At 36.2% G+C, this 70,930-nt stretch overlaps 7 protein-coding genes and 2 long non-coding RNA genes across 15 annotated transcripts; 4 read left to right on the top strand and 5 right to left on the bottom strand.

Moving 5' to 3' along the window:
• Positions 1-11,351: 11,351 nt before the first annotated feature.
• On the bottom strand, positions 11,352-14,412 carry LOC110855387. Of its 3 annotated transcripts, none has more exons than XM_035856146.1 (5): positions 14,327-14,412; positions 13,798-13,914; positions 12,491-13,730; positions 11,686-11,828; positions 11,352-11,603 (listed from the first exon to the last, which is right to left on the bottom strand). In XM_035856146.1, exons 2-5 carry the CDS (start codon positions 13,846-13,848, stop codon positions 11,538-11,540), a joined length of 1,500 nt encoding a protein of 499 aa, XP_035712039.1. In that variant the 5' UTR covers positions 13,849-13,914; positions 14,327-14,412; the 3' UTR covers positions 11,352-11,537. The 3 variants fall into 3 exon arrangements, with proteins under 3 accessions (XP_035712039.1, XP_035712040.1, XP_021959509.2); XM_035856147.1 differs by lacking the exon at positions 14,327-14,412 and adding an exon at positions 14,138-14,316 and having other exon boundaries at positions 13,798-13,888; XM_022103817.2 differs by lacking the exon at positions 14,327-14,412 and having other exon boundaries at positions 13,798-14,316.
• Positions 14,413-15,341: 929 nt separating this feature from the next.
• LOC110855386 lies at positions 15,342-16,594 on the top strand. Its single transcript, XM_022103816.2, has 3 exons — positions 15,342-15,685; positions 15,789-16,033; positions 16,368-16,594. The coding sequence occupies exons 1-3, from the start codon at positions 15,663-15,665 to the stop codon at positions 16,448-16,450; spliced, it is 351 nt and encodes a 116-aa protein (XP_021959508.1). The 5' UTR covers positions 15,342-15,662; the 3' UTR covers positions 16,451-16,594.
• Positions 16,595-18,694: 2,100 nt separating this feature from the next.
• LOC118437270 lies at positions 18,695-21,281 on the top strand. Of its 3 annotated transcripts, none has more exons than XM_035856189.1 (6): positions 18,695-18,829; positions 18,923-18,965; positions 19,097-19,180; positions 19,247-20,530; positions 20,669-20,805; positions 20,915-21,281. In XM_035856189.1, the coding sequence occupies exons 4-6, from the start codon at positions 20,227-20,229 to the stop codon at positions 21,062-21,064; spliced, it is 591 nt and encodes a 196-aa protein (XP_035712082.1). In that variant the 5' UTR covers positions 18,695-18,829; positions 18,923-18,965; positions 19,097-19,180; positions 19,247-20,226; the 3' UTR covers positions 21,065-21,281. The 3 variants fall into 2 exon arrangements, 1 of the variants encoding a protein (XP_035712082.1); XR_004835990.1 differs by having other exon boundaries at positions 19,097-19,159.
• Positions 21,282-28,066: 6,785 nt separating this feature from the next.
• Positions 28,067-30,619, bottom strand: LOC118437285. The gene is made up of 2 exons (XM_035856216.1): positions 29,741-30,619; positions 28,067-28,857 (listed from the first exon to the last, which is right to left on the bottom strand). The coding sequence occupies exons 1-2, from the start codon at positions 30,544-30,546 to the stop codon at positions 28,263-28,265; spliced, it is 1,401 nt and encodes a 466-aa protein (XP_035712109.1). The 5' UTR covers positions 30,547-30,619; the 3' UTR covers positions 28,067-28,262.
• A 2,593-nt stretch (positions 30,620-33,212) lies between these two features.
• On the bottom strand, positions 33,213-34,288 carry LOC118437152. The gene is made up of 2 exons (XR_004835905.1): positions 34,008-34,288; positions 33,213-33,616 (listed from the first exon to the last, which is right to left on the bottom strand). It is a non-coding gene; the product is annotated as an uncharacterized LOC118437152 (long non-coding RNA).
• Positions 34,289-35,753: 1,465 nt separating this feature from the next.
• Positions 35,754-39,153, top strand: LOC110855460 (beta,beta-carotene 9',10'-oxygenase-like). Its single transcript, XM_022103868.2, has 6 exons — positions 35,754-36,051; positions 36,153-36,384; positions 36,464-36,549; positions 37,219-37,256; positions 37,482-37,856; positions 38,388-39,153. The coding sequence occupies exons 1-6, from the start codon at positions 35,912-35,914 to the stop codon at positions 39,110-39,112; spliced, it is 1,596 nt and encodes a 531-aa protein (XP_021959560.2). The 5' UTR covers positions 35,754-35,911; the 3' UTR covers positions 39,113-39,153.
• Positions 39,154-39,860: 707 nt separating this feature from the next.
• Positions 39,861-42,430, bottom strand: LOC110855458. 3 transcript variants are annotated; one of them, XM_022103866.2, is made up of 3 exons: positions 42,332-42,430; positions 41,420-41,948; positions 39,861-40,234 (listed from the first exon to the last, which is right to left on the bottom strand). In XM_022103866.2, exons 2-3 carry the CDS (start codon positions 41,936-41,938, stop codon positions 40,001-40,003), a joined length of 753 nt encoding a protein of 250 aa, XP_021959558.1. In that variant the 5' UTR covers positions 41,939-41,948; positions 42,332-42,430; the 3' UTR covers positions 39,861-40,000. The 3 variants fall into 3 exon arrangements, with proteins under 3 accessions (XP_021959558.1, XP_035711855.1, XP_035711854.1); XM_035855962.1 differs by having other exon boundaries at positions 42,317-42,415; XM_035855961.1 differs by having other exon boundaries at positions 41,420-41,980; positions 42,317-42,355.
• Positions 42,431-52,031: 9,601 nt separating this feature from the next.
• Positions 52,032-54,574, top strand: LOC118437216. The gene is made up of 9 exons (XM_035856100.1): positions 52,032-52,463; positions 52,592-52,783; positions 52,863-52,942; positions 53,017-53,153; positions 53,211-53,304; positions 53,385-53,708; positions 53,777-53,921; positions 53,994-54,124; positions 54,198-54,574. The coding sequence occupies exons 1-9, from the start codon at positions 52,262-52,264 to the stop codon at positions 54,543-54,545; spliced, it is 1,653 nt and encodes a 550-aa protein (XP_035711993.1). The 5' UTR covers positions 52,032-52,261; the 3' UTR covers positions 54,546-54,574.
• Positions 52,778-54,122, bottom strand: LOC118437217. Its single transcript, XR_004835949.1, has 3 exons — positions 53,810-54,122; positions 53,219-53,312; positions 52,778-53,144 (listed from the first exon to the last, which is right to left on the bottom strand). It is a non-coding gene; the product is annotated as an uncharacterized LOC118437217 (long non-coding RNA).
• Positions 54,575-70,930: the final 16,356 nt, after the last annotated feature.

The following is a 70,930-nucleotide window of genomic DNA, read 5'->3' as shown; positions in this document are numbered from 1 at the left end:
AATTACAAAATTTTGTCGACGTTTTTTTAAAAAGATTCTTAACGCAGGAGCGAACTTGTCAAAATTCCCACATTTTAAATTATTTTCTTGCTCTCAGCTCTGGGAATTTATTATAAAATCCGGAACAAAAAAGGTTGTAGTCAGTACGTTGATTGATAGAATTGCTACTCTATCAAGTTATTTAAATCAGTTTCGAGCGGTTCCAATTTCCTGAAGGCTTCTCAAGCTTGATACCTCCTTGGCAAAAAGTGGCAAAATCAAAAATGTATATTTCTTAATTGGGAAACGACCTGCTCTAAAAATACGTTGTCCGGAATTTTATAATAAATTCCTAGACCCAGATCGATATTAAAATCATGCCGATTTTGACGATGAGTTATTGATTCATGCCTGAGAGTATTATGGAGTTTTCGACGTCCAGTTTGTTTAGCATGTTTAGCAGCACTACAAAGTCGGATGTTCTCCTCAGAAACGGATAAATAACCGTTAATCCAGCCGAAAATGCGAAGGAAAACAGGAGTACGAATAATCCCTCGTTTCTTCCGACTGGTCTCGTGGCCAGAACGTAAAATCCGTTCAGTATGACGAATAGCGTTATTCCGAAAATGATACATATTTTTATTTTTGAACATGGACTCGATTCCCGAAATTTCTTCCTCCTTAAATCGTACTCCATCAAGTGAACCCCCAACATTGATAAGTAGCGGAGATGGAAACTGATACAGGGAATACCGGATTGAAATAACATGATGATTTGAATGTACCCTGGAAATTTTGTCGCTTATGTATTTTTGGATTTTGGGAACACAATGACTACAAAATGGAATAAATATGAGCAGAATCGATGGATCCGATTCAATATAATGCAAGGAATTAAAGGACACACATTTCACTTTACTACAATCCTTAAATTGGCCGTGTTAATGCAGACCTAACTTGTTTATACTGATTACGTACTTAAATGTTTGCTTAAGTTTACAATGCCCAAAATTTTTCGGGGTTTATCGAATATATAGATCCAAGTCAACACGTATACACATAAATACTCGAGGTGCCAAGTTCGTTACGGAATATGTACCCATCCAAACCAATGTTGTCTACATACTTATATAAAGTGACATTTTGATTTACAGATAGATAAAGAACGATATGTAACATCAATCGTCCCTAGAAGTTCTGACATGGCTTTAAATTTTATTAAGCAAAATGTATCATGAGTTGAGCCCAAATTCATAAATATGTACATATTTACCTATCTAGATAAATATGCTAAAATATTCCATAATACTCTGAATTCGAGGGTTCAATCTTGTAAACGGATGGCACCAGTACAAATCAGAGATCGACGCCAACCAACTATATGGCGATAACGGCGCCAATCTTAATGATAATTGGGCGGTGCAGAGCGATGTCTAAACCACGAGGCTAAGGCCATGCCCGCAATCAAGGTTTATTCCTAACTAAATAGACTTATTATAGACTAAATAAACCAGAGGTCAACGCCGCCGATTTCACGCCGCCGATTTCACGCCGCCGCGCCGCCATACGCCGATAGCATTTTACGCGCCGCCGCCGATAAATCTAATTCCCTATCCCTTCAACGTTGAGACGCCGCGCCGAAAAATCCTCAAAATTGGCGCCGCCGTCGCCGCCTAATTGGTCGGCGTTGACCTCTGAAATAAAGTTTAGCTCTATGAGGAATAAACCTGAATTTTGGGCAATTACCTTTTCCTCTTGGTTTACCACCGTGGTCTCACGGTGAGGTAATGGAAAATAATACTTGACGCCGGCACATAAAATATATCAGTGGTGTCGACCATTGTTACGCAAAGCTGTTAATATACATAAATATAGAAACTTTGTAAATAGGACAAAATTAAAGTCGGAAACTGGATGGAACTATTTACCTACTTAATAAATGATACACCTTTCCGATCACATGCTTGATGAAGATTTCTTGGCTTGGTAAATAAAACATATTTCCTAATGTACTATGAAATGAGATACATACCTTGTGATACATATTTACATATATTCGCGTGGAATTTTCTATGGCATCTATAAATAGTGAATTTAATTTTATATTTGGGTAGGATACAAGTTGTTGAAAAATGTACTCATTCACATGTATGGATTATTACCTGTATGCCTTAGGATTAGTAAGATCGATCTCCTAATCACTATAATGATGTTTGTTCATAATGATGTTTTCAACCTTTGTATAGAATTTCTCACAGTGTCTCATCAATATTAGGATGGTGTTGTTCCACTAGAAATTATAAATTTCACGGACTAAATTTTGTAAAGTTTTTATCAGGCTGTCATTGTTAGCAATATTTATTTAGTACTGCATAAGGATTTAAGGATTGATCCTGAATTCTTCCTTAATCCACTAATTTGTAACCAACAATAGCTTGACGGTCCACTTAATGCACAAACCCATCATTACGAGAGGTGTTAATATCCCGACGAAATTATTGCCAAACATGATTTTTATTTGGCTACAAGCCGCAACATCTTTTTTGACATGTTCATATTTGGCATTTAAGTTTCCAATTGTTTCGTCAAATATACATAGGTACATACGTATAAAATTAAAAACTGCGGTTTTTAATTTTAATGAGGCGCTTAAACAAAGACAAAGATTAAAATCAGACTTTATTCCTTGACGGTCGCAAAGTACATACATATTTATATAGTTTGACATGGCATTTGTTTATGAGACGCTAACCTACATAAATATTGACATAAACAAAAATGGGTGCAAACGAAAATTTCAATCATTTTAAGCAATTTAGACATTTTGTTTAATTATGTATATAAGAACATTTTACATATTTTCATGCTGTTCCTCGAACCTTCGCAGGATGTTGCAGGCCAAATTGGACCTGAAGAATTCCACACTTTTCAATATTTCCGGATAGAACTAAATAATTAAAGGAGGAAACAAATATTTAACCTTAAGTAAAACCATGAGCTAAATGGAAACATTGGGCGTGCTCACGGCAACATCTTGTTTCGCATCGCAACTCATTTAACAAACTTGCAAAGGTCAAGATACATGTAATTTTGTCGTATGGGGATTCGCAAAATATGACTTCGCAAATCTCTCCAATTTCGCAAATCTACTGAAAAACATCTACATATTTTAGTATTGTGTCACCTCATTTGCATATTTCGACGCACGAGACAGAGTTTGTTAAACATGTAGATAGCCCGCATCGCCGAAACTGGGCATTATCTATGCAAATGAGGTGACACGCACAAATAGTTCCATTGTACCAACATACCTACTCACATTCATTCATGAACAGTGCTTGAATGAATAAAGAATATACTAAACATGTAAAGTTTTCAAAATTTTTGAATGAATTAATGAACACATATTCCTTGCATTTCATATTCATGAAGAATGAATGAAGAATTTTATTCCTTACTCATTCTGTATCTGTATCATGTACTTAATTTGTGGATATATCTTGAAATTCATTCAATAAGGAGAATTTGAAATAAAATCTTTTACTCACGGATAATACATATGATATTTAAATATTTTTTTAAGGTTGCAAAAAACGAATACTGTAAATGAATAAATTAGTAATCCCAATTTTCCAAAAGTATGAATTTTGAAGGACTTTTGAACAGGTACATATGTATGTTTAGGAGACAATGCAAAAAAATTTTTAAATGCATTTTTAATAAAATTATGTAAAGGTGTTCTTACTTTCCAAACAATGTCCACATTTCATCAACGCCCGCATAAATTCGGAAAGTTTTTCAGGATAAGTTGGAATTTCGAGGAACAAATGTGTCAATCCTTCCAATTTTGAGCAAGCTGCTAAACCTGGTTCAAGTTTAAGGGGGGACCTTTTCCCCAACGAATTTCTTCCCCGTACCGACCTAATTAACAACAGGGTCAAACTCGGAAACGGGATTTTTAACCTAGCAACCAATTCGGGTTCATGGAGTTCCCGCAAGATTAAGTCTGTCACGGTGCCAAAAACGCGTTTTCCAATTTGTCCAATAAGATCGTCAATATTTCCGAAATGGGGAGGCTGAAAAGACTTGGCAATTCGTAAAATTTTCAAAAATGGCATCTTCTCAATATCTTCGAGTCCATCGCCACATGAAAAAATGTTGATCAGATCGTTCCGGAAATAGGTAAGTTTTCCGATTTTAGCGATATTTTGAAATATCCGATAAGAAAAATCATTTCCCTCCGCGTTTCCGTCGTAAACTTGCAGCCTATCACGAATTTTTACCAAATCTTCAAATTTCAAAGTTTCCAGGGTTCCAGAAACTTGTTTGAGCATGCTGGTCAACTCGTCAAAACTGAAGTCAGGCATCGTCGTGGGGCAAACGACATTAATTGTAACCCTTAAAGACCTTAATTTTTTGCAAGGGCTAAAATCCGGGTAAAAATTGGCGGGAATTTTTGCCACGAGAAGATTCGGAGCGGATAAAATCAAAGTTTTGATGATTCCAAAAAGCACGTTTTCATGCGAGCCAGATTTGCACATCAAATTGATTTCTGTTAGAGGGTGTTCCGAAAGTAATGCAACTTTGGTAAAATGCATATATCCAAGGGTATCAATTTGCCCCAAATTCGAAATAGGGTGAATATTATAGTCCATACGTTTATCTAGTAGAATCCGAAAACCAGAAGTCGATATCTCTATCCGTTCCAAAATAAGGTCAAATACCACCGAGCAACTCGCAACCATCGTCTGCCACTATAACGAAAAAGTGGTTACGCGCTCCAAGAAATTGAGCTGTGTTCACTTTAAAAAAGAACAAATTTCAAAAGTGACAATTTGCTGTGTACTACTAAGGTATGAGCTGCAAAAAACTACTAATCGCAAAAAAATATCTGGTCGGCCCATTCGTGTGGCAGCCCCGAAAGTAATAAACTTCGTCAAAACAGAAATTTGCAATGTCGGAGCGAAATTCGCTGAAGTACTTGAAGTTGTCACCTAACACCATACATTATTTTAAAGCTTAGAAGTTGGACATCAAATCCTAGAAGGTTATATAAGCTTATAAATATAGTGAAGAGTAAAATAAAAGTAGCAAGCAGGAGGCCAGAAAAAATCCTTGACCTGAAGTAATCAAAATTAATCAAAATTGATCGTCCTGTACAAGACGATTTACTGCTCAGATTATCAGAATGCTTTTATTTGCACATAGTACAACTCTCCCACCTTCAAGAAAACCATTTATGCAAAACTGGAAATTAAATATAAGCCAAAGTATCACGCTCCGCCTTAAAACGGATCAAATGCAATTAACATGGGAGAGGTGAACAACGTTCCCAAATTTGTCAAATACAAGACCTATTGAACAATTTTAGTTTTTATCCAAGAAAGAATATTGTAATCGAAAAAATTCAGTCAAAAATTTGGACTTATTTCACCACATGTGGTCAAAAATCCCAAAATAGGACCAAAGGAATTCCAACTGTTCCTGGGGAGCAATCAGAACAGCTTGCTGCAAAGATTAGTTCCACAGAAATTGCGGCGTGCATTTCCAAGCTACAAAATGACAAGGCACCTGGACTTGACGGACTTACACATGAATTTTACAAGAAATTTTCGGAGCAATTCTCCATTATTTTAGAGAATGTTGCACAATTCTCCTTAAATAGTGGTAGATTCCCCCTATGCATGCGCACCGCTATTTCAAGCCTAATTCATAAAAAAGGGTCTGTGGATGATCTCTCCAACTTTAGGACGATTTCTTTGACTAACTCGGACTACAAAATATTATCCAACGTTTTAAAATCCCGACTACTTCCTATTTTACCCTTACTGGTGGGTCCATGGCAAACGTGTGGAATTAAGGGTCGTTCAATTTATGACAACCTTACTTTCATGCGTGATGCCTTTCAGTCAAATGAGCTTGTGGGGGCTCTCTTTTCACTCGATCAAGAGGCAGCTTTTGACCGGGTGTCTTTTGAGTATTTGATAAAAATACTTGAGAAATATGGGTTTCCTCCAAATTTTATTAAATACATTAAACTCTTGCATACCGACTTTTCTATCTCGGTTGTTGTCGGTAACACTTTTACTAGAAAGATTCCCCTGAAAGTTGGTCTAAAACAGGGAGATCCGATTGCTTCAGTCTTGTACGTACTCGTAATTGAACCATTTCTTTTTAAGCTGAACAGCCGTCTCCTGACGTCTGGGCCAGCCGCATGGCCAAGGGTACCTGATAAGTACCTGTCTGCCTACGCGGATGATACGACTGCCCTACTTTCAAGTCAGGAACAAGTCCAAATTGTAATTAACGAGTATAGCTACTTCTCTCAATTCTCAGCTTCTAAGCTAAACAGTAGTAAGTCAGAATTACTTTTCTTAGGGGGGACTACTTGGGTAGAGACCAATTTCCCCACCAGAAAGGATGGGTTAAAAATTCTGGGTATATTTTTTGGGAATACAAGCTTCATGGAACAAAATTTTACCTTATTGTTTGAAAAATTTTGTAGGAAGTTATCTTTTTATAACAGTAAAACTTGCGCAGTTAGTTTTTTTTCAAGGGCTAAAATTTTGAATACGTACCTTCTCCCAATACTGTGGTATGTACTCAAGGTTCTTGACCCCCCGGAAACTTTTATAACAGAAATTACTATCTTAATTGAAAACTTTCTCTGGAGAGGATCAAAACGTTGGGTGGGACGCCATCTACTCTATTTGCCTCTGGCAAATGGGGGGATTGGTGTGCGTCATCCGTTTATCCAGATGACAACTTTTCGTGTAGTATTTGCATGCAAAGTCCTAAATTCGAGCGACTCGTATTTTTGTAACTTTGCACGTAAAAATGTTTTCAACATTCTCCTAAAGAATGAACCAGATTATTGTACTTCTTTTTATGACAATTTTTGCAAATATGTACAAATACTTGGTCTCAGTTTTGAACTAATCCCTCACAATATTTTTCACCTTATCCCGCTTAGTAATTCAATTTTTTTTGAAAAATAATAGTTTTCCATGTTTAATGCAATTGGGGTGTGAAACCATTGGGGATTTTATTAGTTTCGATTTTTCCCAAAACATGCCTCGCTTTCCATCTCAAAGGTTAATTTCTTGTGAGAGTAGTATTTTGCGTAATATTATTGACACTTATGTACTATCTCAAGAGTGTATCACATTTCGATGCCTAAAATACGGCAACGGGGGTGAGTTTGAATCTTTTGTGAAAAACAAGCAGTATTTACTATGTACTCGTATTGTGCGAAAAATAAAATGGTCTGAGGTATCACTCGACACCTTAAATAATTCCGCCTGGCTTACCCTTCAAAAAAGCGAGGTGAGTAATCCAGAGAAAGACGTAATTTATAAACTTTTGCACAATACTGGTCTAACGCCAAAAATGGCTGAGTCAATGGGCATACATGAGGGTAGGGATTGCCCCTTTTGTCCATTTAAAGATATAAAATCTAGTCATTATTTTAAATGTGTCCATTTTCAGCCCCTCTGGCTTTTTATTTCAAAAATTCTCAGCAGAGACCTGACTAATGTCTCTCGATCAGGGATTAATGGGTCTCGAAATATGAAGTACGATAATATATTTATTTATTATGGTCTTTGCACGATATATAAGTCCTATGTTCACTTTCTAAATCACTTTGGGGACAATTTTGATTATTTGTCCCACTTTAGGCACATGGTTTTCGGACGAATATTGTCTGAATTCCATGTTTGCATGCGAGGTGGGAAAGTTTTGATGGACAATTTCCATCGAAAATGGAAAAAATATAAACTATACACTATGATCAACAATAGAATAAACATTAATCTCAATTTAAAATAATATTTTGATAAAATTTCCCACCTTCAGGTAGTTAAAATATTCTTACATAAGCATGTATTATTCTACAAATCTCTTCCTAAGAATTATTTATTGACTTGTCATTGTACTAAATAACGTGGTCATGAAGCAGAGTGAGTCAGAGGCAGTGTTTAATTCCTACCCCTGATGACACAAGTAAAGTCCTCCTCCCAAGAAGATCCACCGCCGTGGGAGACTAAACTGTAATTAGCATTTAATTTTACTTCTTGTATTAAGTTGCATTTGGCACATCTTTCCTAAATTCTTTTAAAGAACCTATAGAAATTTCAAAAAATGCGAGCGTACCCGGGTTGGGAAGGTTCTTTATTTTCAGTCATTTCCTAGCACTTGGCATCGGTAAGGTTAGGGACGCGTTGACATACCCACAGCCCCAGGGAGGATCCCAACCCATTACCTGGCGTCGTGGGTATGTCAACAACTTAGGTGTCAGGTTAGGCTGAATCTTCTTATTTCCTTATCATATAAAGCCATTTCTTTCAGTTTTTCGTGAATGAATGAAATACGAAATTATATCTCGGTTTTATATAAGTTTTCGGCATATTTTAAATCATGGCCTAATTATAGCTGCATTTGTATGATGATTATTCCGTTTTTTTTAGAATAGTTGTGTTTGGAATTCTCATTGTACGAACTAATCTTAAATATATGTAATAAAGGGTTGAAATTCCCTAAATTTATTTGAGTCGAAAAAAAAAAATAGGACCAAAAACAGTGGCGAAGCACTAATGGGAAGCACCCGGCAAAAGCTTCCCCAAATTGGGCTGAAGGAGATGTATGGACCATTCGAAACAAAAAGTAATTAGCTTTAACCTTTGTATATTTCTGACCAAAATTTCGCCTAAACTAATGCATTGCTTCAGTTTATATGTGCATTTGACCAAAGTTGCATTACTTCCGGAACACCCTTTAAGTGTTTCTGAAATGTTGTCATTTCAGTTATCGAGGTGGCCTCCAAATTTGGGCTTATCGGCGAATAAGTGATCTTCAGACGGGTCAAATTTATAATTTGCCAATATTGCGTACAAGGATATCAACAAATGTTCATGATTTACCGTGATATCCAGAAATTGCACAAATTCGTGAAACGCCATACATAAGCGGCAGTGAAGAAAGTTCAGATTCGTCACGACCCACATCCCGAATACGTCGTGCCAATTTTCCCTCCATTTTTGCAAATTCAGATTTCCCGAGATTCCTATCAGAATCGAGTACCAGTCCGATTAAGGGTTTTGGAAATGAGAGAAGAGTCTGATTCCAGGCTTGCGACATGAGACGGATCTCCTTCGTGCGAAGTGGGCGATATTTAAAAATTTCGCGGAGAATCTGCAATTTGCAAATTTTTTTTAACTGGGAAATTATAAATTTGCAAAGTGAATATGTAGATTACCACGGGATTCTGCAAGGCGGCTTCATCTGATCTCTGGGTATACATGACGGGCACTTCTTTACCTTTAAACGTCAATTAGTTAAATAATCTGCTTCAAAACAACAGGACTATCCACTCTTAAAAATAATGTTACCCTTTCCAAAGCTACACTCAAAATAAAAATTTGTCGAGTCAACACCGCCGGTGTCAATATGTGACTTAACCGCCTTGGTTACAATGTTGAATCCGAGTTATGATAATTTGGATACCGGTAGTTATGATGTTATGACCGGACGGAAAAAATTCATTACTACTCGGAATCACAATTGTAACCAAGGCGGTTAAGTCATATATTGACACCGTTTTGTTTTGAGTGTAAATGAACTCTGAATTCTTGTACTAAGGAGGGGAACCTCACTAGTTGCCACCCACAGATCTCGATGCCCTTTGGATATGTTGGAGCACCCCATGAGTGAACAACAACCCCCAAGTGGTTTGATGCCATGGCCACATTTGCGCCCACCACACCCACTTAAAGGCGTCAAAAACACGAAAAAAGCCCTGTTTTCACTCAATAAAACCCTCCCCAAAAATCCAATTTCTATAGGATTTTGAAAATATTGCACCATTATACTCCCACATAGTTGTGTTATCACATCCAATATCAAACTCGACTTTTTTGAAATTTTAATTTTTTCGAAGACGTACCTCTGGTCAGGAAATTTTCGAAAATATTCAAAAAATTTGAAAAATATATTTTGGTGTCGGATATTATAAAACAACTATCTGGGAGTGTACTGGTGCAAAATTTTGAAATTGTGGCCAAATTTGAATTTTTGGCGAGCGTTTGAAGATGGCGATTTTGGTGTTTTTGGCGCCTTTAAGTAGGTGTGGCGGGCGCAAATGTGGCCATGGCATCAAACCACTTGGGGGTTGTTGTTCACTCATGGGATGCTCCAACATATCCAAAGGGCATCGAGATCTGTGGGTGGCAACTAGTGAGGTATTCCTCCTAAATCCAGAGTAAACTTTACTCTTTATCAGGTTAACTTTACTCTGAATTTAGTATAGTTTGCCATGTAAGCTTTACCTAGTATAGAATTCAGAATGCATTTACTTGGTAATATTACTTTGAAGAGTGATATGGTTAGAAAAACATTATCATTTTTATCTGTTTAAAAAAAATTACTGGAAACTATAGTAATCACTGATAAAGCACTTATTAAAATGTTAGGGTGTGATGGACAATTAAATTTTTGTGAAGTTCAAAACCTTTACAAAACATATGTACCTATGTAAAAGTTGTGGTAGAAATCTATGTATATGAATACGGATAATATGAATATTTACTTTCTCTCTCGTCCTTCTTGTATCAGTTTGTCTGGGATTGGACTAACGGACCCTTCAGTGAAAAAGGGGCCCAAGAAGAGGCTGAAAGATTACTCTCTCACGTTGTAAGGTTCTGCATAAATAGATATGTACCTACGCATATTTAAAAATAAATTATCAATAAGACAGAATCAATACAACAAAAATTTATGTACACATGGAGTGATAAAAGATTTCGATGGCACCAATTATAATTTACCACTTTAAGTCATTCCTCAATGTTGTAAGTATTTCCTTAATGACTTATATGTAAGTGGTCGGAAAATTAAGAGTGATGAGTTTGTAAGCCACTATTATTTTCCATGCAGCCATAAAGTCTCGTATATTTAAAACAGCTACATAAGTTTTCTACGTAATTGCATAAACATTTTCTTTTCTTTTCTCCATTGGGAAGACCTGTCTGACAATAGGTGATTTCTAGCATTGTAGTTTTGGGTCGTGCATAAAGCATGTGATCGATTTTGGGGAATTTTGAGCCCAACCCCCCAGTGTGACCTATTCACCCCAGGTTATAATTAACATGGGAAGGCTAGGATGTCTTGACCCCTACCTCCCCTTAAATCGATCACATGCTTTCTGCATAGCCCCTTTCTGAATAAATGTTGATTGCTTAAGCGGACCGGATGCCACTATTTGCCATTTAAATTTCCAATTGATTCGTCATATAAAATTGAAAATGAAACCGACAAATATACGTTTAAGCAAAGATTGGTAATCAAATTCAAGATCAGATTTTACGCCTTTATGGTAGTTTGACATGGCATTTTTTTATTTTAGTCAATTATGTGAATATTTGTATCAACAAAAATGTATGTGAAACAAAAATTTGAATGATTTTAAACAATTATAATTTTAAAGTGGTTTTCAGCTTCACACATTTTACTAAATTATGTATAACAACAGTGAACATATTTTCATGCCGTCTTTCGGAAATCTACAGCCTATTGCAGGTCAACACGGATTTGAAGGATTCCACATTTTTTAACGTTTCCGGTGAGAACTAAATAATTTAAATAGGCGTCAGGACAACAATTATTTAGTCAAAACCACGAGCTAAATTATTTTCGATTTTTGAAACTTACAACGACATCGTCCAACATAATCGTGCCTATTTTTCGCAATGATTTCAACAATTGTTCAAGTTCAGGGATTCCGTTCTCGACCGTTAAGTCGTCCCGCATTTGACGCTCGTAATTGTGATGGTGCAGCATAAAGGTGGTTAAACCTGTTTTAATTTGACATAATTTCGTGAAAATTATTGTACTGACATTTTTAAAATTGTGTAGGAAGGTCAATCATAAATTAAAGAAATAGAAAAATTGTGAGATGCTTCTAAATTGTATTTTCACATTCCTTGGCCACATAAAGTGGAATTATTTGTTCTATTTACTTAACTCATTTGCATTTTTCGACGCATATGTCAAACTGGACAAAGTTGGACTTATAGAGGTGACACGCACAAATAACCCTACTTTACCTGCATATTTACATACATATTCATACTCATTCATTCATGCATTCTGCATGAATGAATAAAAAAATATGTAAATATGCTATTTTTCAAAATTTTGAACCAATGAATAATGAATAAATATTTAGTGATTTCATGAATAATTTTATTTATTATTCATTTTTCACTCTGTACTAATTCGTTTGGTGTAATTAGTTTTCAGTTCATTCAACCAGGAGAATGCGAAATAAAATTAATAGTTAGTGGACAATATTTTTGAAATTGAAGAAATGAATAATAAAAGTTAATGAATAAGTACTAAAATTTTTTCAAAAGACTGAATTTTTAAGGCGAAAGGAATACATATTTTTGAACACAATGCAGAAAATTATTTGTAAACGTATTATTACATAACTGAAAATTACAGGTGTTCTTACTTTCCAAAAAATGTCCACATTTCATCAGTGCTCCCACAAATTCGGACAGTTTTTCAGGATAGGTTGGAATTTCGAGGATTAAATACGCCAATCCTTCCAATTTAGAACAAGCTTCTAAAATAGGCCCAATTTTTAGGGGGGAAATTTCCCCCAACGAATTTCTCCCCCGTCCCGACGTAATTGACAAAAAGGTCAAACTCGGAAACGAAATGTTTAACTTTCCAATCAATTCGGGGTCATGGATCTCCCGTAAATTTAACTCTGCCACGGTGCCAAAAACGTATTTTCCAATTTTTCCAATAAGATCGTCCAAATTTCCGAAATGGGGAGGTTGAAAAGACTTGGAAATATGTAAACTTTTCAAAAATGGCATCTTTGAAACATCTTCGAGTCCATCTCCACATGAAAAAATGTTGATCAGATCGTTCCTTAAGTGGGTTAGTTTCCCCATTTTAGCGATATTTTGAAACACCCGCCCAGAAAAAGCACTTCCCGCCGCGTTTCCTTCGTAAACTTGCATTCTATCAAAAATTTTGACTAAATCTTCAAATTCCAAAGTTTCCAGGGTTCCAGAAACTTGTTGGAGCATTCTGGTCAACTCGTCAAAACTGAAGTCAGGCATCGTCGTGGGAAAAATGACATTCGTCGTGACGCTGAGTGATCTTAATTTTTTGCACGGGCTAAAATCCGGGTAAAAATTGGCGGGAATTTTAACAGCGAGAAGATTCGGAGCGGATAAAATCAAAGTCTTGATGGTTTCGAAAAGCACGTTTAGGTGCGAGCCAGATTTGCACATTAAATTGAGTTCTGTTAGCTTTGTATGTTTCTGAAATGTGGTTGTCTCTATAGTTGGGATGGATTCGGAATTATGGCTTATCGGCGAATAGTTGACCGTTAGACGGGTCAAATTTGGCGAATAATTTGCCAATATTCCGTACAAAGATGTCACTAAATGTTCATGATTTATCGTGATATCCAGAAATTGCACAAATTCGCGGAACGCCATGCAAACAGGTAGCGAACCTAGTGTCGATTCGTCGCAACCCATATCGCGAATATTTCTAGCTAATTTTCCCTCCATTTTTGCAAGTTCAGATTTTCCGAGATTTCTCGTCCCAGAATCCAGAACAAGTCCGAGCAACGGTTTTGGAAATGAGAGAACCGTTTGATTCCAGGCTTGTGACATGAGACGGATCTCTTTCGGAGGAAGGGGACGATATTTAAAAATTTCGCGAAGAATCTGCATGCAATTTGCAGTTTTTCTTAATTGATACATAATAAATTTGCAAAGTATGTAGATTCATTACCACGGGATTCCGCAAGGCTTCCTCTGCCCTTGTTGACATCTTCGTATCCATGATAAGTACTTTTTTTCTTTCACGCTATTATTTAATTAATCTGATCCAACAAAAGATTACGCACTCCTAAAAATAATGTTGCCCTTTAGAAAAGTGCATAAATGCACTTTGAATTTTATATTAAGCAATCCGTACTAAATCAAGAGTACATAACGCTATCTTGATAAAGTGTAAAGTTTTCTCAGGATTTCGGCTAGTTAACTTAATACAGAATTCTAAGTGCATTTACGTACTCATTTAAAAGGGTAGCTTTATTTTTAAGAGTGATATGTATATGTTAGTTAGTTACACTTATTTATCTTTATAAACAATTTCCTGTAAACTTTAATAATCGCTCGTCACTTATTTAAATGTTAGGGTGTATTTGGCAATTAAATTTTTATGAAATTCGAAACATTTAATAAACATATGTACATATTTATGTACATACATATGTAAAACTTGGGGTAGAAATCTATATTTATGAATATTTACTTACTTTCTCGTCCTTCGTGTATGTTTTTAGCTGCTGGGTTTTGCAGGACTGAAGGACCCTCCACTGAAAACGGGACCTAGGAAAGAAGAAGCTGAAAAATCACTGTGTTACATTGTGAGGTTCTAAAAATAAATAGACGTACATATTTACAAATAATTTTTGAAAACGGCAAAATCAATACTAGAATTCTTTATGTATACTTGATTGGTAAAAATTAGATGGGACCAAATTGGTGCCACCAATTATCGATTGTGACTTTATTTTTAACCTAATTGTGTAACTTTATAGTAATCTAGCTTAGAAGAAATTTTTAATTTTATACAGTGCTTATTAAACGTCGGCAACGAAGCTTACTATAGTGTCTGTTAATCTATCTATATTGGTATGTTTCATGAAAAAATTAGTTCTTTAAAATCAATTAAATTTCACAAATTTACTAAAAATATGTTAATTATAATTTGATACTTGTGGCGCATAATTTTTGGATCCATGTAAAAGCATTTTTCAAGACATACATTGCATGACGTTTTAGTGTAAAACCTGTCCCAAGACAGTTCTAAACTACTTGATCGTAATTCCGAGAACAGCACGAAAATCCATTTATTATACAAAAACACGAAGTTGGACACCCTGTCCACGGAGACACAAAATAAATAGAAACATCTCAATGCAAACAGTAAATTGAGTAAGAGATTAGTAATCCCACAAAATTTTCCATGCGAGTAGGAAACAGATACATTTATGGGAACGTGCATACAATACGTGACGTATTTTTTGCGCTACGTTACAATTCAACTTGAGCCTTACGTAGAAAAGGAACGTAACCTGTTACAAGGAAAAATCGCAACTTCACCTTAAATAATTTATGAACGCCCTCTATTCATGTTGTGTATCAAAGTGTGCAAGCATTTAGGTTCATTCGTCCGTGAGAGGATTTCTTAAATACATATCACTAGTAGCTAAATACAGATAGTACATATACATAAATACAGATCTATGTATGTATGTATGTATGTATGTAGTTATGCGAAGGTTATTTTTTCAAGGAAATCCATTCAACTATGTAATATACAGGTAGGAAGTATAAAATAGGATTAAACTGACCCTTACTACACCCTTCGGATCCCTTGCACTCATTTTAAGCCGGATATTTACTCATATTTGTTTTCTTAGCCCAGTAACGTTCTAAACTTGCAGGTAGAACGTGCAAGATTATCATCCTCGTTTAATACTATTAGCCAATAAAAACTTATAAGAATCAAAATTTTGACACGTTTTTTCTAACCAAGTTTTACAAGTTCACGACAAGTTTGAAACTTTATTCCAAAGCACATACATAATGTCACAACTCTGCGTCGTCAAGTAAGTTTGCTCCGATTTTAAAGCATTTTAAGAAATTTTAAACTATTTATAACCAATCAATTAAATAATTTAATCTAATATTTGATTTAATTCGTTATTCCAGTCTGGATTACGAGGACACTCCAGCCGGACGGGGTTGGCTGGTCACGATCGACGGTTTGGACCACATGCAAGTGAAGCATTTCCAGGAGCACGTGACCTCCAAAGCGTGGAAAACGGATGTCATTTTCTGCACCACGGTCACCATCGGGCCGGGCGAGGAGCCAAAGTTTCTGGGTGGGGACTTCCGCAGCCATGACGACATTCGTCCCGTGGTCGACTCTTATTTCGAAATATTGGACTTTCTTGGTAAGGAAATTTTACAGAAATTCCAACCGTTTTATATACATATTTATTGTATGGATGCAAATCAACGAAATTGTAAAATCAGTAAATCCTCTACACAAAGTCACAAAATTTTACGAATATTTGGAAGGAAAATTAGCTTACTAGTTTTTATAAACTTACTTACATAAATCCTCTTGATTTTGAAAAAGTTTGCAAAATTAGTTTACAAAAGTAACTATTCGAAAGTAACTTAGGTACATACATAATTTTGCAATTTACAAAACCCTACGTGAATTGCTTCGATATAATTTTATAAAGTTTATAATTTGTACGAATTTAAGATATCTATTTTTAGGATTTCGAATGATCGGAGTGAACACGACGTCCCACCCGGAAAAGGGGAAGCGGTCCACGTGGACGATGAAGCACGTGTTGTAATTTACAATATTTGCAGACTTGATATTTATGTGGCTCGAGTTGGGATATTTTTTTTTCGTCGGTGTGTAAATACATATATTTCATAATTGCCATTTTAGTACATATGTATGTATGTATATCCACTCAAAATAATTTGGCAATAAAATCATTAAAATTCGTTTCTTTAATTTTTTTAAATGTCAAATCTAACGTTAATTTGATAAAGGGTAAAATTTATTCTGGATTTAGCATAGTTTACATAATTTATAATTCTGAGCGCATTTAATTCTCAAAAGGATGGCATTGTTTTTAAGAGTTTTCTGAGCACAGTTTTCTGAGCATAAATTGTGTTCACGAATTTGATAACCATGCTTATCAAATTAATTGAACTGCAAGCATGCAATCCCGTATATACTCATGCACGTATTTACTAGCGAAAGCTTTATGCACAAAGACATGAAAACACCATGGAACATGCATACTTCACGGGGGAGAATTATTATGATTTGGACTCCTGAGATAAGTTATTATTAAATTGCAAGGATAGGAAGGCTCGAAATCTATATACAAGACCCTATAGCCTTTAATATGTATATATCAAAATCGACCCCGTTCTTTATGCAGGTTCCCACCCTACATGTTTATACACTCAGGATAGATAATCTGGTAATAAAATCATTAAAATCTTTGTTGTATACATAAATATTTCCACCTTTCACTTAAAAATCGTACCATTTTGGAAAAGTATTTAAATGTACTCGGAATGAATTGTGATCACGAATTCGATTTTTACAAAATATGCACGCATACATACGTACAGAAGAGAAAAGTATACATGCAAGAGGTGAGCTGGATCGTGATTTTTTGAGATCCATCCAAATCCATTTATCCCAAAAAAAATCAAATCCAATCCATCCAAATCCGATGCATCCAAAAATTTCAGATCCAATCCATCCAAATCCATTTCACCCAAAAAATTTCAGTTCCAATTCATCCAAATCCAATGCATCCAAAAATTTCAGATCCAATCCATCCAAATCCATTTCACCCAAAAAATTTCAGTTCCAATTCATCCAAATCCAATGCATCCAAAAATTTCAGATCCAATCCATCCAAATCCATTTCACCCAAAAAATTTCAGTTCCAATTCATCCAAATCCAATGCATCCAAAAATTTCAGATCCAATCCATCCAAATCCATTTCACCCAAAAAATTTCAGTTCCAATTCATCCAAATCCAATGCATCCAAAAATTTCAGATCCAATCCATCCAAATCCATTTCACCCAAAAAATTTCAGTTCCAATTCATCCAAATCCAATGCATCCAAAAATTTCAGATCCAATCCATCCAAATCCATTTCACCCAAAAAATTTCAGTTCCAATTCATCCAAATCCAATGCATCCAAAAATTTCAGATCCAATCCATCCAAATCCATTTCACCCAAAAAATTTCAGTTCCAATTCATCCAAATCCAATGCATCCAAAAATTTCAGATCCAATCCATCCAAATCCATTTCACCCAAAAAATTTCAGTTCCAATTCATCCAAATCCAATGCATCCAAAAATTTCAGATCCAATCCATCCAAATCCAATTCACCCAAAAAATTTCAGATCCAATCCATCCAAAACCAGTTTTATCGGATCGGGTCATGGATTATCCAAAAAATTATACGTATACACTCATGGCTATGATGGAGGCATTTAAATTAGAGACATTTTTACATGCATTTCTTACATAAAAATGTCTTTAATGATACTTCCTGGACCATAGTGTTCGGGATAAATCTAATTGGACAATATATGTGTCACTGTGTGTGCCATTCAAGAAAAGTATGGCCCAGTTAGTGTTGTAGGAGTGTTAAAAAGTACACTTCTCTATATGCTTTATGGTGACGAAATTTATCCAATCCGACCAAATCCAATTCACCCAGATCCGATTCACCCAAATCCAATTCACCCAAAAAATTTCAGATCAGATCCATCCAAATCCGATTGGACTGGATTGGATCGGGCCATGGATTATAAAAAAACGGATATCCAGCTCACCTCTATTACATGCACAAAGATATGAAAAGGTCAAGGACCATGCATGCTTCACGCGGCAGATTTCTGATAATGTTGACCGTTTCGATAAGCCTTCCATAAAATGGATTGTGAAAGGACGAATTTTCGAAATCTACATAAATACAAATTGACCACGTACTTTCTGCAGGTTCCCACAATACATGAATTTTTTACTGCGAAGCTCCCCGGGATTTGTCATGTGCTCTCCTGCTGTTCAATAAACACCAAAAATTGCATACATATTTATTTCCAACTAGAAATTTTACATCTTTATTTGCCCTTATTTAAATAAAATAAAGTAAAACTGAATATTCATAAACTTGAACGGAAAGGTATGTGGTTTCCGAACACGTATTAGTGAAGTTATAAATTTGCAATTAACAAATCACAACTTTTGGCAATAATATTTTCAATTTTCGTTTCAGCATCTAAATACAATACGCCCCCATGTGTTGTACCTCCCCCAGGGTAAGTTTGGGGCTAACATTGGTTCAATTATCTATCACTCACTAATATATTTTGAAGTACTTAATTTCAAGTTTAAAATTATAAATTAGTCATGAACCGATGTCGATTCTAAATATTCTTACTCTCAACAGGTCGACATTTGTCTTTCCAACTATTTACATAACTGAAGAATGGAATCTCAAAGTGTGCAAGAGGTCGCCCTCAGTAATCCTATTGTAAATAAGCCAGAAAAAACATTTCAAACTGCACAAATTTTTACTAAAATTGACCCTCTTTTCCAGATTTTGACTCAAATATTAAAACAGAGCTCGGCCCCGTTGCGGAGTTGTCGACTAGTTAGCCACTTTTGGAATGAAATCGTCCTCCACCTGCCAAATACCAGGCTCGCGTTAAACCTTGACTACAAGATCTACGAGGAAAACAACGCACTCCCATTTTTCGCCATGTGCTCCCCATCCGATGACCGACTCGCGAAACGTGTCAGCGCCACGTGTCCCACCGTTATCAAATGCACCCCCTCTCACAGCATTAATCCCTTCACCTACAGGATTATGCATATTTGTGACAAATTTAGCGACCGGGTTCAAATTCTAGATATTTTCATCGAGTTTGAAGACTGTTTACAAGTTATTTTTCAAATTTTGAAAAATTACTGCCCCAATTTAAAGCAGGTACATATCGTTCACTTCCGCGACGAGTATGAATCCGACATCGATGCAGAAATTCTACCAGCGCCGTTACAGATAAAACCAAATTTGACCTGGTTCACAGTCTATTGTGTGAAAAACGTGACCCCGTCGCTCACCACGCTTATCCAGCTGGTCATGGATGCCTCGCCAAACTTGAAAAAGGTCAGAATTCCGTGGGGATTCTATCCAGATCTTGGAAATTCCAAGTGTCTCGATAACTTGGCTATTACACTGAATGAAGTTCGACCAATGGTCGTCGCCCTGACGGAATTTAATCTCCCCGAGCTCTCCCGAATGTTGGGTCAGGTGGGTGACCAACTCGTCACCTTACAGTTTGAACATGCCGACATTGAAGGAGTGTCGAACAGGCTGGATTTCAAAAACTCCTTGCCCACGGCCAGATTTCGTTTGCCGAGAAATATGTCGAAACTGGTGTCCTTCCAGAACGACATGATCGACATTTTTCAACGCGGGATCTCCTTCAAGACATCGAAGGACTCCCGGCTCTCAAGTACTTCGCAGTTGGAACAATATTTTTGGGATCGAGATGTGTCGAAGAAACTTTAGAAATTATGTATGAAAAGAAAACCATTTTGAGTAGTGTAATTAAGTTGAAGATTTCCGAAATGCACGATCCCAGACTTTTGGAGGGGTTGAAGACGGCATTTCCGAACTTGAGAGAGTTGATTGTGACCACTAGTGAAGAAATGGACTCGCGAGGAGAGGTGAGCGGGATGGAGTTGGGCGTCGTGCTGAAAGCTTGTGGGGATTGGGGGACCCTGAAACATTTGGAAATCGTTGTGCCATCTTATCCGAAACAGATCATGGATATCATTCAGGCTTTACTCGATGCTGAGGCGAAGGGGGTTTTTAAAGGTGAATGATGTACTTGCATACGAAAATTTGCTAAGGAAAATTTCCTAAGTTTCAGGCTGACTTTATTTTTTATTCGTCCTTTCGAAAATTTGTCTCATATTTTCTTATAAATATTTACATACATATGACGTTTTTTAGGGCTAAAAACTTTGAGGATTTTGACAAACTGTGAAAATTATGAGATACACGAGTTGACCGAAAACGAGCTGGATCTGTTGAAGAAATTACTGATCGCAATGGATGGAATGGATGCGGTCACAATTTCCGATCTTTTTGTAAGTATTATTGAAAGTATTGGGATAATTTCGACTTAAATATTTTACTAATACTACTAAATAATTTTAATATATTTCATATTTCTGCTATTTTATATATTGTTTCCAGTTTTGCGAAGAATCTCTAAGGAATATACTGCATTTCCTGGAAACAAACAAAATGAACGTGTCAAAGTTTAAGATGTTTCAAGAGGAGAAATCTGTCAGCGATTCGGAAGACTCGCCCGAACGATCTGAAGCAGAGGATGATTTTTACTAAATTTTGAACTTATGTTTGGATTTGTTTGTAAGCAAAGTTAGTTAAAAATTAAAAGTTAATAATTGATACATATGTAGATTAGCTTGAAATTATATACATATGTAAATACCTACATAAAAATATTCCTACCATACAAAAATTTTGTAAATCTGCATACATATGTATGTATGTAATACTTCCAGGTTTCTCATAATTTCAGCCCATTAATAAAATAAATATGAACTTGATTAATACTTAATTACAATACCTATTATATTGCATACAATTATTGGTAAATTCAACTAAGCATATTAAACAAGGGACCGGTCATAAATTATGTCATGGGGATTAATTAAAATTAACTAAAACAAATTAAAGCATAGGGAGGGGGGTCAAGGCTCCAATGATATCTTCCCTTTGCGAGACATCTTAAAGGTCTAGGAATTACCAATTTTTGCGTGATACAAATTATGTATGTTCCCTAATTAAAAACTGATTTTTAATCCGGGTCAGGGCTTACATATTTATATGTCGTCATGTCTGTCGATCTGTCTGGCGATAAATGTCGCAAAAGTTATCCGATCGACTTGAAATTTTGCAGATCTTTGTACACGATACATTAGTGGAATAATTTGTGCCAATAGTCACTCCATTTGCGTACATATTTTTATGTACATATTTTGACGCATTCAGGAGAGACAAAAAGTTTATTCAATATGCAAATGCAAAGCAGAAAATGGTCATAGAGTAGCAATAATGTAAACCGGAATTTCGAAAGACAAAAAAATTTGATTTTGATAAGATTTGCACCGTTTGTAGAGGTGATTTTTGTGAGTGCAACGGTATCAATACTTTGGTTCAACCCCGCCCCTTTCCCCGGGGGGAGGGGCCGAAAGTCGCAAAAACTGCAAACGGGGACACGGATTTCTCAATGATGGAAAAAGATATCGAGATGCTACTTGCGCCAAAAGTTTCCTAATTTTTTTCTCTACAACCCGAATCGAGCGTTTTCTGAGATTCGAAAAACAAAATTTCAAAAAAATTACTTAGAAAAATTTTGGATGACAATTTTAAGTCTCACAACACCCCAAAATTGGGGTATCGTTTGGAAGCTTTCGGCCAGTGGATTCAGAATATATATACTTTTTAGGGTCTGGGACCACCCCCTAATTTAATTAAGGATTTCAGGAATGCATGATCCCAAAATTTTGGACGGATTGAAGACAGCATTTCCGAACTTGGTGGAGTTGTTGGTAATCATGAGCGAAGAAATGGACTCGAGCGAGGAGGAGAGCGGGATGGAGTTGGGCGTCGTGCTGAAAGCTTGTGGGGTTTGGGGGAAAAATCTGAGAAATTTGTGTGTCGTCGTACCCTATTATCCAGGGCAGATTAAGGATACCATTCAGACCTTCCCTGCTCGATGCTAGGGAGGTGTTTAAAGGTAAATTATAGTTGAAAAAATTGCAACCTGATTTTATTTTATTTTATTTTATTTTATTTTTTTATTTATTTTTTAATTGTCATTTTGGAAATTTGTGATACAATTTTTATGTCTACAACATGTGACCTTTTGTAGGGCTGAAAACTCTGCGAATTTCGTCACACTTTGAGAATTATGGGGTACAAGAGTTGTCCGAGGACGAGCTGGATCTGTTTAAACAATTGCTCATCGCGATGGATGGAATGGATTGGGTCGATATTTCCGACCTTTTTGTGAGTTATACACACATACAGTGGCCGCGGAAGATGATTTTGACCGTGGGCACATACTTGTTGAAAAAAAGTCGAAAAACCGCTTTTTGATTTTACAATTTACTGAGGGTTAGTTGCTTTCATTTTCCAGATTAGCGACTAATTTATTGCATACAGCCTTCCTCAGTCCTTCCTCAGTCCATAAATTAAATTAAAGTCCATAAGCGGTATGTGCTTAAACAATATGGGCCATATTGTTATTGTTGTTCAGAATGCGCCAGTATTAAAGCGAGGAAGGAATTGTTTTCCAGCTAATACCACGGGTCTTTAAAATCCTGGAACTTTTCGAATTCAAACATTCAAAAATATGTTCCTTGGCAATGATTTGCTTCATTTATTAAAAATCCACTAGAAATATTTTTAAAAATTTAAAGGTTGACCGAAAATCATTTTTATTGATTTTAGAAACCGACGAAAAAGTCTTGAAATTATAATTTCCCTAAGACTAGATTTTTAATAGCTTTGGTTTGGTAAGACCCTCTGAAGGAAAATTTTCGAATTTTTGAATTCGAGATAAAATTCTATAGGGTCCGAAGTTTAATGACAACCCGAGATTTCGACATTAAAATCCGTGCCTCGCAATCAAATTAATAACATTTTATGAGGAGATCCTCCTTGGCTTCCAACCGTGCACGACGTGTCTCTCTCTCGCTCTGCAACTGGATTCTCTCTCTTCCATCTGGGTCGCGGGTGTGCCAGGGCAAGTGAAGTGTGTCCCAGGCTTTTCGCCATGTGAGCCTCGTCCACTCACACCCCCCACCTGCGTGCCTGGTGACACCCCCTGCCACACCCGTCCCAGCAACGACAAGCTGAGCCATCAGGCGAAGATGGATTCGCCGGACCCAGTGCACGGGAGGATCTACGCCATGGAGGACTCCCCCAGGTAGGTCATTGTTTGGTATGTCGGGGTGGTGACTGTGGGGGGTGGTTGGTGGAAGAGTGAGGACGGGGTCGTGCATGGCGGTGGGCAGCGTAGTCGGGCCTACGGGGGTCCCATGACCCGGTTGTGCTGTGAGGGGTGAAGGGGCAAGTGGGTAGTGTCACTCGGCCCTGGTCACACTGTGTGACCGTGAAGGGGACACGTAGCCCGTGCCCGAGAGGGTGCTAAGGTAGTTCGTGGTCCGTGGACGCCCCGCCCAACAACCTTCACTCATCATGCTTCCGCCGTCACGACGCCGTCCTCATTTGGATATCACCACTATCTCATGGAATCTACCTATGATCTCTATCATTCATTGTCCTATCTGGTGTCCAGGTAGTCAGAGCCGAATGGACCTCTGGGCCACATTCCCAGAGGTGATGGAGGTTTTCCTAACTCTCCACCATAGTTAGGTTTTTCCTCCATTCCTCTGACTACCTACCTATTTGGTTATCTACATTTGCACATATGTACAACTCTGTAATTTGTAATGATGAGGGCCTCGGCCATATCAGATGAGAAATAAATAAATCTATCTATCTATCTAAAAAAAATAACATTTTATTAACATATTTCAAAAAATCACAAGTGAACAATTCCATCTAAATCTGAGTTTTACATGTGAAAGACTTTAATTGTCATTGGGAAAATTAATTTGAACTTTGACTTATGCGCCTTCATACACAAAAGTGATTTTTGTCTCATGCCTAAAGCAAAATTATAGAAAACCCGGGTCTTTTAGCTAGAAATACCGAACTCTGGTTTTTCGTGACTTTCGTGGATTTGGGAGGTTTTTTCGAGTTTTTTGGGCGGGTTGAAACAAATCGAAATTAAGTATCTGAGCAACCCTGATTCAATATTTAGATTCAGCATTTAATGTTCATACTTTCCACACATGATTTGTACCAAGTCAAAAGTTCATTTTTAACATGGAGACCAACTGCGACCGAAGGATGTTAATGATTAGTATGACAAATTCATATACATACATACGTAGATGAAATTGTACTAAAGTTCCAATGAATCCGAAAATTTAATTCTTATTGACTTGTTTTGAAATGAAGATTAAAAGTTTGTTTCAATTTCCATTAGTATCTTTTCAAAAAAGTTCAACAAAAACAAAATCCCTAACAACCTTTAGGATTTTTCTAGGATATGATAATAAGCAACAGCCCCTCAGAACTTGAACCTACAAAACAGAGGTCAACGCCGGATATTGTTCTACGACGCGCCCTCGGTAGTACTTAAAGGACCGTTGCCGCCAGTAAATCTGACTTCCTAGTCCTACAACTTTGTTGCAGCGCTGCGGCTCCGAGCAATCATACAAAATCGGTGCCGCCGGCTGAGCCAAATTGGACGGCGTTGGCCTCTGCTAGAAAAAACTTGGTGTTTTGCTCTACTCAACGGGATCTGGGAATTACAGACTCCATACAGTAGAATATTCAAATATTAGTAGATACACTTCAAGCCTCTCATAAAATCCGGTTTTATCTATTGAGTAAGAAATCGCTTAACAATTTACATTTTCGGCGGCGCCCCTCGGCGCCTCAGCGCCCCGGCTTTCCCGCCCCTCTCACGGGCCCTGTGTAATGACTCATATTCTATTTCGAATTTCAGTATATTTTTTGACCATTTATTCATCATGCATGTTTCCCCATATTTGTAAAATTTCAGACCAATGGGACCGATTCTAACTGGTATACAGACAAAATTTAATTTCCAATGGGGTCTTGACTCCACTAGGTTTTGGTAACATTGTGGTCAATTTTCGCCATTTCCCTATGATAACATCTTTAAGCAATGGTACATTTAAATCGATCCGTTCGATATCTTGACTTTTCAAATGTACCCCTAAATTCTAGATAGTACTGACGAAGGACACTCACTACCTGTTGTTTGAGTCCAGGGTACCCACTATGTTTTTTTTAATCTACTACGACCCCAGATGAAGGAACCATTCATATTTCCGTGTTAAACTCACATTTGACGCGTGCCGTGGCGCCAAATTCGCCAAATTTAATGTTGTTTAATTTCAAAACCGCCATAACTTTTGAAATCCTGAACGGATTTTCATAATTTTTAAAAATTATGACAAGGAGTTCAACTTTCGTATGTAATGAAATTTTTCAAAAAATTAGGTGTTTAAATTTCTTTCAAAATGCAATTTGCATTTGATTGAACATAGGGGTTCGTTGAAAAAATCATAAAACTGTCTCTAAAATTTTAAAATTTTGCTTTTTGATTTTTTCCCCTAAAATTTCGACTTTTGTGAACATTTTAAGCACAAAAGTTTGAGAATGCCACATAAATCTTGATTAGACGTATGCAGTTGGTCGAAAATGCATAGTTTTAATTTTGGTGCCACGCCACAGCGCCAAACATGAGTTTAACTCGGAAATATGAATGAATCCTTCATCTGGGGTCGTAGTAGATTCAAAAAAACATAGTGGGTACCCTGGACTCAAACATACGGTAGTGATTGTCCCTTACTTTGTACTTGACCCCCCCGAGACCGTGGGGACAAATGCATTGACTGTCCCCACGGCAAAATTTCCGTGGGGACATTGTCCCCATGTCCCCACGCCTCCGCGGCCACTGCACACATATTCGTATGTCTTATTGGTCAATTTGACCATCCATGTACATTGTGGCCGAGATATGACGGACAAATTAGCAGACGTCGGATATGAATGACCGATAAAACCTCAAAATATGAATGAAATATGACCGTAAAAATCCCCAAAATATGACCATCAAAATGACTTTATTTTTTAAATTTTTGGCTTAATTTTTTGATATATTTTCTTGTAATGCTCATTTTTTATTAAATAAACAAGTTCTGGGTGATTTAATGCATTCCCAATGAATTAAATCACCTGAGGCGAAAGCAAACGTAAATTTCTGCAAACGTAAAGTTACTCACAATGAATCATTGTGAGAAAACTGAATTTTCTGTCATTTTCTGTCGATTTGGTCGCCAAATCTTAGAATTTTGCCAAAAATGATAAAATGAACGAAAAAAACCCGAAATATGATCGGGAATATGAATATGTCCCAAAACCCGAAAATATGACCAATATGAGAAAATATGCTTTGACCTACGTGACCTACTAGTGACCATAAACATTCTCAGAAAGTTTGGCGACTGTAGGTCAATAAATGGGAAAAGTCATTTTTCATTCATATCCGACGTATGCAAATTAGATATTTATGAAAATTTGAACTTGTCATATTTGTAAGTTTTCGGAAAAGTTTTACAAAACTTTCCGAAATGTGCAATTTGTCATTTACGACAAATTGGACATTTCGGACATGACACATCCCTAGTTGCACATATTAGGCAATTGGCATAGGCAACTAAATATTTTATTAATACTGCTTACGAAATAATATTTATTTCTTCTATTTTATATATTTATTGTTTCCAGTTCTGCAAAGAATCTCTTTCGAATATACTAAATTTCCTGGAATCAAACAAAATGGACGTGTCGAAGTTTAAGATGTTTCAAGGGGGGAATTCTATCTGCGATTTGGAAAAGTCCCACGAACCACAACCTACAGAGGATGATGCTTCCTAAATCTTGAACGTTTTTTTTGCAAAGTTACTTAAAAATTAAAAGTTAATAAATAATACATACAACGATCGGGTTGAAATTATACGTACGAAGAAATATCCGTACTGTAAACAAATTTCGTAATGTATGTATGTAACTCGTCCAGGTTTCTCATTATTTATATTACTATCGGCGTCAAGTTTATATAACTTTTATCAAAATTTGATTCCCGCCTTCGTACCCTTCAAATATTAATAATATAGGAAGTTTGCGAGCGTGGGATCGAGTTATACGCCGGGAGTATTAATTTCGCCCGATTAATTGAATAAAAATGAACTTGATTAATATGAAATTACAAGAATAAAAATTATTTTGCATGAAACTATTAGTAAACAAGCAAACAAATTCAATAATTAGAAACTCTTTTTAAACCAGAGTCAAGGCAGGGTTTATATAAATATCCGTCATGTGCGAAATGTTGTAAAGCTGAGCTTTACAGGAGTTGATCGGACGTCAACTTGAAATTTTGCAGAGGGGATGTCCATTAATTATCATGCAAAAATTTGCGACTTTTTAGACCCCCCTCGCCTTTTAGCATGTGTAACATAGACACGATACCATTGCTGTCTTACAGCGCCCTCCCCCCATCGCCAAGCATAATTTATGAGCCGCCCTAGATCCCGGTTTTAACTACTGTTACCACCACGCATTTGTGCTCTGTCTTCATTTCCATTAAAAAATTGACAAATTACATAATAATATTTAGTAATATTGGATTACACGGAGTTTTAGTGGAAAAAACTTAGAAAAATTTTGCTTTATTCGTCATTATTTCAAATCCTATCTGCCATTCATTATCAAGGCCTAAAAGAAAATGAGGAATGTCTTACAACATTTTTAGAAAAATTAGTGGTTACGTTTGGGAAATTATAAAATTTGTTGCCGCGTTTGTAACGTTTGATACTAGGGTCACGTTTTGAAGTGATAAAACTATTTAAATAGTAAACAATTTGTAAATTCTTGTAGTAATTATCCAACTAAATTTAACAAACTCTAACCCAAACACTAGTCCTGATCCAGCAATGCAAATCAAATAGATTCTGAAAACGACGGAGACCGAACCCCTGTCAAACCCTAAGGGCCACACTTTACCCCCCGTGGTGGATTTAACTTCTGAAATTGATTTATACTTATTGACATCCTGCGCACGTGGGGATGCCTGCATCCAAAAGAACACGTTCATCCAATAATCGTGGATCCCACTGGAGTGCATTCTATTGAAGGCATGTGACACCCGGGAGGTAGTTTCTTTCCCGGGAAATTTGAAAATCCAGAAGGTCGGGTTTGCATCCTGTGAACTCAACTCCCTCCCAATGTGGCATGACCTTTGCTTCGATTTATGCTTGGTTCTTGCGTTGTATTCGTCATTCCGATTTTGAAGAGTGTTCCAAAGTTGTGAAGAATATTCCCAGGGTCCGAACGTTGCTGTTTTTGGCGTAAATGCCACCGTTTCTATGAATTCGGGTAACGTGGGGAGCTTCAACGCGGTTGATAATGTGAGTCCCGGGAGGGAAGAGTTGTCTGAATTTCTGTAAAAAATACACCGAAAAATTTGAATTTACAGGTCCCGCCAAAATACTGTTAACTATCTTCTGCAGATATATACATACGTCATTGCTGGAATTCTTCTGGGATTAAGGATTAATATTAATCCGAGATTAGATTATCGTTGGATTAATAAAGTAATTCAATTTCGCAGGGATTAATGATTAAGAATTAAACTTTTATTCCTTAATTAAATTACTAGCATATTAATCAAGTTATTCAATTTCGTTTGGATTAGGGCTGCCAAATCCGGATACTTCTAATTCGAAAAATCCGGATTTTTCGGATTTCGAATTATCCGAAATCCGGATTTCATTTTGGAATGAATCCGGATTTTCTGAATTTAAAAACTAATTTTCATGTGCATTGCAAAGATACAAATTGTTGGGAAAAGTGTTTAAAAAAATGTTTGTTCATGTTATTCATCCCAGGTAGTTATTTTACCATATTCTACATCAACCTCACCTTTTATGAAATTTCACATTTTTTAGTCCCTCAACTTAAAAATATACCAATAAACTACATATGGTCAAAAAATTTTAAACCATGATGAAAATTTCAAAAAAGCTTATATTTCGATTGAAGATTATAAAAATGTATTCGACATCTATCAAACTCGTTCAATTATTAAGGACCTTGATAATAACAATAAATAATTCAAATCCGGATTTGGGCTCAGACGAAACCGGATAATCCGAAATCCGGATTTGAAAATTTGGAACGGATTTGGCAGCCCTAGTCCGGATTGATTATTAAGAATTAATTGCATTAAACTATTTTTTGGAATTAATGATTATTAATCCTTAATCCGATAATCACTGTCAATTAATCACATGCGTATCTCTGCTAAATATCTTTACCACTTACACTTTCTGCGACTCTAGCAAATTTCCCACCAAAATTAAAACATAACTGAAAGCTCCGAACGTTCCAAACGTCAAATTATACTTTTTCTCAACTAGCCCCTTTACTCCAGTGATAACGTCCAGCTGCAACGGTGCTACTAGCAAGCTCGTTAGCACTCCACTGTAACAATTATTCAACACGATAAACACAAAACTCCAGAGGATTAAAAGACCCGAATTATTTGTAGTCCTGGTTTTCCAATTAAATAAAAGGTACGTGGCAAAAACTGAAAAGATAGCGCCACTTTTATCTTCCCACCCCTTTCTCAGTTTCCCCCCAACAATGAAATAAATACAAAGTAACATTGAAGAAACTAGCAGAAATATCCAAGTCATCGAATCCATCGGATATAACAACAAAGACACATCATTCGGCACAATTTCCCGGTTGAAATCGCAATACGCGAAATTAAATTCGTGATAAAACGAGAGGGAAACACTAGTCTCAATATGCCCCCCGCAACAATTCTTCGTTTTTGAGACAACACTTCCAACCACGAACGGTATCACGGCCCCAGTAAAATTTTCAGATTTTCCTAATTCATCAAGTTCTTTAACAATGGGGGTAAAATTACAAAATTTTGAAAATTCTGCCGCAATTTTGGCAATCCCTGGCAGAGTTGAATTCCTCTCGAGCATGGGGCCCGAATATCCATAAAAGTCGGCAGCCCTTAAATTGTACACTGAATCGACCACTGTTTGAGTGAAGAGGCGATGCGTCCCTAAAATTATGGGGGCACCTTGAAAGTTTGGCATTTTCAAAGACATTTTTATAAGGTTTACTAAATGTCAGGAATTTTACAAAAAATGCAATATCTTTAATTCCTCATGTGTCTAACGCTCCTCCAATAGCAGACTGAACACCTAACACAGGCAATATATTTGTATTCCGTGTTATGGAAGGTAAAAAGGTTCATCGCCATAACCACCAAGTAAATTAAATATTTACAACTACATATGCACAACAGGAGACAGGTGTCATTAAAGACAAACCGATTACGCTGCACAATAGATTGAATCGGTCGTTACACACAATAAACCCAAAATAACAGTTTTAGAAATAATGTTATTCTTTTGAAAAGTACGTATGTAAATGAACTTTAAATTCTATATTAACTAAACTATGTGCATAAATCCAGACTAAGGTTAGCCTAATAAAGAGTAAAATTTGATCTTGATTTTGTATAGTTTCCTTAATGCAGAATTATATAAAAGTGGATCTATTTTGCAAAAGGTAACATTTTTTAAGAGTGTGTATCCCTAATAGGAAGATTGACGTAGATAAACCTAACAAGTCAGGGCATGTTTGCTCCTGACGGGTGTAACGCCCTGTATTTACACAGCATTATTTTTAATTACTACGAAAGCATTACTCTCACCGCAGAGAATTCAAGGTACAAATAAGTATTGTGAATAGCTTTAAGACAACTAATGTACGTAAAGAACGTCCGGGAATGAATGGGAATGCGCGCTCTAGCGAGTATATTGACAAATCAATAAACCCGCGAACTATAATAATTTAAATTTCTGAAAGCCCACTTCATTAGGGTCAATTTGGTATATCACTCTTAAATTTCAAAAATGGATAAGGGTAGAAGAAGCTTGTTTGAAAGGGAGCTGTTAGCAAAACGAGTGATGGAGTTCTACAACACGACAGCCAACCGAGACTCCAAGGTGACCTGGAACTTTTTTAAGCAGGAAGGAATTCCAAGTTCAAATGTGTATTCCTACATAAAAAAGTTCAAGGATTCCGAAAATGTGCAATTCAAGAAGCCAGCTGGTCGTCCGGCGAAGCTAGCGACCACTCGAGTGAAAAATAGAATTGAAAAAATTTTCAAAACCAAGCCATCAACGTCAGTAGCTGTAGCTGCCAGGAAAGTCAAAATTTCCAAAAGCTACCTGGGGGAAATTAAGGTCCATAAATTAGGAATCAAAGCAAGGACCAAAAAACCTGCACCAAATTACAAGCCCGTACAAGAAAGTCGGATCAAGGATTGCTGTCAAAAATTGTTGAAGAAAATGCGTGGAAAAGTAGTGATCCTGGATGACGAAACGTATGTTCCGGTTGACCCTTCAAATCTTCCAGGGCGTCATTTTTTTCATAGCTCGGATCCCTCTGAAGTGGCTTATGAAGAAAAAGTACGAAAAAAAGACAAATTTCCAAAGAAATATTGCATTTGACAATGCATCTCCAGTCACGGACATGTATCAGACCCGGTAGTTCTCGAAGGGAATATCAATCAAGATATTTATCTGAAAAATTGCGTCAAGGCTGGATTGGAAGCATTTATTAATAGGTTTCACAAAAATGATAAAGTTTTGTTTTGGCCTGACCTCGCCACTTGTCACTATGCAAAGAAAGTGACCGAGTACCTCAGAAAGAAAAATATTGATTTCGTACCAAAAGATATCAACCCACCTAATGTACCCCAACTCCGTCCAATCGAAAAATTCTGGGCACGTTCTAAGTCAGTATACTCCCGGCTTCAAGATGTGCCTGACACCTTTCGAAAATTCAAAGGACGATGGAAGAAAATCACCTCGGAAGTGGCAAAAACTTCGGGAAAAAATTTAATGAAAAATCTTCGCAAGAAAATCGAACTAGTCGCCAACGGGGGTGTGGCGGCCTTAGCTATTAACTAAATTATGTAGGTACGTATTTGGTATTATACATATGCAAAAAGTTTAAAATTCCGATAACTCATTGTGATTTTATGACCACATTTTCAGACCATTCCCATTCATTCCCGGACGTTCTTTAAGTATGTATGTGCATGCATTTAAATGTGGATACCCTCGTTAAACTGATGAGGGAGGGCATCATTAATACGACCAATTAATTCATTTACTCAGCGTGATTAGCCGTAATTTTTTTCTTGCACGAAATAGCTTAATTAATAGTTTATTCATGCATAAATGGCAACCGATCATTTGTACTGGGCGATGACATTCTTTCTTGTGGGATGCTACCAATGGGTCATTAAACTAATTGGTAGTTGAGCTACCAATAAATGATTGAGCTACGGTAGCTCAATCATTTAAATATTTAATCATTTCAGGAATGATGGTAAAACACATACATACTTTAAGTTTTACCGTTTGTTTAAGGATTTGTTTAGATTATTTACGCATAATCATGCATGTCAAGGAAAACGTGTACTGATCAATGTAGCATAATTAAATAGTTATTCTGTTTATGTAAATATCACAGAAGACTAAATCCACATTTTAAAACAACTACACAATTCGCGCAGACCTTTGTAATTTTGTAAAATACGATAATCTTATAAATTTAGTTGACCAACTTTTACAAATGAAAAGATGCCCTTGATCAGAGTGAACTATTTAAACTAGAAAAAATTTTCAAGCTGCTTAATTGTCCACAAAAAAATATAAGTTTACGGATTTTATAAAGTGCTCAAAAACTGCATAAATTTAAGTTTAAATATTCTGACAACAATTCCAATTTATTTTGCGTCGTAATCGACAAAATACAAATGTTAAAATAAAATTAACTTAATTAATAATTAATTAAAAATTTTATTGTGAAGCGTTTCTTCCACATTTTATGACTTGCAACAGAACCTATGCGTCAGAAAACAGCCATCATTATCATCCAAATATCCTGCAAATTTTGACCCCGCATGGAAACTGTCACGACAAGCGGCGTCCCTGTTGTATCCCATCACATAGCAGCCCGTGACGCCGTACCCGTCCCGACGGCAATCCGCTCGGTCGTCATATATCACGTTATCCAGGACGACCTTCGCATGCACAAATGTGGAGGATGCCACGAGAAGAAGGATAACCAAATATTTTGAAACCATTCCGACCAATTCTGAAATTTTAGAAATTAATATGTACAAATGTGTTTACAAGTATAATTCGGTATTAGAATTTGTGAGTAATAAATGCTCGCAAATTAATTTGCAATTCAGCCAGTTGAAATATTTAGATTTAAAGCACATAACACGCACGTAAAAAATTAAATTACAACATATGCCAACCGAGTCGGCCCAACTCGTTGAATTTTATTCAGGTGCAAGGTTTGCGTGCTAATACATAAGTACTTATCACAATTATGTAACTAAATGCGTTAAGTTTTTTCAAATAAATTTATTAAAATCCGATCAGGAATTTTTTTACAAGAGGCGGAGTAATTTTGAAAGTAAGGGGCTAACCTTCATACGCAAGATTTTTAACTAATGAATAATTTATGGATAACTTACAATGGAGGTATCCCGGCGTATGCAAATATATATCCTCTCAAATTTCTAGTACAAATAGAAAATTTTACTTTGATACGTGGTGGATCACGAAACACTGGAGGTGGTTGCGTATAGCTGTCTACTTCTTAACTGACTAAAATTTTTCGAGCCATGCTCCCCAATTCTATATGTATATATACATATATATATATATATATATATATATCTAAGGGTTATTCACTTGTCTTTAATGCGTCTTGTGTCCTTTAATGCTTAGAAATTCCTTGCCTATCGCTAAGAAGTCCCCACCTAATTATACATACATACACACAATAAATATTATTTATTTATGTACATACGTTTGAGTTAATCAGGTCGGGCTACATTACTTTAAGCATTTATAATGCATGCCGTTCTCAGGTAAGCACATAAATACATCTAAACCTTTTTTTCTATTTGTGTGCACGAGTTTTCCAAGAAGGGCGAGGTATGTAAATGAGGGGTCGATTTATTTCTGGACACAACTTTTTATAATTTTATCTAGAAGGTACATAATAAGTTTATGGAAAACCTTCATTTGACTGACTCCTATTTAGGAATGGGTTAGGGCACGCTTAGTTTCAGGTTTACATGAAATATGCACCTGCCCACACTGCTAAAAATATGGCATATTTAGTATACTAACGAGCTGATACCACTTTGGGGACGTTCGGAAACTTCATAACTCAAAGAGGGGTAGGTGGGTGGTAAGGGCCCAATGATATCGTGCTTATGTGACACACGTTCAAAGGGGGGTGGGTGGGTGTCCAAAAAAACGAAATTTTGGTCTAAATATTGGAATATGTTCATATATACGCATGTTTGCACATAGATACATATGTACATATCGCATTGTTATTACAGTGATTTGAATTTAAGCCCCCTCCAATGTTAATCAAGTGGGAAATTCTTTCCGGTTGACTTCGCAACTTCGCAATAATATCAAAATGAATACAACATTTTCGTTTGTAAATACAAGTTTCAATACGTTTCAAATAATAAATAATGACAAAAAAAATTGCTAAAATTGATTAAAAAATTGAATAATCATATCATAAATACATGCATAACAAACCATTTTATGGCACGAATAAATACAAAAAGTTGTGTACGTGGCCATTATGGCCCACGTACACAACTTTTTAAATCATTGGCCCATGGTGGGTAAGTAAATTATGCATGATCAAATAAAATCCTAAATATACTCATCCTGCATTCAGCAATGATGGATCACATCCTTTTCCTAGATACATATTTACTTATGTTTAACTGCTCATTTTAGTGTTTCATGGGCATGAAAGATTATTGCTTAAAATCAATTTTCGTCTAAACATGAAGATCTAAATCTTTGAATGCGCACAGGAAGAAATTCAATTTTTTTAAATGCTCCGCACGTGCTATCGTCATAGTTTATGCCGGATCAATTAAACAGATATTTGTACTCAGGCACCTTGTACATGCACATAAGCTTTCCTGTATCAAAACGCGTGTCTTTATTACTGCACTTCCCATGTATTTACACTCACAAAAATGATGTTACCCTTCTCAAAAGTAAATACAGTCTGAATTCTTCTAAATTAAGTAAATTATACTAAACCAAGTCTAACGTTAACTTGGTAAAGAGTAAAGTTTGCTCTGGATTTAGTACAGCTCACCTATTGATAGTTTATAATTAAGTGTATTTATTTACTTTTCAAAAGTGTAACAGTATTTTTAAGAGTGTGGAGAAAAATTTAGGAATATACATTTGCGCCAATGTTGTAATTAATTCGCAGTGCATCAAGTAACATCTACAAAGCTTCAACAGATTTGTTCTCTTGTTAAAGTGGCTTTTAGCTAAATACAAAATTTACAAACAGATTGAGAACTTACAGCAATTTATTTAAATGGAAACCATGGCAACGAGAGGAAACAAAGTAAAGGTTTTCAAATCCTTAAAGGAAACTAGAAAAGCAGAGGTGGCCAAAATAATTGGAGAAATTCCGGAATGGGCAACAGGCCAAATTTTACGAAGTTGTCCGGCAAAGTAAGTCGTAGAATTGGAACTTTACTCCGAATTTTATTTTACCAATAGATTTAATACCAGTTTTATTAGAGCATAAAATGAAAATAGTGATATTTTATTAGGTGGGATTATCCTAAATTCAGGCTGAACCACGTCCACGACGGGTACCTGATGATCACAAAGTTTGAAGTTGTAGGAGGAAAGACCGGAAGTGTGGCCTTCACGTCAAAATTTCTTCAGTCGGAGGCATTCAAAAAAGCAGAAGCTGAACAGAAGCCAATCATTTCAGAATTTTATACCAGAACGGCTGGCTCCGATGCTAAATCTGCCCTGGGAAAAATTGTGTCGTCCATGGTAAGATAGAAGAAATTAGTAGAATGCAAAAGTTTGCGAAATATTACGAAAATTTACTAGACCCTTTAAAACTATGCAGATCCCTAAGCCGACCGATAATTGTCAATACATCTGCACCTCGGATATCTGTCGAAATCCAATTGTGACCAACCACGCGGGATTTATGTATGTACTCAATTTTTACGAAAAATACGCAAGTTTCTTAAAGTACATACTTACAATGGAGGTCTCCCAACGTATGCTCACAGATTTGGACCAAACTAGCGTCAATCGATCACAAATATAATTAGTAGGAAATTTGCAAATGCAACTATCTGCCAATGCGCAGGTATAGCGGAGATATTCGCATCCAAACCGGGAAAAATGCGCAGTAAATTTGAAAATTGAAAAATTTGCCAGCCTTGGGGGTGCATTTTCTTCTCTTTTTATGCAAATATCTCCGCTAAACTTGAGCATTGGAAGATAGTTCCATTTGCAAATTTTCTATTAATTATATTTGCGATCGATTGACGCTAGTTTGGTCCAAATCTATAAGCATACGTTGGGAGACCTCCATTGTTAGTTTACGATTAAAAAATAAAGGGTTAAATTTCGTAGAAATCATAAGCTTATTTTTGCAACCGATTTTTGATGAGCAAATCGTTCTCCGCTTACAAATCTTGTAGTAACGGTCGTAACTTATTTTAGGATAAGCGGATACGAAAAAATGATGAATACCCCTAATATACAGATAGTATCATTAATTTTCCCAATTAAACCAATTTCATAATTGATATTGTGTATCTAAATAATATTTTGGGAAATTTATGAAAATATACTTTCATTCCTACACAGGTTCGAAGTGGATCCCAAAACTTTACACACCGTATCACGTAATTCACACGCATCTTCGCAACACTCTTAAAAATAATGTTACTCTTCTGAAAAGTAATTGCACTCTCAATTCTAAATTACAAATAAGTAAAACGTTAACATTATGTACTCTAGATTTAGTTCAGTTACTTAATTTCAAGCTTAACGTGCATTTCCTTACTTTTCAAAAGGGTAGCATGATTTTTAAACGTGCATCATACTAAAAATCGGTTAAACTTATTCAGGGTACGACTCCGCCGCTAAGGATAACCTTTACGCCTTATCGTCACACCCATTGACCGACCCAGAAACAGGAGAGACAAACAACGTTGGCCTTGACATGATTCCTACCACCAAATGGAAGGTTGTCAAGTATCCGCCTAAATTAAAGTCAAGTTCTCTGCAGGAGAGTTTGAAAAAAGGGAAAATCATAGGGTCGCACCCATGCCGGTACAAAGTCGAGGCTCCTTATCTCCATTCGTTCGGAATGTCGAAGAATTTCGTACTCTGGATTGACGAACCTTGCCACTTCAATTCTGCCCAGGCGATCAAGTTGGTGTTTAAAGGGTTCTGTCAGAGGGAAGTGATGGACTGGTATCCCAAGAGGAAGAATCAATTTTGTAAGTAACAGCAAATTTAAATGGTGTCAGGGGGCGTGGAATCTGCAGGGGCAACTTGGGACAGTATATTGCAGGATAGGGGAGGGATGGGTTTATATAACATGGGAAGATGATGGGGACATCGAGTTATCTTGAGGGCACGGTCCTTCTCTCCTCAAACTTCCGCGGCCACTGAAAATATTTTCTGTTTAGCACGATGACTTATCTGCAAAATCGTCACATTTTTTATCATTTCTTGACCCTAGGAACTTTTTAAGTTCTTCATAGCGAATATGTACAGTAGAATGTTGCCGATTTCTAAAAAAACACATCTCAAATTTTGACAGTTTTTGAAGCAGGAGATCTCATCTCAAGTTTAAGAAATCTTCAGAAAAATAATAACTGACAAAAACTGGCTTAAAAACTCACGGCCATTCTAATATTTAATAAACTTACTTATTCTATCACAATTAATTACATATCTCTTGTTTCAAAAGGCAAATATTTATATTCTGCACAACCAATTAAACTTGTAAATACCTAAATTTTCAGACATTTTCGACAAGAACACCCACAAAGTGGTCAAGACCGAAATATTTTCCAAAGATCCCTTCTTCTTCCTCCATATTTTAAATTGTTACGAAGAAAATAACCATTTAATCGTGGACCTCTTTAGCATGCGAAACATTCAATTTATGGACATCCAACTAGTTACCAAACTTCGGACCGGAAATGTCCTGAAGGATCCCGATTGTCCACGCCTTCTCCGTTATGTCATCCCCTTAAACACGATAGAAGACCAAATAGGAAAATTCCCCGAAAACAAAAATTTGGTTAAGCTTAATTCCACCGGAAAAGCGGTTCGGATCGGGGATAAAATTATTCTAGAACCGGAAGTCATTTCCGACCTGAAGATGGATTTCCCAACCTGGAATGAGCGATTTTACGGAAAACAGCTCCGCTTTTTCTGGGCCACGGGAGCATTTTGTGCTTCTCGGCATCAAAATAAAATCATAAAATTTGACCTGCACACGAGGAAATATATTATTTGGGACGCTGGTGGACATCAATACGTGGGTGAACCTACTTTTATAGGCAAACCTAACTCAGCACTTGAAGATGACGGTTTAATAGTTGTGACAGTGGTAAACTATACGGAAACGGATGAGAAGGATTTCGTTGTTTGGTTAGATTCCAAAAATTTGAAGGAAGTTGGCAGAGCTTATTTTGATTGTGAAATTCCCATCGGGATTCATTCAGTTTGGTTGTCTAAATAAGTGGTTAAATTAAATTGATGTCGGTTTAAAAATAAATCAGAATCCATTTCTTTAAAAGAGATATTTGCATGTTTTAATATACTCAGAATGATTTGTAACCTTTATGATGCAACACATCCTTCAACGTCATTACTACGAATGGTCAAATTTTTATTTCAATCATCATGTTTCTTATGGGTTGCATAAGTTTAATTGTAAGTTGTTGAAGTACTTATGTATGGCATATCTTGCATACGCAAGTAGAGGGTATCCATACTATCGGTATTAAAAGCACAAAGTTATTGTCAAGTTTACTTCTATCTATAAACCTCACAGGGAGATGCTATCAGAGATGTAAAATTGCAGAAATTATACTGCCTCTTAATTACTTATGGATCTATGTAGACAGTGCCCAAACTTGCGTGGCCCGGCCCTGGGAAGTTTTCCAGGCCCGGCCCCATGTGATCATTGGAATTTATGCAAAACAATTTAATTCCAAATTAAAACAATATGACAATAAGCATTTAAATAATTTTTAAATCAGTAAAGATATCCTGTTATTAAAGAATGATGGCTAATTGTTTCTTGATTAACATGTACATAGTGCAGGCTATCATGTGACCCCGAGACCTCGCTTCCTCTCTGATCCGTTACGTGTTTTATGAACGTACCTTACGTCAAATATACATTAATTTTGCATTCTCCATGAACTACTAACTATTACTCTATGAAGAGTGCTAATAAATGTTTATGATTCGTTCTGTTTTATGTAAATACTAAGTTTTATTGCGCATTTCAGTACATATGTAATTTATATCATTTACAAAATAATAGTATTCCACCAAATTTGGAGATAAATATGCATGTATTTATCTAGACATGCTCATGAATTCATGCATTACTACTTTCTTATGACGACGTGCAAACTTTCTTATGGCCAGCCCTCCACGCTTTGGATTGGCACTCCTTCGCATGGTAAAATGCTTTCTTACATTTTGCACAATGCTTAAACTTGACCGTGTCCGTCTCAACTTCGAGGCAACCCACCCCGTCACAGATTTTGTGGTGGGTATGCTCAAACTCTTTAGCGCTAAGTGGCAGTCCCATGCACATAGAGATTATCCAGGGATCAATCAGAGTTACCTGAAAGTATCAACACATACATACCTATAATTACACGTATACATAATAATAATAAATAATTTATTTATTGCATCATATCCAACAGCCTTTACACATTCAGGAATGGTTACATATTAGTGATAAATATAATTGAATGCATAATTACATATACATACGTACATACATACATATATATGTAATTTGTGATTTATTTATTAACCTCTTTTCACTTTAATACGTCATATAACGTATTTCAAAACATGTCCCAAGAGACCAAATACGTCATATCACGTATTTAAAAAAAATCCGTTGCATACCGAATTCGTCATATGACGGACCATCACGACTCTCTCTTGAGGACTAAATGTGTCATATCACGTATTTTTTTAAAATGCAGCTTCTTTAAAAATTGCTCAAAATCCGAGTGTTTCTCTGATATTTTGTGGAAAACTCGATGGTAAAAAGACTTTTTTGGATATTTTTCTTCACAAATTCTGGAATTTTCCCTATACCGACCAATGTTAAAAAGAGAAGTTTTGGTGATTTTCGCCAAAAAAATCAAAACTTGGAAACTGGTTGAAATAAACATTGAGTTTTTACAGAAACTCGTGGAAATTCAATTGGTTGCTACCAGATGTAGTTCTGAATTCAATATCGTGCTCAACGGAAATTTTAATCGAGATAAATAAAGTTGAAAGAGGAGGATTTTTGTTCATCTAAATTTGTGTCGTATGTAAAAGTTGTCGAGTGACAGATACATAGAAACAAAATTGAATTTTCGGGTGACAAGAAATGCGTATGTAGGCTTCAATTGATTTTCTTCAATTTTGACCAGGGATGCCCCAGGTACCTGGTAATTACCCAGTACCGGCCTTTTTGGGAATGCCCTGTACCCAACGGGTATTTTACCCGATTTACCCGCCCTAATAATTTGACTGTTAAATTTTCTTACTTGATGTTTAAAACCTTACAAAAAATCCCATGCATGGATTTCATTTTTACTTCACACAGAAGAATATATTTGTAAGCGTGAATGAAGGAATTATCAATTCTTACAATTAGACGCGGAAATTGCGGTACAAATTTCTAACTTGCTTTATATGTCCCATCTGTCATACATAATCTTATCGACATTTTTAATCATTTGTAAACTTGTGCAATTTTTAGAAATTGTTGAAAAAATTAGAAAAATAAAACCCAACTAACCTTCTTCTTATAACCCGCAGGGAGGTTGTACAGGCTGAGTATATGTTTAGCTTGGGAGGCCAAATCGGGTCCGACCACATTGTTGGACCAATCTTCGTTCTTTCCGATTTCTTTAATTACTTGCAGGAAATCTGGGTCCAACCTTTTTATATCAGGGGTCAGGGTATGGTCAGCCAGATAGTCCAGCATCATCATAAGTCCGGCCCAACAATCTGGCCAGAGCCTCCATCCAACTGTTAATCCTCTACAGATCGTTTTCAGTTCATCTATGTTGCCAAGGACAATACCCATTTTGACACGTTTGGGACGATCGTGCAACCCGAACAGGTAGGGTTGATAGTTTTCAGCGACATATTGTCCTCTTTCCTTGTTGGACAGGTGAACCAAGTCAGGAATTATTGCCTCGAAGGATGCCACGTCTCTGTTAAAATTTCCCACAGCCTTCAAATATTTTTCAGACTTCATTTCGAAAACGTATCTTTCGTCATCGCTGCCGTCATCACTGTAGGAATCGCTCATGGTGATGGGTCTACGTATTTTGTAAATTTACGTATAGTAGCACTAAAATTTGTAGTAAAATTTACGAGTCCACAAGATAAATATATAAATAAATTATATCTGAATATATTTGCATTTATTTATACATAGGTATGTGCATCATATTACATATATACGAATTTTACACTCTTAAAAAGCTGGGGGAGTAAGTTCTATGCATACTCGGTACTAGTATTGACTTTGTAATAACTTGGAACCCGATTGGTCGTACTTTGTGACAAAGTGGTAACAGCGTTTCCAACCGGTGATTCCCGTTATTCGCAGCGCCGATAAAGTCACATCTGTACTCTCGTCGGCAATTATTTAATACCAGTTTTCTAAGAGTGTAAATAATCTTACCAGAAAATAACGTACTAAATTGTATGAGCTCGACGATTTCTGTAGCTGAGAGAATGAGGAGAATGAGTAAAATGTCGGATTTTATTACATAACTTCACCACTCAACAAAGAAACCTTTGAACTCATGTACTACATAAATACTTTAGTCAAGTTGTAATCTAATCGTTCATTTGATTACTGCACAGCTTAAGCTAAACATTTCCCCTCAAATTTTCAACTGCACAAGAGATTGGCAGATTGGAATAACTTCAGTCTGTAATACTTTGCTGGATGCATACAGACCTGCATATGTATGTATATACAATAAGATCGGTGCGTTTATTCCGCACACAATGCTGCATGACGATTGCATGTATTGATCTTCATTTGAGTATAAAACTGTATTCGCAGAGAATATGTTTATGTATGTATATGTTATTTGCAGAATTTTGTTATTATATATGTATACATTAATTTGGAAAAAGCTAAGCGCCTGACGATTGTATAAATGTACGTATTTATGTCCATACGTGTATATGTGAACGTGACCTGCGACAGTTGTTGCCAACGCGACATGTTATCTGAATATAATACTGCGTAAGTAGTCATTTTCAAAATCTAACAATCTTGTAAGTGACGTTTCATATTTATTAGATGGCTACGAGAGAGACTTGGGTAAATTTGCATCGTTCCAGATAAGAAAAATGTGACCATTCACAATACTATATTTGAAAAAATGCATACATTGCATATGTGTGCACGAACGTTGAATTATTGTGCATAGTATTTATTCATTGAAGCATTGGATTGTACTCGGAGAGAATAAGAAATGCAGATAAAATGTATTGTGTAAAACGCAGAAGGCTATTATCATTTTACATACATACATACATTCATTCAAAATCTGATCGACCAGCGCCGTACAAAAATTGGAATAAGTCGAATTTTTACGTTTTTGAAAAATCTGTCATAAGAACAATGTTAAAGTTTTCGGAATTCATTTATTAAGTCTCATTATTATGCAAAAACATGAACACAACATAATATGTACCTAATCATTGCATGTTTATATTGATGCAAATAAAAATAATCGAGGAAACCCTCAAGGTAGAAATAGCTTGTTTTCCGCATCCTGTCCCGAAATTTGCAATCTATTTTCTTCGATAACTATGTACGTAAGCACTTTTGAGCGTCATTACATTTATCCAAAGTAGTTATTTAAGAAGATTGAGCAATATTCATTTGTATTTTTATGTAAATATGTATGTACAATGTACTAAATGTATTGGCTAGCGGTCCACATGAATGAAACCATATTTTGTATCGATTTACAGTAATCGAGAATAATTGTGTTTTCTTTTGACGTTTAAATGCCAAAACTAAGTTTACATACATAAAAAGAGGATGTAAAATTAATTGGAATTCATTTTCATGATGACACGTGTAGAACCAAGTACAGATATTCTATTGCAATGCATACTAGGGAATAACATCAAGAAGCCAAAGGCCACAATAATTTTTAAACATGCAAACCTGAATTTAAAATTGTCGAGATGCTGCTCTTTCCAATGGATTTTTTCTTATTCATCGCAGTGTCATCGTGTTACTTGTGCTCAGGTGCGTGGCGCGATGTATTTCTTGATGCCGACCTCACCTTCATATTCGCTCCAAAGTGTTCCAAAATGGTCGACAAGGACGCCGATTGGTCTCACTTCAAGGCAGTGATCGCCGGTAATCCGTTCACTCCTCTACGCCACATCGTGATTTGCCACACGCAGTCTGATTTCCTCCCTCCCGACTGGGGGAATACTTTGCAGGCGTATGTTTATCAGAAAACGGAAAAATCCTTGCGATTTAAATCGGTCTTTGTCAGACTTGAAGCCACCCCACAATCTACGGCGGTCTCTGGATATATAAAATGTGAATACTTAATCATCATCCTAAGCGAAATATTTCGACAAGAATACATATTTGGTCGCACTGTTCGTGACCGTGATGCAATATGCTTTAAACGAGCCGCACAAATTGTAGGTTCCGCGAAACTTATACTTCTCGAGGGTAGTCACACCTTACCCGATGTCTTCATTCCGTGCTTGACGTGCAATCCAATCACGTTCAAGCAACTAAAAATCTTATCATTTTCAAGTATTCGACAGTCTTGGGACGCTCAGAACCGAGATATGCGAAAATATCTGGCCTTCTTTCAAGGCTCTATAAACGTAACTTGTGGCCCATTTCACCGCGGATATTTAAAATCAGAATTTCCAGAATTCTGCCCTGTGGCAACAATTGCGGAAAAGTATAATCTGACCTTATTACAGGACACTGGTCACCATAAGCTTTTGTTTTCCCTTAGAAGTTTCGGCCTTGTCATTTTTCCACGCTTAAACAACATTGGGTTACGAGATATAATTTACGTGGTTAGGTTCAACTCTATCAACTTCGTAACGGTTACCAACCCGCCGATTATGGCGGGTGGAATTGAAACTTTCGTTTCTCCGTTTGACCCTGAAACGTGGGCATGCTTGTTAATCAGCGTCATTTCGGTGGCGATATTTTTGACGTGGTCAGGATGGAAAAATGGAGATAGCCTGTCATCCTTCGCTGGGACCATGGTAGATAAGATCATCACCGTAACCTGCGTGTTCCTCGGATATGTTGGCGATTCTACAGGAAAGGAGTATCGCTCGAGGAAAATCGTTATAATGCTCATCACTTTATGGCTGTTTGGAAATTTCATCCTTATGACCAACATTTATCAGGGTTCGATATATTCACTATTGACTATTCTCGTTCCCCCACAGACTCCCAGCGGGGTAAAGGACTTGCTAAATTGGGACATTCCTCTAATTGCGATGGATACAGTGTATCATCCCATCACCAAGACGCATCGGTCATACATTCTAGACCATATTATACCCGAGCTAATCTTCGCAAGTAGGAAGAATTCGAAATTGATTAATTTCGTCACAAAATTTGGATCAAAGGTTTTGTCCATCAATGACGCACCGGTTTCAAATATGGTGGATAAAACCATTTTAGAAAATTCGAGCCGAACCCATCACACAATAGCGTTGCTTGGTGCTGAAGAAACTTTAGCGGATGTGATGAAACAAGTTAAATTTTTCGGAAACCGTCGCGGAGTACAAAACAAGGGTGACTCTCCGTTCAGAATTGTAGAGGTTAAGGTTGGGATCCGAAATTTGCTCGCTCCCTACTTCGCAAAGGAGTGGGGACGCATGCGCGAGGCTGGCTTGAACCAGATGTGGAAGAAGGTGCATCGGACGAGCTTGTTTTTAGAGGTCAAGGGGAAACATTTGAGGGGCAAGAAATATTTTGAAGCTGTACAAACTCTGTTCGGGAATCCCAAAGAGACGGCGCCATTGCATGAGTCGACACCTGTCTCTGTGGAGTTAATGAGACCCATTTTTGGAATTTGTTCAGTGATAATGGCGCTTGGGGTGGTAGGATTCTTGGCAGAAAATAGACGCGTTACTATTTGGAAAACCGTGTCATCCAAGGGGGGCATATTTGCATTCTGGTGCAAGTTGTAAAGAATTGTGTTAACTGTGCAGGCTTTCCAAGGAGAATTACATAATCTCTATTTCAACCGTCCACTAAGCCGCAATGAATATTGAAATAATAAATTCTATAAAAATGTTACCGCGTTTAGTGTTTTCAGAAAACGAAGAAATTTTTTGAACTAAAATTCTTGATAAATTTCCTAAATTTGAATTTGCAGCATTATTTTTATCCAGGACTGTTTGACCACCAATAGCTTTAGGATTGTTTGCGATCACCCTTAAATAGGCATGTAGCAGAAGTACGTTATTTGCCGAGTGTATGATAAAATCGTAGATTAGGATGCTGCCGTGCAAAGTGACGAAAAATATTAGCAAAATTCTGCAAATCAAAATATATGTTGGTCCGATAAGTGTCACATTTCGAAACATGAAGTACGTGGAGTCAATTTTTGGCAGGAGGATGGGAATACTGCAGAGTATGAGGCAGGCCGGAATTGGAGATGGAATCATGGCGTGAAGCAACACTCCGATCAGTTTGGGTTCAATTTTGAGTCCTTCGGAATTGAAAATTATGAAAAATTATTTCAAAAATATCAATTTAAAAGTTACATTCGTAATACGAATTTCGTATCAACAGTCAAAATGATGTGGTAACAAATCAACTCCGTACGAAGACTTTTGATTATCCTTACTTAAGACATTACTCCACATTAGAACAAAAATTATAGATGGGGTCCCGAATTTTTTGCTCCGAACTTTAACCCTCGTAACAAGTAACTCGATTAGTCAAAAAACATTAAATCCCATCAGTCGTTATTAAGGGGTGAAAACCCCTTTATGGAAACGTCTTGTCTGTCCGTCCGTCCGTCCGTATCCACGATAACTTTAGAACGGATTCGAATTTCGACATTTGGTTTTGGATAACGTGTTTCTATTTTTGGGGACGGGATGACTTCGAAGATGGGCGTTGTAGGTCATAAGGTCATGGCGCCACGGTGATGACGCCAACGGTCAAAGGTGTCGAATTTTTAGTTTCCACCGTTTTGGACGTATTTTTGGATGGGGATTTTAGAAATCGTCATCATTTCGACGTGCGATGACCGTGTGACCGTGTAGACGACGCCAAGGTCAAAAATTGCCGAACTTTTTGTTGCCACCGTTTTATACTTATTTTTTGGCGGGAATTTCAGAAATGGCCATCATTTCGACGTGCGACGACTCCATGACCGTATGGGAGGTGTCGAATGTCGAAAAATGACTTTTGTCATGTGGGGTGCCTATTGAAAGGTATTGTCGTGTACGTTTGAACTACGCGGGTGGGGGTATAACAACGGGGCAAAATGAGACGTGGGGTGATATGATACAATGACGAGAAAGTGCAGAAAGACGTTGTGGGCGTGCCACAGACATTTCCGTGTGTTTTCACCCCTTTGCTACATTTCGTTTGTAACGGTTGATTTTTTTAAAATTGAAACCCGAGATTATTCCAAACCCTTCTGGCGAGACGTTTTAACCAAAAAAGTCATTACGCAATTTGTTACCACATCATTTTACCTTTTCTTCCAAAGAAGCAAACCTTACCATGTTTCATCACAATTTTTTTCAACCCTTGCAAATTTCCGAACACGAAACACACCTCATCCACTTTACCCACCGCGATCGCGATAATCACCATGTCGAGGGAGCAAACGCAAATGTTTAGCATTAAGAATATTCCGATCTGAATGTTGAAATCGGGATCCTTCTCATACGCCAATATCTCGCGTAGCACGATGAACAAGCTGAACATATGGAAACCAGAGAGAAGAATGGACATTGCGTACCAAGGAATCAGCTTAATTTTCGAAGTTGGATGTGCCTTCCAGGACGATCTATCCCACTCGAAATATTGTGGGTACAAGGATCCACTAAATATAGTGAAACGTTGGAGAGCATCGTACGCCGTGAGGGTGGGGGCGAGTTGAGAGAGTCGCATTTTTAAGCGATTCATGGTGACTAAGAGGTTTGTCTTAGAATACTGACTGGATAGATTAGTTGGATAGCTTTTGTTTTCTTCTGCGGACAAAAGTTGAAATTTATGACATGATGGATATCAGAACTAAAAATTGGATTGGATAATCTGCACTCTTAAAAATTTTGTGATACGATTGTTACCGGTAGAGGTGCTTTGAAATTCTACAACTTGGTAACACAATGTATTCTAAGGGTTAAAAAATCCCTGAGGTCTGGACAGGATTTAGCCTTTGTAAATATGTTATCTACCCTTCGGTGATAAATTAGTACCGAAGTAGTACAGTAGAATTCCAGAGTATCTCCCAGCGGCGTAGCCAAGGGGGGCGGCTAGGGGGGCTTGAGCCCCCCCCAGAGCCCGAGAAATAAAAAAAAAATACTTAAAAAATAAAAAATTGCAAAAAAATTGCAAAAAAATTAAACAATCAAAAAGTGAGTTGCGGCCTAAGTTATATGTTACATATTATGGGAATTCGTTATTACTTCGTAGCCTTAGTATTTTTTGAATCGAAAAATCAGTTACGACAGCTAAGAAATTTTGCAAGCGTCGTAAAGCTGTACTAAAAAATCATGCTACCCAGATAACAATTTGAGATTTCGCTGTGAATTCCCTATCGAGTTCGCAACGAAATGTCCGCCGATTCGCTAGCGAATTCGTGGAAAAATCATGTAGTTTTTGCGACTTTACTTTTTCAAAGCGTTGACGTAAATGGAGCACGGCTGTCAATATTTCATGGGGGACGTAATTTTTTTCGACTAGGTTATAAGTTATGCTGCCATAAAATGCAGATTATTGGGCGATAGTTTTCATCACAATGGGCTACTTCGATATGATTTTCATTTAGCCCGAGTTATGTTGTTATACTCCCTTGCATAATTTTAAAAAGTAATTGAAGTTATCTCGTGAAATTTGAGAATAGTCAGTCTTTTTCTGGTAGGGGTGTTCCGGAAGCAATGCAGCTTTGGTAAAATGCACATATAAACTAAACCAATGAATTTATTCAGGCGAAATTTTGGTCAGAAAGGGACAAGGGTTAAAGCTAATTACTTTTGCTTCGAATGGCCCATACATCACCTTCCGCCCAATTTAGGGAAGCTTTTGTCGGGCGCTTCCCATTAGTGCTTCGCCACTGTTTTTGGTCCTATTTTGGGATTTTTGACCACATGTGGTGAAATAAGTCCAAATTTTTGACTGAATTTTTTGGGTTATAATATTCTTTCCTGGATAAAAACTCAAATTGTTCAATAGCTCATGTATTTGGCAAATTTGCGAACGTTGTTCACCCCTTCCATGTTAATTACATTTGATCCGTTTATAGGCGGAACGAGATACATTGGCTTAGATTTATTTTCCAGTTTTGCATATATATTTTTCTTGAAATTGTGAGAGTTGTACTATGTCGAAATAAAAGCATTTTAATTGTCTAGGCAGTAACTCGTGTTGTACAACACGACCAATTTTGATTACTTCAGGTTAGGTGTTTTTTCTGCCATCTGGCTTGCTACTTTTATTTTACTCTTCACTGTATTTATAAACTTATAAAACCTTCTAGGATTTGATGTCCAACTTCCAAGCTTTAAAATAATGTATGGTGTTAGGTGACAACTTCAAGTACTTAAGCGAATTTCGCTCCGACATTGCAAATTTCTGTTTGTACGAAGTTTATTACTTTCGGGGCTGCCACACGAATGGACCGAGCAAATATTTTGTTGCGATTAGTAGTTTTTTGCAGCTCATACCTTAGTATGGACTGGTCACTGATTGAAAGTGTCAAGGTTGCCCCTACTTTTTCAAGCACTTAAAAACTAATTTTGGATATGTAAGAAAGCATATAAATTTGAAAATTTGATAAACTTTCTAAAACTGCAAACAGAATTTGATTACCTCTTTTCGTTAAAAAATGACAGCACAAAATCTAGAGGAAGTGCAAAAATTAGTTTGCCACTCGGTCAAAAAAGTGTTTTTCTGGAATCGGAAAAAGGCTCCTGACCACCGCATTTTTCAAGGGATGCACCGGACAAAATTAATCATATGCTATACAGATATAAGGATCGTGAAAATGCAAAATATAAAATTTTGCCTTGTCGACCTGTCAACCAGCAGACCAAAACACTGACGAGAAACATGAAAAAACTTTTACAGAAAACCCCAACGGATCCTTGAGGGCTGCACCCAGACAACTAAAAATTTCAAATACCTATCTTCGGAAGATCATAGCCAATAAGTTGGGCTTCAAAATTTGCAACATTATTACCGCGCTAAAATACAATGAAGATAAAAAATCCGGGCTAAAACAATTTATGGAAAACTTGTTGAGAAAATGTTAAAATCGACTCCCAGAAGTTTCTCGTCGTGGATCATGAAAACTACTCGTTGACCTCGAAGCGTCAATTGTGTGAAGTTCTGCTCATGCAGAAGTAAAAATGACGTTCGTTCGAAATATAAATTCAAAACCAAGGAAAATTTCCAATAACATACATAAAATGGCTGACGACAGACAAAAATGGGAGTGTCTCAAATCCATTCGTTTCTACGAAGAATATGAACTTTGCACTTTATTTGAAAGAGTTTGTCATCAAGAGATCGACCCCCTCTATCCAAAACAAGCGCGTTTTATTTTGGTCTAACATGGGTACGTGCCACAATACCAAAATAGTGACAGAGTACTTTCGAGGGAAAAAAGTCGATTTTGTCGAGAAAAAGGGAACGCTCCAAGCGTACCTCAGGGTCGACCAGTTGCAAGATTTTGGGCATAAATTAAGAAATAATACTCTCATGAAGAAACGGCACCTAAAGATTTCGAAAAATTTCGGCGGGTTATGGAGAAAACCATCATAGAAGTTGATGAAACGAGTGGCGAAGCGCTCATGGGAGATGTGCGACAAAATCTTCTCTCCACTGGTACCGAAGGTGTATTTGGACCAATGAAGGATTAGAAAACTTCCGTCTGGTCATCGTTAGTATTGCACAAAAGTTTCATTACATTTGATTCGTGCATTCATTATCTACAGGTCAAAATAACTTGACACTTTCAATCAGTGACCAGTCCATAGTATTCAACAAATTTGTTCTTTTTTAAAGTGAACACAGCTCAATTTCTTGCAACCCTGCTTGCTATTTGTTCGCTGGTATTTGACCTCATTTTTGAACGGATAGAGATATCGACTCCGGTTTTAAGATTTTACTAACAATGCAAGTCTTTTACGTGTACAACTCAGAACTGGTTGGGACCAATTTTATTTTGTTCACCACAAAAAATAAGCATACCCGTATTTTTTCATTTTTCATAATGCGCTAATTTGAGCGCGAGGCGCGAATTTTAAAACATTTTTCAGCCAAAACCTCGGTTTTTAAAAATTCTGTAAATTTTCGAATTTTAGCGCGAATCCAAAAATTCGAAAACATGGCCTTTCAGAATGACTTACTTGACTTGTAAAAAATCCATATGCATTATGTTTTGGAAAATTAAAAATTTGAAAGAGTCTATAATTTTAATGAATTTCAAAGTCTGGGAAAAAAAATTGAAATTCATATTTCGAGACAATTTGATTTTTCATAAGTGAGGTAAGTCATTTTGAGTAGACATGTTTTCGAATTTTTGGATTCGTGCTAAAATTCGAAAATTTACAGAATTTTTAAAAAGCGAGGTTTTGGCTGAAAAATGTTTTAAAATTCGCGCCTCGCGCTCAAATTAGCGCATTATGAAAAATGAAAAAATACGGGTATGCTTATTTTTTGTGGTGAACAAAATAAAATTGGTCCCAACCAGTTCTGAGTTGTACACGTAAAAGACTTGCATTGTAAGTGTGTGGACTACAATACTCACCCTATTTCGAATTTGGGGCAAATTGATACCCTCGGATATATGCATTTTACCAACGATGCATTACTTCCGGAACACCCTCTAGGTGAAACTAGAGGTGCACCAAATGCCCAGTTGAACCGAGTTCGGCTCGGTTCAACTGAGCTTGAGTGAGCTAATAGTTAGTGGTTTCTGACGCTTAAAGCTTGGATATGTGTACCGATGAATCTATACCCTGTGTTAAAGCGATGGGAGTGAGGGAAATTTTAAGCCTAAAAAGGGTAATTTAAATATTTTTTGGCTGGCCCCCCCAAGGCCCAATCCTTGCTACGCCGCTGATGGTAAGATTTGATTGTTTTTACACTCTCCGAAGTGTGGTAATGATGTTTTAATGACCATCATTACTGTCGGGTTGGTAATTGTGAATTATACCAAAAACGGTAATTATTTGTTTACCGAATTTTATTATTAATAAAGTTTTTGGTTCACTACGGGTTGATAAATTCGCTAAGATTAAAATCGGTAAGCTAAAAATACCAAGCGGTATGTATTCATTACGAAAAAAGAAAACTGTATAGTACTGCCCCATAATGAACACTTTATTTTCCGGGTAATGTATTTGAATCTTTATGCGGTATTGCCATTCTACCGCACTGGTATTTATTTTTCACAATTCAAGTAATGAAAGAAGTTGCGCACTCTCACACGACAAACACCACGAGGAGGACAAAATGGGCGACAAAAAAGATAAATTAATTCGTGTTTCGAATTCTTTACATCAAAAGAAAGCAATAGTGAGCTCCAATAACTACGAGGAATTTCTAACAAAAGGTAAGTCAGCATGATTAATTAGATAAATATAATTCGCAAGTGAAAAAATTGATAAGATTTTGTTGATTTAATTAATTCAATGCAGATTATCTCAATTAAGTTATTAATTTAGCAACTTTATTTTACAGTTAGAATAAAGTTTGAGCTTGCTGACGACATCCAGATACTTATCGAAGACGACCAAGGTGCCGAGATTGATGCGGATGTGTTTCCAATTTTATGGGAGGAAGAAAAACCGAATATTACATTTCGAATTCAAGGCGAGGACTTTACAGTAAGCGCAATTCAGGACGCCGGTTCCAGTCCTCAAATTTATTATTGTAAGTACTACATAGATAAGTAATACCTCCAGGAATTAATATATGACCTGATAATTAATAATAATTAATAATTTTGTAGTGCCAAGTCCATTGTGTTCACCGGCGCCATCACCAGTTTCGCCATCATTAGGACTTGGTGACGTTGATGTATTTAAGCAGGTAAACAGTTCATCAGCTCAATATATTCTAACAAGTACATAGTAACTACAATTTTTGATTTTTTTCGATATTAGATATTAGAGGAATATGTCGAGAAGACGCCGCGTTTGGCGAATCTAATCTTGGAGTGCAGAGAGAAGTCCCTCGTCGATAACTCAGCGGCGGCAATAATTGTTAACGAGTTTGTGTCGAAATTGGTAGACTTAAAAGGGTAATTATTTTTAAATAAGTTCCTTGCTGTTTGTAAATAATATTTTCTGTTATGTAGTAACTCACCATGCACTCGAGACCAGATATCTTTTGCAAAGGCGATTGTTGAAATTCTGCCTTTCTGGAAATATCCGGGAACGCCAGACGGAATTGTAAATTACTATTGCAAATAAATTTTCGTAACAATAATTACTAAAAAAATTATTCTAAAAGTGTCTTGTGTAAATTGCAGGATATTCTTTATGATGAAATTAACCGGTCTGGCCTAATTCAACAACGACTCAAGTGGATTCACAGAAACATTAGGAAACCGGAAGTTGATACGAGGCGTCGGAAAAAAGAAGAAAGTCAAGGTGGCCCAAAGCCAAAAATAGCGAAAGGCGCAGAGGAGGTTTTCCCCAACTTGGAATTAACGGCGGCCCTAAATTCAAGCACTAAAAAAGGTGAAATTGTATCACTCATGAAGGAAACTTTTGAACACAGAAACCAGATAAGACGGTCAAACGATCAATCAGTGCTACGTGTGTACTCAAAATTTGCGGAATGTTCCTACTTGGTTTGAATTATTAACTTAATTTTAATAATTACGCATGTCATAAATATACAATTAATACTTCTGTTCAGGTTAATTTTGAGTTTTCGCTAATGTTTCCTGACCTTGAACAAAACTTTCTAAACACGTGGCCGGAATTTGCTGACCGATTGATTGCGCACTGCAAAACTTTAAGTAATTCGCCAGCCCTATTGAAATTCGCAAACAATAATTATGGTAAGTGTTTCCGTAAATCTAATAATCATAAATTTCGTAAATAAATTGCTAACCACTGTTTTGTTGTCACAGATAATTGGGACAAATCAATAGCAGCTCTATTTGTTCTGTTACACCTTATTCCTCCAAGCGCTCAAGGGAGAGGGAAAGGGGGACGCTGTAAAATTGACGACGCAAAGTTAAAGTTGGTTACTTTTTACCGGGTAAGCGCGGGAATAATTTAAGAGGGTCAGCTAAACGATATGGGACAGTTTTAATAAATATGTGTTTAAATAGGCTGAAACGCCCTTGAAATCAATTGTGGACACTTGGAATTTTGAGACTTCCCAACCAGCGCTCATTGTACTAGGCGAGGACCACTCCAATTTGACGTCCTTCTACATAATTTGTGATCGAATCCTCCTCCCAATCAACGCAAGAACTTCAACCGAGGCAATCGATTCCCTATTTAAGGCTCATTACGTAATTGGAACAGAATACGACAAAAATTTGACCGGAATTTGGAAGTTTATTCAAGTACACATTTTTCAACTTGAAACAACTACTCAGCTATCAAGAAAAGTGAAACAAGTGTTCCAGCAAATTTCTACTTATCTTCAAACGTCAAATTCCTCGACAAATTAAAATGTATACTTGTGGTCCATGTGGAAAAGTATTTTGTAAATTTAGAGAGATTATAGTACATTTTAGGTGCATTCATAATTACGGTGAGGCAAATTTTCCAGCTACAATATGTCCTAAACAGTCTTGTAGCACACAAATATGTACATGGAGTGGATTGTTGAGGCATTTTAAGTCCCACGAAATTGTTTTAGATTCTGAAAATTATGATAAGAATTTTGAGGAAAATTTAACTCCCTCACTTAATTTAGTAGATCCAGTCTTAGATGACGTAGGTAATGATCCCAATTTAACTGAATTTAATGAACAAGCAGATATTACTACCAATTTAGGAATTAACGTAATGAAAGATATTTTAATTTCATTCTGCTCGTCATTGTTAGCCTCAGGTGTTACCAATTCAACTGTGGACTTTGTTGTTAAAGAGTTTGAAAATTCGTTTCTTCAAATTTCAAAATTAATTTTAAGGATAAGCAACAAATTTTGCAAAGAAAATTTTGAGGACTTTAGTTGCCAGTCGCTATCTTTAATAGAAGCGTTCAGTCACGTAAATTCTATTTACAAACGACAGAAAGCGTTAGAAAAATATAGCCAAATAATTATGCCAAAAGAATATTCGTTAGGAAGTAGGCTGGAGCAAAGGGTGAGAGATAACAAACGTCAAGAAGTTATTGTATCAGATACATTTATGTATGTACCAATTCTCAAGAGTTTAGAAAAACTTGTTTCATCTCCAGATATTTATCAGTGTTTTTCAAAAGTTGTACCTTCAAATTCCAATTCAATCGAGTCATTTAAAGATACAGTTGCATTTAAAACTAATTGTCTTTTTTCAAGGAACCCGAATTCTATTCAAATTCAACTTTTCTATGATGATTTTGAAACAGTCAATCCCCTTGGCTCAAAACGAGGAATTCACAAATTGGGAGCGTTTTACTTTACTATTAAAAATCTTCCAGATTATATTAATTCCCAACTTAGCTCAATACATTTATTAGCCTTGTTTTATTCGGAGGATGCCAAAAAGTATGGTATTAATTCAATTCTGAAATTAATAATTCCAGATTTCCTGTATCTTGAGAAAGTGGGCATATCGGTAAATGGATCTGATAGAATTTTTGGTACTTTGTGTTCTCTTGCGTTTGACAACTTAGGTGGAAATAGTTTGCTAGGATTTAATGAGTCGTTTAATTCCCATTATTTTTGTCGAATATGCTGTACATCTAAAAGTGAAGCACAAGAAATATTTGAGCATAGCAAAATGATAGTCAGGGACAAAAGTAATTATGCCAATCATTTAAGTGACAAATCTTTTGGTGTTCAAACTGAATGTATTTTAAATCAACTTAATTATTTTAATTTTTTAGATAGTCCGTCTGTTGACATTATGCACGATTTACTGGAAGGTGTCGTTCCGTACGAAATCAAACTAGTTTTACAAAAATTAATATCTTTAAAGTGCTTTGATTTAGATTTAATTAATCAAAGAATTCAGGCCCATAATTTTGGCTATTTAGAATCAAAGAATCGCCCAAGTCCAATACGACTAGAAGGATCGGGAAACAAAATTGGACAAAAAGCTTCTCAAGCCTGGTGTCTGATTCGGTATTTACCAGTGATTATTGGGGATTTAGTTATTAGTAATGAGCAAAAAAAATATTGGGAAATTTTATTGCAACTTTTGGAGATTTTGAGCTATGTATTTTGTCGGAAATTTTCAGAATCTACTTTGTTATTATTAGATGCAAAAATAGTTAGCCATCATAATCTATTTCGTAAGTTGTTCCCAGATCAAAAACTTATCCCCAAGCACCATTTAATGTGTCACTATTCTTTTGTCATTAGGCAAAGTGGGCCATTAGTATCAATGTGGGCCATGCGGTATGAGGGGAAACATAATTATTTTTCTCAATTAGCAGGACAAATAAGAAATTTTCGTAATATTTGTTCATCGTTGGCTAAAAGGCATCAACAGTATAGTTCTCATTTGTTAAAAACTATTGAAATTAATGAGGGGGTTAGGGCAGATAATATAGTAGTATCTAATTTGTATGAATTTGCTGAGTCTTTTGATTTAATCGAGAAATTAAGACAGTTTGACATATTTAAAGAATGTGACGGAAATACAAAAGTTTATACAGCAAATAAGGTCTGGTATCGTAATTATAAATACAAAATTGATTATGTTGTTTGCTATGGAATGGGAAATATTTTTCCAAATTTTGGTGTAATTCAGGACCTAATATTAATTGATGAAACCAGATGCCTGTTATTTTTGAAAAAGCTAAATGTAGACTTCTTTGACAGACACTATTTTTCCTATATTGTTACACGTACAAATGATTTGTTTGAAGTTGTGGATATATCTAATTTAATTGTTCATGAATGTTTTGAGTTTCAAAAAAATTGTAATACCGATGCTTTTCATTTAGTTTTAAGGCATTACTTGTAAAAATATATGTATTTGTAATTTAGGCTATATATAACTTGATTGGTTTTTGTATTTAATTAAGTTGTGTAGTTTAATTATTGCGAATTATTACAATAAATAATCAAAATAATTACCGAAATAGTGAAACATTTATTACCATAATAATAAATATCGATAAGCAAACGATAATAATATGATTATGGTGCGGTGTTGATTATTTACCACCCAGTAATAAGCATCTTTATACATTTATCATAATATCATTACTGGCTAATATTACTTCATTACTGCGTGCAGTTGCAGGTTCATATTGCATGATATTTATGATATTATTGTGGAGTAATACGTTAATGCCGGGATGGTAATCTTTCTGTTAAATACCGCGCGGTAACTAACCCATTACCACAGCAGTAGAGTCATATATAGACTACACGGGGTAATGATTCCGGTAAACATTTTTCGGAGAGTGTAACAAAAGGTAGAACGATGTGGTAACAAATTGCGTAATGACTTTTTATCGAATTGGTTAAGGCATTTTGCCAGAAGGGTTTGGAAAAATCTGGGGTTTTAATTAAAAATTCTGGGTTTTGTTAACCCGTTAATTCGTAATGAAGGTTAAGGTTTGGATCAAGAAATTACAACAACTACAGACATAATTATTATTATATGTAATGTGGAAATAAATAGTAATGTCCAGTGAATTATCAAAAGTCTTCGCACAGATTTAATTTGTTATTGCGTCATTTTTACCATTGATACGTTTCTGTTGATAATTTTAAAAATAATTTTTCATAATTTTCTATTACGAAGGACTAAAAAGTTTCGATTTGAACTAGGGAGAAATGTGGATTTGGACGGAACAATTTTTAAGAATAAAAACTACTGCTTATTAAACTACGCCCAGGATGGGGTCGGCATTGTATATACATAGAATAAAAATTAACAAGTTATGCATATAAAAAAGTATAAATACATAACTAGTTCATCATGAAAAACTGAATCCAATTAAACACGTATGCAATATTTATTTTAAAGAAATAGCGCAAATAATCAACTTTCGGGAACAGAGGTAATTTGAGGTAAGAGATATTTAATTAGGTAACGAGTAGTTATTGGAGTTTTTGGCCAACGTGTATATCAGTAAATGATGGCATAAATGACAATTAGTCCAGTCGTGCATGTTTAGTACAGAATTAAGCTCGCTGAAATTAATATGTATGTATGTCAATTTCCATACATAAAATCCGGCTGCTTACAATCGGCGGTATCGACCTCTTCTTTTCTTTTCAAATCGAACACACCCGTGTTGCACGGTCCCTATGCATTACATCATTTTACATATAACAACTACACATAAACCCTGATAGGAAATGATAAAAAATAATTTTGCGTTGCATAAACCCACTGAGGAGGGGAGCTTCACTACTTGCCACCCGTAAGTTCCGATGTCCATGAGTAAGCAATAAGAGCCTCCATGTGGTTTGATGTCATGGCGTCATTTACTCTCGCCACACACACTTTAGGGGGTAAAAAAACACGAAAATCATTATCTTCAAACGCTCGTCAAAAATCCAAATTTGATAGGAATTTGGAAACTTTCACCATTTAGTATATTCCCAGATATATAGTGGGTATGTATGTAATATCTGATACCGAAATTTTTTATTTTTTTATTTTTTTATATAAATATTTTCGAAAATTGCGTCATAAAAAAAATTATAATTTGAAAAAAAAATCTGACAATGCGATGGTGTGAAGTGTTACCCTCCGATTTGGTCGAAATTTTGAAATTACGTGGTCCATGTCAATACAACCAAAGTTTCTTGAGGCAGTTTGTGCGATTGTTAGAATTTGTCAAAATATTTTAGGTCAAAGCTGACGAAGACTGGTAATTTTTTCCTTTGAAACCTCCTCTTGGTAAAAATTCCCCATTTGTTTTACTTTCGTCCAAAACATTTTGACAAATTCTAACCATCCGACAAACTGCCTCAAGAAACGTTGGTTGTATTTACCTGGACCACATAATTCTAAAATTTCAACCAAATCGGAGGGTTATAAGTACTTCACACCAGAGCATTGTGAGTTTGATATAATGATATTAGATATGATAATATAACTATCTGGGGGTATAATGGTGCAAAACTTTCAAAATCAGATAGAAAGTTTATTTTTTTGTGCGAGGGATTGAACTAGTGAAAACTAGGCTGTTTTGGTATATTTGGCATATTTGAGTGGGTGCCGAGGGAGAAAATCATAACGGCAAGCAATTTGGGAGTTCTTGTTCACTCAAGTGATATCCAAATATTTATGCAAATATCTATGTATATAAATAGGGCATCAAAATCTTAGGCTTGCAACTAATGAAGCTTTCCTGATAAGTCCGATTTATATTTAACTGCCGTCTGCGTGCAACCATTCAATCGTCATCCACTTGCCTAAGAATCTAATTAAATTGTCAATTTAGCTCTGTCAAACTGTCATTTGAGAACATTCCTAAAAGCAGAGATAATTTTTCTCGCTAAATTTAAGTACAATGTTGTTTAGCCTGTAAATGGTATTCTTATCATTGATTGATTAGTTTGGGAAATTCGCAGAGTGTCATATGGTGACCAAAAAATGGGTTTGATTGACAGAAACATGGTTGCCAACCAGTATTCAAGATAATACGAATGTTTGAAATATTTCGATTACGTAATCCACTTGCACCTCACCAAAATTCACCAAATCCAGTAAAGATTTTGGATATAAAATAAATGTCATTCTGTCATTCCAACCGAAGTCATTAGCAAAAATTTCCTGTCCATTAAATATGTCTCCCCACCAGAAATCCCTTTACTTTGTCGTCGTTGTAGCCGTTTTTCTTCAAGTTCGACAAACGGGTCGGTAAATATACGTATTTAAATGAAGTACAGCAATAAATATAATCTTCCTTCCTTATTTAGCCTCCACAACTTGTGGCGACGATTGGACCTCCTTCGAAGATTCAAAATGTTTCAGATTTTACGATAATTTTGAAAACAAGGATGTGGCTGCTCAGACATGTTCCTCAATACCTACGGAACCGGTTAACACGGCACGCCTTGTATCCGTAAAGTCACAACCGGAGCAAGATTTTCTAAATGCTTGGATTTACCAAGAGTTGGGGGTACTCAACAGCATCTGGTTAGACGGCGAACGATTCAACAGTACCCATTTCGTCTGGGCGGACGGGGACGCGATGTCATTTATCAATTGGGACGACGGATTTCCTACCAATCAAACGGGTGACAATCTCTGCATGGAAATGTCACCCAAGGCAGGTCTAAAGGAAGTGGGGGCAACTGAGGATGGAAAATGGAAGGATGTTCCCTGTTCAAAGAGAAATTTGGTCGTTTGTGAAAAGAAGCCAATTCTGACCGTACCGGAACTCAGAGATATAGTGTATCAACTACGTGATGATCAAATTCAACTGCGTGATGACCAGAACCAACTACGTGCTAACCAGATTGAACTACTTGCTAACCAAACGCAACTACGTGCTGACCAGACGCAACTACGTGCTGATCAGATTCAACTACGTGATAACCCTGGTAAGACTAACTAGCAACTCGTAATTGACCTCATAAATAATAGACCTCGAAACAAATTAATGTACACCGAGTCATTGCTAGATTGGTTTTGCTTCCCCACTACTAGCCGTTTTCAACATCTTTTTTTACCAATGCATGTATTCATGTCAAAATATTCATTATTCATTTTATGTAATTCAAGTTTACCTAAATAGTCGAATTACTTATCTTTAGTACGTATGCCCCTCCCATTATTATCCACTAGCCGATAAGTCTCTCGCCGGGCGAGCGAGAATTATCAGCTGGAAATGGCTATGGGGAACTGAAGTGAAATCAAATATTCCGAAATGGAGGTGAAAGTAAAGAAGTTGAATTTCGTACCTTGCGAAAATTGAAAACAGATAGTTAAAAAAGGTAAATGTCTTAAGTCTCATTAAAGCTTCCCACCTTAGGGTGACCACTTAAGATAACCACCAGGATAACTAACATCAGAAAACCATTGTCTGACATTAAATTTTTGAATTTATTTTATTTTGAATAAACATTATTTTCTTTACATTCACTTCCGTTGCGGAACATTTGCTTTCACTTCCGTTGCCGACAGAAATTTCCAGCTTATAATATAGATAAGGTGAAAAAATGAATGAATGAATGCACTACTCATTTATTCAATATCATATTAAATACATAAATATGTACATATGTATGTATGTATTTATTAAGGGGTGAAGCAAAGTGAAATAACTTAATGGGAAGTTCCCATTGGGAACATATTGTCTGTATGTATACGGAAAAATCGGATCCGGTAATCATGGATATATCCATGATAACTATAGAACGGGTCGGAATATCGACGTGAGATTTTCACAAATGTGTTTTAAGTTTTTGAAGTACGGATGAGTTCGAAGATGAGGTTGAAGCATGAGGGCCTGACGGCACGGAGATGCGATAAACGGCCAAACGTATCATTCCTTGATATCGAATTCCTTGTTTAGACAGTTTTAGACGTAATTTTGAGCGGGGATTTCAAAAATCTATTTAGTTTTGACGTGCCATGAATGAGCATGACGGTTCCCTCCTTTGCTATATTTCGTTTGCAACGGTTTATTTTATAGAGCTTTGGTTTAGAATTTGAAAAAACCATTGAGCTACTAACCTTGTAAATGAATACATATTTTTTGTATTCTATTTCATGAATGTATGCGGTCTGGAGTGATCATATTCAATTAGTCGGAATGGACTGATTTGCAAAAATTTTGATCAAAATTATAATTTTGGCTTGAAGTACATGAGATAAACCAGACCAAGTGTTCCATAAAAGCATTTTCTATATTTCGCAAGAGAAAGTGTTAAACCCGGGTTCTGGAGGGTGTCCACCATCGCGCGTCAGGGTCGTATCCGTCTCACTTTGTCGCGCTAACTCAATCATGCGTCTTATTTAATTAACTATACTGGGTTACTTCAATGTTGGCTTATCAAACTACAAAAAATGTTAATGCTGGTATATCATTGACCCTCGTTTGTTAAGGCACTTGCCGTATAAACAACTCCCTCAGAAACTTTGACCGCAAAAATCTCGTGGTCCCAGGCATTTCTTCGTATAACAAAAGCTGAAAATGTAGCCCTTCCGAAGAAGAAAATTCTGGCATCAGGTTGTCAGACGGAGAATGAAGTTGCAAATGCAAGTATAGGTCTAACTCTTGTCCTACAGGATGTACATTGCCTTTCTCATTTTTTCAAATTTTCTTCCTATATTTTTATAGGGGGTGTGGTTGCACATAATTAAAAAAATGTTGTTACATTTGTCCTTGTAGCCATAATATCAATTTTTTTTATTTAATTCGATGAACTCGATGCAAACTGGTATCGAACATATCGGTCATTTTACCTCACATACATTTATAAATACCGTCAGCTTAAATTCTTGTTTTGTCTTTTAGTTCCGATTGGATTTATCTATGTCCAACTGCCACTTCATCAATCACCACAGACGTTATGGCCAACTGTAAATTGGCGCGATGTCTCGAGTAGTTATGCGGGATTATTCTTCCGGACTGAGGGCGGTACCGCTGCAGCCTTTGGCACCGTACAAGCTGAAAGTAGTAACCGGCTTAGTGATGTTAGTTACTACTGGTTTATTGAAGTTCTTCCAATTGCCATTACTGTTCCGAGTACAGAGTGGTCAAGCTACGTATTTTCAGGGTTACCACCACCAACAAATAATCTTTATGGAGGGTTACGCTTTAAAAATACTGGATCCGAGACTCGTCCACGGAATATGGCTGTGCGGGTATGGGTACGTGTATAGGTAATTTAGCCAGGAGTGAATTGTAACATAAGCTCTATTATAAAATTTTAAGCTGAAATTACATTAATTGTTCCGTTAATTTAGTTAAACTTACTTTAACCTTCAGGTCATATTAATCGAAAAGTGCTACGCAGTAACATCTAACTTTTTATAAAACATACCTATTTCTAGAGTGACAGAAAACACCCAAAAGGTGCAATTCTAGTCATATCACGCAAATTCTCCGAAACTTGACAAACGTCACGTTTTTACTTTACGAAAATGTGAAATGATTTTGAAATAATATTTCCATGATTAAAACCAGATGTCATTTTTAGAGAATTCAGGTGATTGAAACATTCATTGGTGTTTGAAGCTAATTTATTTGTTTTTGCGGATATCATTTCTAGTTAGATTAAAAATATACTGCTTTGTTTAAATGAATCTTTACTATACATAGTTTAACGGCCGTTCATAAATTATGTATCACAAGAGGGGGGAGGGGTACTCAGGTATGCGTTACAATATGTATGTGACGAGGTGGGTAGGGGGGTCAGAGTCCCGCGTTACGTTACGCAAATAAATATAAGCAGGCTAAAATCAGCAATTGAGCAAAGAATAAACCGCACGGTTTGAAAATTTGGGAAAATTAAAGTAAAATTAGGAAAATTTAGAAAAGTCTAAATTTGTAATTAGAAAAGAACACAGAAATTTTAAAAAACGCCAATCACCTCTTAACTAACAAATAACGGCGTTACCCATTATTCACGCTTTCATTTTGGATCTTTAATTTTTGGGGAAAAATGAGATTTGCGTTACGTTACAAGGGGGTAGTGGTCATGCGTTACACTGGTGCGACATTGGGGGGGGGGGGGGTAGGGGTCTAATTTTTTTTTTGCGTTACTTAATTTCTTGAACGGCCCCTTCGCATCAATTCGTACGAACATTATCTAAAAACCTTAGATATATACATTATTGGATACACTAACTCGCGTGTCGCATAAAACATATTTGCCATTCCCTTGAAATGTATGCACATAAATACATAGATATTTACATTACATACTCGTACATATATGCACATAGATTCTAGTAAAATTTTGTTCTGCTCTTTACGTGTTGGATTCAAATCATTTCAACCATTCTAATTTGAATGTGCTTGTGTAGTAAGTAGGAAATACTACTCTGCTACGCCTATGAACGTGATTAATTTTTCAGGAAAGGTTTCCATTTCTCATGTAACACAACGACTACTTTCAGGTTACGACTTTGATAAAACAAAATAAATCCTACGCTTCTCAAATTATAGTTATACCAGTACATATGTACATAGACCATGTGTGTGCCTACATACATACCACTATCGATGTGGTAAGACAGGCATTGATTTTTCGGTACTAAAATTGCAACCGCTGGGTACCATAATTACGCCACACCGTTAAAATTTGCTACCGACATGCTAACAATTTCTATATCGAGCTGTTATGTACCAGAGATTATTATATTACTAAGCATGCACACATATAATATATGTGTGCATGCATATGTAATACATATTATGTATAATGGTCATACGTAAATATAAACTTCAACGCTATTATTCTTGGGGGTATTACATATTTACATATGTATGCTTATTTGTATTGTGATGTTAGAAAATTCACAGAAAAAAATGAAAGGATGACTTGATTGGCCGGATATTTTCTCGGAAGTCAGTAAGAAGTCACCAACATAGTGTGCATAGGAGCGATTTGGCTGGAGAAAGGAAATCTGTTTTTTTACCGCAAGGTGTAAACATTCAGGGCAAAAATTATTTTCAGAATGCTCCTGAGCCAATAGTTAAACCCCTGAATCGATTACGATAGAATAAAACCCAAGCATGGTGGAAGAAAGTTTGAAAAAGTTCATTATTTCTTATCTGTAAATCTAAATCTTTCGTTCAGTATAATAAATAAACTGGTTGGAGTTTTATGATTGAACGAATTATTAATGTAGGTTGGAGAACATTCAATTTGGGGTCGGCGGAAAGTACAAATCGCAAGTAACATATTTGTATTATGATAAGCCAAGTTGTGTTACTTTAAAAAAAACAGTTACAAAATTTCCATAGCTAGGTTATGGAAATTTTGTTACATATCGGAGTCAGATAATCTGACTCACTTTAGGTTTCGGACCTGTAGCTTACGGATTTGTGAAAATTATAATTTGATAAATACTTTAACAAAAAATTTGGTCCAACATGAAATACATAAGACTAAAAGTTTATATTCATTATAGGGACCAAAGTAATTAATAATTTAAACTCAAGGCAGTTAACTTCATTAAATTATTCCATATATATCTACCTCATATGATATGCCCGTATGCAGGGCATCATTACGTATGCCTTGCCTATATTAATTAGGCCATGTGCATAAATTATGTCACCGTGGGAAGGTAAAAGTTATGCGTGACAGGCCAATTTTCGGCTTGTGCTACATGTTGAAAAGGAGTGTAACGCGGGGAAATGGGGTAGAAGGGATAAAAGTCGTTATTTTTCTGTTACATAATTTATGTATGTGCGTTCCCCAATAGCTAAAGGCTGCATAATAAATTCAAAAAATGCCAGGCATCGCGTCAAATCTTGGTTTTATTTGAAATTCAATTTCATCAGGCAGTACAGTACTATCAAAGTGCGCAGCCAATTCAACTTGGCCATAAAATTTCACATGGATTCTATCTTCTTAAAACGAAACAAAATCAACTTCGTTACACCCTAAGTATTTACATAAAGCATTTTTGCCAATATTTTTCATTTGCAATGCATTTTATTATTTACAAAAATACATCGAGTGCTTATATTACGATAATCGGAAACATGTCAAAATAAAGAATGTAGCTTTTGGTGCTTCCGAAAAGTATTACCGTGAAAGATTTTCGCTCTGATATTATTTGCAGTTGAATTAACCATTGTTTTATGATTTGTTCACAAAAAAAACATTTCCTGACTCATCAAAATGCTACGAAAAACTAAAGTTGTCACCACCAAGTCTGTTCTAGTGGCAAATTTAATGTGGCAAATTCTCGGCGAATATTGCTCCTTGTATCAAAACATTTCACCCCTACCTTTCCAGCTTTCTATGAGTAATAAGGAAGTCAGAGTAACAAACTTCACCACGAAGGGGCGCATTGTCTCCGGATCATCGGCCACATGGATGTTAGCGCACACGTTGGCGTGCGGGTACTTCCTAGTTTCCAGACTGCTCCTCACCAAATCATCAATATCAAATTCAGATGCGATTGATAACCTGGAAATATTTGTGAACATATACTTTCTCATTTTTCCCCTGTGCCTGGTAGGGATGAGTGTTACGATTGCGTTTTATCCCCAAGTCGCGCCAAACATTTTGAATAGGATTGTCGAATTTGAGGGGAAACTTGAAGGTAATTTTTTTAAAACAGTTTTCCACTCATTTTCAATGCAGTTATCTAAGACGACATTGAGTTGACACATTAGATAAAAAATTAGCGATTTTATTAAATTTGTTTATCAAATAAATTTCCTAAAATAAAGTAGATATTTCTTTCAATAAAGTGTTCTGTGGTAACTAAAATCAACCTGAAATTAACGTATAAATAACTGCATTTATCTGAAAACTCATAAAATTTATGTCATTTTAGAAATTCACATTTAAGGAGATTGAAATTTGGTAGAGTGACATTTAAATATTTTAATAAAATAAAATTTTACAGCGCTCTGGGACACAATTCCTAAAAAACTGTCACCAAACTGGATGCTGTCCATGTTAAAATTTCTCTTGCGGGGGTCCATCCTCCCCGTAATTTTTATCGGTCCAGGATTAGTCTATCTTAATTTGGATCCGCTCCATATTTTGATGGAAAGCAACATCTCCTCAATGTGGAATTTTATCCTGAATCTTGTCCGTGTCGGGATGGTCTATTTTCTTGCCGCTGAAATTGTAAAATCCGCCATCGCATTTCTACTCGTGGGGCTCATCGTTATGCAAAGCATGTCTCAAGGAGTGAAATTATTGCGGGAAGTACTTAAGTTCAAAACTTTAAGAAATGCAGTGATCTTCTGCTCGTTGGAAATTCGATTGTACCGCCAATTTCAAGTGTGGAGTCAGTATATCAATGCAGCCTTCTGCAATAGATCGGTAATCACTGTAACTGTTCATATTCATTTATTTAAGTCAGCTTAAACAATTTATTCATTTACTATTCAGGAAATTTCTGAATAATTAGTGAATACTTTTTTCAATATGCTAAAGTTAATAAATATTGTATAACTACTTATTCATTTCATATTCATAATGATTGAATGACTATTTTTATTCACTACTCATTTTGCACCCTATGCTGAATGTATAGGGCATAATGAGAAATTCATTTCCGAAGGAGAATTTTAGACACAATGTTTGAAAAATGATAAATGAAAAGAGATTTTCAAATTTTGAATAATTAAATACGTAAGTTTTCCAAATTTTTAATTCAAATGAATTTGAAATGAAGACATATTTCTTGAACAGGTCCCACCTCTCCTATTTTGTGGCACTTGTATGATAATTTTTTCCCTCTACGGAACAATGAGGATGTACGGATCTCTCCCCTTCCTTGTGTATCCTCTACTTCCGGCCTCCGCCGTTCTCATGTTATCATTCCAATTTACCCTTCTCCCCCAAGCGGCAAAATCGTTCGAAAAGTCCCTGGATTTCGTAGCTTTTGTGAGAAAAGAGTGTACCGTCAAGTACGAGAGAAAGGTGGCCAGATCGCTTCTACCGATTGGGGCAAGGTGCGGTCCGTTCGGTATGATATCGAATAAATGGACAGTTCAGGTTGCTAATTCAGTGTCAGATTCGACGGTCTCATTGCTGCTGACATTTTAAGACAGTCTTAGAAATTCAGTGTTAAAGTAATACAAAGCGGTTATCATACATCTATATATGACCAAAGTGGTATTGATAAGTAATATGTACCATGTATCTATGTACATATATAGATATGTAGTAATAGCTCCGTATTAAAGTTTTATCTTTACCATTCCGGTATCAAATTTGTGTGCATGATTTCAGCACCAAGCGGTAGTAGCTAACTTTATTACGGGCACAATAGATAAGTGCTTACGCCACCATACCAGATTTCTAACCGTGTATAGTTTTTTACCCATCTGGGTTATCTATTCGCATTATTAAAGGCACACATCATTTACAGACATCGGGTATTTAATTCACCAGTAGTGTTAACCACTTGAAATTAGTTACGTATATGCAAATTTTTATATAATATTGCCCAGCATTCCAGAAACTATGATGGTTAAAATTATATCAAAATTATCGATTAGGCTTACCCCATCCTGCTGCAATGTTTGTGCAAAAAGTTAAAATTATATCAACTTATGAAACCAGTAAATACCTATATAATGTATTTCTGAAGTTCAGATGGTTTAATTTATTAGCATCAAGGGTTGTTTATTCTGGAGTCATGCAGCATTATGAAGTATGGCAATTCATAAAGTTGTCTAATTTTGTTAGATTTATGAAAGAGAGTTAATATGTATTTAGAAACCTCTCTTAGGTTAAACGGTATTTATGTATATGTACAAACTGTAAGAAGGTTTAAATATTAAGTACATGAGCTTCACAAAAGTAATTCAGGGAACCATATAGCGTCACCTACTTACATAAATGTCAACTCAGGTTAAGAAATACACTCATAGAAAATCGGTAGTAAATCATTACTCACCGGAGTACATATATAACAGCCATTACCGGTTGTTAATGTTGTGACAAGGGAAAATTTACCACCCAGAATCAAAGTACTACGAATCCGGTAGGAAGTTATTACCAAATCTATACTAGTACGGGTTAAATACGTGACTCTTCCAGATTTTTAACAGTGTAATGACGTCCTTAACTTGAAGGTTTGCTAAATAGCAGAAAAAATAAGGTCATCCTACTAATAGATCTACATTTAGGAAATCAGTCTGCACCGACAAACCAACCGAATAGCCATGAATCACCTAAAAATACGGCTTTCTCAACTTGCCCCAACCCTCACGGCGTACAATGCTCTCCAACGTTTCGCCATATTTAGTGAATTCTTATACCCACAGTATTTCGAGTGGGATATACCGTCCTGGAAACCACGCCCAACTTTGAAAATAAAACTGATTCCTTGGTTCATAATGTCCATTTTGCTCTCTAGTCTTAATATTTTCTACCTGTTCATCGTTCTCCGGGAAATATTGGCGTACGAGAAAGATCCCGATATCAATATTCAGTCCGGAATTTTGTTAATGCTTAACATTTGCGTGTATTCTCTCGACATGGTCATCATTGCGATCGCTTTAGGGAAAGTAAACGAGTTGTGCTTCGTGCTCGGAAATTTGCAAGGGTTGCAAAAAATTGTCCGCAAACATGGTAAGGTTTATGTATGTACAAGCTTGTAAATATAAGCATGATAATTGATGCGTACATACTTAACTACATATTCATGCAGATATTTTTAACTAATTTTCCACGATTTTCTCTGAACAAGGCCTCAAACCGGAACCCAAACTGATCGGAGTGTTGCTTCACACCCTTATTCCATCCCCACTTCCGGCGTGCCTCGTCCTCTGCAGTATTCCCATTCTCCTGCCAAACACGGACTCGACGTACTTCATATTTCGAAATCTGCTTATTGCCTATCCAACTTATACCTTAATTTGCAGAATTATTCTCATATTTTTCGTCACTTTGCACGGCAGCATTCTCATCGATTCGTTTATCATAAACGGTGCAAATATCGTACTTCTTCTACATTCATATTTAAGGGTTATTACCAAAAATCCAGAAACTTTCGAAGGTACAAAATTCAATAATTCAAATTTAGGAAATTTATCAAGAATTTTAGTCCAAAAAATTGCCTCGTTTCCGGAAAACTTTATGACATATCGACACCTTCAAGTGATGATAACGGTGATAAATCAGGTGGGGTATGAAGCCCTGCCAGTCGCGACCTTTGTCACGCTGCTGTGCTGCATTAGCACTGGATACATCGTGGTCGACTTGACGGGCAAGGTTCCCTTCCCGATAACAATTTTTGCGGGTTGTGCCCTGATTTTATTTATTGGATTGATTCATTTTTTGATGCCTTTGTTGGCCGAGGTGACGGCAAAGTCGGTAAATTTTGTGAGGTACTGGAAGCTTCAGAATATGTCAAATGGTAGGAAGAGACAGTTGCGAAGTTGTAGAACCCTGGCAATTTGGATCGGGCCGTTTGTCCAGGTTACGAGGGGAGTAAGGATTGAGTTCGTTGGTTTAGCACTTTATCACACTGTGTCATTAATACTGTTAATTTAGTTAACCAATTTACATAAATTTGCACTAAATAAGTTTTATGTGCCACATGATAAGTGGCAGGGTCAACATCCATGTTGGGTGACCATATCCCGATATACCAGTCCCGGCTTTCATAAAGCGTCCAGTTTTTTTTAATCTCTGGCAAAAATCAAATTACCTAATTTTTGTTATATTGCACAACAATGTTGCTTCACAATGATAGATTGTTGTATACGGGGTGGGGCCATCGTGTGAATAAATAAACACATTGATTAATTGATTAAAAATGTTGACGATCATTTTAGAAACTACGTGGTTAATATTAAAGTAATCGATTGCAAAGTCGTCGATTGCTTTTGCTTAATTCTTGTGCAATACATACTTGTGCAAAAAAGTTAAACTTATGTATTTATGTTGGCTATTTAGTCCGTATGTTTTGAAATATTTTTTGGTAAAATATGTATGCAGATAAAAATAAGTATCGAATAGCGCTTAAAACTTTATTAGCTCCAAGGGTGGTTTGTTATTTCTTGTCTTTTATGGGATAATTTTATGGACTATATACTTGTACATAGATTTAAATATAAAGCAAAATAGCTTAATATAAATAATTGATGGAACCATACATACATACACTCTTACGAAACTGGAATTACATCAGTATCATCTGGAGTACGTATGTGACTCTAGCACACAGCCAGTAACGGGCATTACCGTTCAGGTAACGGAAAATTTACCACTCAGAAACAAAGTACCACCAAGTGCCAGCAGAGTATGTACATAAGTACACACTCAAAAAC

The sequence above is a fragment of the Folsomia candida genome, unplaced genomic scaffold (assembly GCF_002217175.1).
Source record: "Folsomia candida strain VU population unplaced genomic scaffold, ASM221717v1 Fcan01_Sc012, whole genome shotgun sequence".
NCBI lineage: Eukaryota > Metazoa > Arthropoda > Collembola > Entomobryomorpha > Isotomidae > Folsomia > Folsomia candida.
Note: the sequence above shows the minus strand (reverse complement) of the source record. Positions and strands in the feature narration are given on the sequence as shown.

Bases quoted from the DNA above. Each gene is read 5' to 3' on its own strand.
- LOC110855458 (XM_022103866.2), bottom strand. From the start codon at position 41,938: ATGAGCGATTCCTACAGTGATGACGGCAGCGATGACGAAAGATACGTT. The intron at 40,235-41,419 runs GTTAGTTGGGTT...TGATACTTTCAG, and splicing joins CTGCGGGTTATAAGAAGAAG to GTAACTCTGATTGATCCCTG.
- LOC118437285 (XM_035856216.1), bottom strand. From the start codon at position 30,546: ATGTCTTTGAAAATGCCAAACTTTCAAGGTGCCCCCATAATTTTAGGG. The intron at 28,858-29,740 runs GTAAGTGGTAAA...TATTTTTTACAG, and splicing joins TTGCTAGAGTCGCAGAAAGT to AAATTCAGACAACTCTTCCC.
- LOC110855386 (XM_022103816.2), top strand. From the start codon at position 15,663: ATGTCACAACTCTGCGTCGTCAA. The intron at 15,686-15,788 runs GTAAGTTTGCTC...TCGTTATTCCAG, and splicing joins TCACAACTCTGCGTCGTCAA to TCTGGATTACGAGGACACTC. The intron at 16,034-16,367 runs GTAAGGAAATTT...ATCTATTTTTAG, and splicing joins CGAAATATTGGACTTTCTTG to GATTTCGAATGATCGGAGTG.
- LOC110855460 (XM_022103868.2), top strand. From the start codon at position 35,912: ATGGAAACCATGGCAACGAGAGGAAACAAAGTAAAGGTTTTCAAATCC. The intron at 36,052-36,152 runs GTAAGTCGTAGA...ATATTTTATTAG, and splicing joins TTACGAAGTTGTCCGGCAAA to GTGGGATTATCCTAAATTCA. The intron at 37,257-37,481 runs GTAATTCACACG...AAACTTATTCAG, and splicing joins AACTTTACACACCGTATCAC to GGTACGACTCCGCCGCTAAG.
- LOC118437270 (XM_035856189.1), top strand. From the start codon at position 20,227: ATGTATGAAAAGAAAACCATTTTGAGTAGTGTAATTAAGTTGAAGATT. The intron at 20,531-20,668 runs GTGAATGATGTA...GACGTTTTTTAG, and splicing joins GGCGAAGGGGGTTTTTAAAG to GGCTAAAAACTTTGAGGATT. The intron at 20,806-20,914 runs GTAAGTATTATT...TATTGTTTCCAG, and splicing joins TCACAATTTCCGATCTTTTT to TTTTGCGAAGAATCTCTAAG.
- LOC118437216 (XM_035856100.1), top strand. From the start codon at position 52,262: ATGCGGTATTGCCATTCTACCGCACTGGTATTTATTTTTCACAATTCA. The intron at 53,154-53,210 runs GTAATTATTTTT...TCTGTTATGTAG, and splicing joins AAATTGGTAGACTTAAAAGG to TAACTCACCATGCACTCGAG. The intron at 53,305-53,384 runs GTAAATTACTAT...TGTAAATTGCAG, and splicing joins CGGGAACGCCAGACGGAATT to GATATTCTTTATGATGAAAT.
- LOC110855387 (XM_035856146.1), bottom strand. From the start codon at position 13,848: ATGGATACGAAGATGTCAACAAGGGCAGAGGAAGCCTTGCGGAATCCC. The intron at 13,731-13,797 runs GTAATGAATCTA...AATTGCATGCAG, and splicing joins AAGCCTTGCGGAATCCCGTG to ATTCTTCGCGAAATTTTTAA. The intron at 11,604-11,685 runs GTAAGTTTCAAA...TAAATTATTTAG, and splicing joins TTATGTTGGACGATGTCGTT to TTCTCACCGGAAACGTTAAA.